Here is a 70,815-nt window from a genome sequence, read left to right as displayed (position 1 = left end):
ACTCCTTCCCACGTCAGCCTCTCTGGGTGAGTCTTCCCACTTGCCTCTACTGGTGTCTGGAAGGCTTGTTTCCTTCATCTGAATCGCCTCAGCCTATTGTTCTAGTTATCACTGCTGCCTCCAAGCTCAGTGGTGTGAATAACCGCCCTTCGTTATGCTCATGAGCACTGTGGGTCGGGGACTGGAACAGGGCAAGAGGGGGTGGCTTTTCTCTGCTCCAGGACGGCTGAGCCCCAGGGGGGAGGGCTGCAGCGGCAGGGAGCGACCTGAGCGACGGGGCCGACGGGGCGGAAACACCAGAAGGCTTCCTCGCCTACACGCCTGGCCCCCGAGCAGGTGCCTGCGTTCCCAGAGCACCTTCACGGGGGCTCCCCCTGAGTCTTGGGCTCCTTCCCCACATGATGGCCTTAGGGTCACTGGCTTCTCACATGGGAGTCGGGTAGGACCGAACCTTGGAAACGTACAGCATCGTTCCACTGTGTGCTATTGGGTACCAGTGGCTCACAAAGGCCAGCCCAGATTCAAGGGGAAGGACATTCAGGGAAGGAATGTCAACGAACGTGTAGCCATATTCTAAAACCACAGCCTACTGAGGTCTCACAGTTTCAACATCCTGGAGGGGAAAAAATATGTATTTTTAAAAAATGTTTTTATTGTTTTTTTTTACAGAGAGGAAGGGAAAGGAATAGAGAGTTAGAAACATGGATGAGAGAGAAACATCGATCCTGCACCCTCCCCACTGGGGGTGTGCCCGCAACCAAGGCACATGCCCCTGACCGGAATCGAACCTGGGACCCTTGAGTCCACAGGCCAACACTCTATCCACTGAGCCAAACCAATTAGGGCAATATCTATTTTTTTTTAATTAAAAAAATATATCCCGGAGGAGGTGACCTAACCATACTCTGTCCCATGTCTGGACTAAGTGCCTCCTCTGCGTTCCCCCAGCCCCGCTGTCCATCTTCACCAGTGCATTCCTATCCCTGTTTATTATGTATCTTCCTCCTCCTCCTCCTCAGATCTGTCTTTCTCACCTTTGTGTGTCCAGAGTCTGGCATAAGTGACCCCTTAACAAATGTCTGCTGGAGCGGTGAGCGAGCGAGAGGTTGAATGGCCCCCGGCACAGAGTCATTCCTCCCTCGTGAAATTTACATATTAACTGGAAAGACAGACACCCAAAACCTGTATGTTCATCCCAATAAATTTAATCTAAAAAACAATTGGGAAGGTACAAAATAAAAACTATATGTGATAAATGCTATTAAGAAAAACAAAGCAAAGGAGATATCATAAGGGGTGCTGGTGATACTTTGTTGGGGGAGACCTTTTTGAGGTAATGACATTGGAGCTGAGACGTGAAGGAAGTGAGGGAGTGTGTCATGTAAGTATTTTGGAGAAGAGCATTTCAAGCGGAGTGAACAGCACAGACAAAGGGCCTGAGGCGGGTGGGTGTGTGCTTGGCAGTTTTGAGGAACAGCAAGGAAGTCAGTATGGCTAGGGCATGGTGAGAAAAGGAAAAGGCAGCTGGAAATAAGTACCAGGGTGAGCCACAGCCAGATCCCATAGGGCTTTAGGGGGCATGCTGAGGACTTTGGCTTTGAGCCTGAATGAGAAGGAGACCCTGAGAGAGTGCTGAGCAGAGGGAGGACATGGTCTGATTCATAGTTTAACCAGATCCCTTTCGCTGATGCGTGGACAATGAGACCGTGAACAGGGCAGAGGAGAAGGCAGAGTCCAGTGAGGAGGTCAGCACAGGATCCAGAGACGATGGGAGCCAGGAGCAGGAGGTGGCCGTGAAAGGGGAGAAGTGCTAGCACACGGGACACGTTCTGAAGGAAGGGAAGGGATCTGACACCGTGAGAAAAAGGAGCCAAGAGACGGAGAGGTTTTGGGCCTTTATGTGATGTTTGAAGATGTGGGTGGGACGAGGGAGCAGGCTTGGGAGCTTGTGGAAACAAAACCTTACTTTCAGACATGCCAAGTTTGGGGGACCAAGTAGACACCCCAGTGGAGATAACAAGAAGGCAGCCAGACAGACAAGTCTGGAAATAATGGGATGGAGATACAAACCTGAGAACCCACAGTTGAGATAAGCAGAATTCTCCGATGGCCCCCAAGATCCCCACCTGCTGCTGTGCATGCAGGACACGAGCTCTCCTTCCCAGAGTGGGCGAGACCAGAGCGCACCATAACCGTCAGCCTGGTGATCAGCTTAAAACAGCAAAGGTGAAGGGATTCTGCAGATGTGGCTCAGGTCCCAAATTAGTTGATTTCTAATTCATCAAAAGGGCTATTTTTCTCGGTGGCGTGATTGAATAAAGCAGGTCCTTTAAAAGGGAGCCTTCCTGGAGTCAAGTGACTGGGCGCTGAGAAAGACTCCTGCTGACATTGGAAAAGAAGCTGCCATGCAGAGAGAAGGCCTGTGGAGAAAGAAACTCTGAGCACCGGCTCTTAGGAACCAGGTGCGAGCCAGGAAGACAGGGACCCCATTCTTAGACACAAGGAACTGAATTCTGGAATTCTGCCCACCAGCACGTGAGTTGGGAAGAGAAGCTGAGCTCCGGAAAGGAAGGCAGCCCAGCCAACACCTTCCCTGCAGCCTCGGGAGGTTCTGAGCAGAGAACCGAGCCGCGGCCTAGCTGGCCTCCTGGCAAACAAGCACGTTGTTTTAGCTGCTAAACTTCGGCAGTTTGTTCTGTAGCAATAGATAACCCACAAATCGGCGTTCAGTGCCTTTAAGCCTTGGAACCAAGATGGCTCAAAGAACGAGGGCAAGGGGCCTGAGTCAGTGACTGCATGAATGCAGTGAGCATGGAGTCGGACACACCCCCAACTGCTTCCTACTCCTTCCAGCCACTAGGTGTCCCCAGAGCCCACACAAGCAGACCTCCCCCCACCTTTCCCAGGTCAGAATCCATTTCCTTCTCAAATGGAAGGAACCAAATAATACATGGTCTCGCCTCTATTCCTATCCCATCTCCTCCGCTTTACATATGAGGAAACAGGCCTGCCAAGGGAAGAGCCTGGCCCAAGGTTGACGCACTGCAAACAGCCAAGCATTTTACCCTCCCCACCCCCCTCCTCCCTGAGGATTCTGAAGGGCAAAGAGACTGATGACCGCCCCTTCTCAGCTCTGACCAGGAGAGGGGGTTCACATGAGCATGACATCAGCAGAGGGCTCCGGAGTGAGTGCCTTGTGGGCTGAGGCCGGAGGGTCTATGGGATGCCTCCTGGAAAGGGTACAAGCCCAAGGTTGGGGCCGTGTTGGTGGTGAGGTGAATAGACTCCTCCTGACACCAACTCCCAGGGGGTTGGCGGGATCAGAGGTGCCTGGCCAGGGATGCTGAGCCAGCTACGGGATGTCCTTTGTCCAGCCCCTCGCATCCTCCATGGCAGACTGGGTTCTCCAGAAACAGACACGGAGACTGGATTTGGAGTGCAAAATATTTATTAGAGATAAGCACCTGTGAAAAGAAAAGGGGGCGGGGGGGGGCAGGATTGGGTATAGGAAATCAAATGGCACTGCAGGCCTAGCAAAGCCTGCCCCACCGGGGAGGGGCCTTGGAGGAGTGTGGGGGAGGGGCAGCACAAGTACCGTCTGCCAGCGTCTGTCCCACCCTGAACCGAGAGGGCCCGGCAGTCATGGCTGATCTCACTCAGACGCCAGACACAGGCAGCCCTGGGTGAATGGCACTCTGCAACCGGAGCGGACCCTCAAAGAGCTGACCAGATTTCCCACAGCTGGGGAAGTCCTTCCTGGAAAGAGTTATGGGGGACACCTGTCTGTCTCCCACAGTTCCTTAGCTCTTTCTTATAGGACCTGGGGGGTGGGGTATCTTGTTTCCAATCACAGAAGCCGAGAAACTGTCCCTGTAATTTCTGCACGGCCCCGGACCACCTTTCTGCACACACCCAGCCCTCCCAAACGGTGCTCTGGCCCCCCTTCGTATCACCTATGGGTACCCCAGTCCCCAAACACCCTCTAAATAAGGCCTGCTCCCTCGGCTTTGTCCAACCTTGGGAATTCACAGGACCTGGGAGGGGAATAAACTAAGGCGCAGGGGTGTCCGGGGACAAAAGAATTTTGAAAGCCTTGGTCTGTTTCCAAAACACACGGTGAGACGCTCAAGGGCAGGAATCATCTTGCTTGCTCTTTTCTTTACTCATTTGATAAATTTATGCATTAGGCAATTATGTGCCAGGCCCTGAGACCAGCACCACCACTCCAGGCTCCGAGCCCTGGGCAGTTTCAAACAGGAAGAGGCGGCACCCTGAGGTAATACAGAGACCCACCCAAGGTTCGGAGCCCTGGCTCTGGTCTTGGTTGCTCCTCACCATTCTGGCCCATTTCACCCTCAGAAGCAGGTACTGCCATCGCCGCCCACCCCCCCACCCCCCCATTACACACAAGGGAAGAAGTGTCAGGGTCAAGCGAACTTGCTCAAGGTCACACAGGGAGTGGAGCCAGGCGTTGAGCCCAACGCCGCTCCTCAATCCTCATTAAGATCAGGGTCAAAGGGGCCCCCCTGGACCAGGTGTGTCTCACACATTTCATTTGCTCCACAAGGATTTGAAAAGAGAGGAGTCAGCTCTCATTTTGAAATGGAGATCATCACAGAAACAGCCGCTCTCCACTTTGTCTTGAAAAACCTAGCCATCTGGCCACGGTGGGCTGCAATCCCTGTACAGGGGCCCCTGGCAGGAGCTGAGCAGCCTCCTCTCCCCGCAGCGGGCCACGAAGCCCACGCCCACCCAGACTCTCCTTCGTTTGTTAGCGGCCCAGCCCCTGCAGGGATGAGCTCGCCATCCTTCATGAAGACCAGGGCGTCCTGAGATAGAGGGAGACAGAGGCTGGAGGGGCCCGGTGCCTTGGCCTGGACCCCCCACCCCCACCCCCTGCCTAGCTCTTCCTGGATGGTGCCAAATCAAAAGACTTCAATCCGGCAAACTGTTTGGGACGGTTGAGGAAAGGCACAGACATGTAGAACCACTGGGCGAGGTAGGGGCAAATACACTTTATTCAGTCCTGGCATCAGACTGGCATCAAGTCCTGCTGTGGGTGCCAGTGCCCCAGATGGGAGGGATCCCTCCCCTCAGCTACTAGACTAGTTCTCCAAGACCACAGACAATGACATTCTTCACTCACATGACGTTTTCTGGGGTTTTTCATTGTCTTTTTGTTGTTGTTTTACTTAAAAAAAAGAAAGAGAAAGAGAGAGAGAGAGAGAGAGAGCGCGCGAGAAAAGGCCCAGAGCCGGAGCACCAAGCGTAAAGGAGGCAGCTGGTGGCTTTGTCAGCGACGGGAACGCGTGGGGCAGAGACCAGCAGAGACCCTGGGCAGGGGTCCCGGAGGACTCTGGGACCGTTTGTTCCTGAGATTTGTGTGTGTGAATGAGAGTGTGTGCACACCTGGGAGGTGGACACACGCCGGTGAGATACAGGTAGTGAGGGCAAGGGGGGTCGGGGGAGGCCGGAGGGGCGGGGCTTGAGCCAAGAATTGGAGTCACAGGGGTCACATCAGGGGCAGGGTCCCGAAGGCACCCGAGAAACTGGACACAACTTCCTCCTACAGCAGCTCTATCCCTATTTTTTTTTTTCACGGAAAAACGGACGCGCCCAGGGCACCCCTCCACTGCTCTGAGCGCCCTTCAGTCTTACTGGTCCAGTCCATGGTCTCTCTCAAGTCCGCTGCTTACAGGCGAGGCTCTTCTTGCCACTCCATCCGCTATCATGCCTCAGTCTAGCCCCTAGCAGCTTCGTGCCTCCGTTTCTCCCACCGAATGCGATCGCTGTGGGCACAGAGGAGCTTGGGTGACAGGACGGGGCTGTGGGCTTGAGGAGGAGCCCAGGCTGGGGGTGCGCCCTGGGGTGACAGGGCACTGCCGGGGGAGAGGAGGGGAGCAGCAGGGACCCTGCCCCCAAACAGCTCGGTATGTGTCCTGGTTCTGAGTTTCCTTGGTAGGTAGGCAGCCCCTTTTGTCTCCTGGTGAGTTTCCAGAAAGAGACCCTCCCCCCAATCCCCAGGTAGGAGGATTTTAAGAGAGGTTTCTGGAAACCAAAATAGGCTGTAGAGGCATTCAAGCGGTCGGTATATGTGTGTGTGTGGGAGGGGTGGGAGGGGAGGGGGGCGGGGGGAGGTTGCATGTGGGTCTGGGCGACCCCGTAAGCGAAAGGGGGATGGGCTATGCCACTCGGGGCAGTTCCAAGTTCCCAAACCAACACTTGGGGACCGGCGGGTCCCTCTCTCCCCCTTCTGGGTGCTCCTCCCATTAAGGCAGCGGCGCCCCGTCGGGTTGAAAGGAAGCCGCAGGCAGCTCCCGAATCAAAGTGTCTCCCAGGAGAGAGCTCCGCGCCCGCCCCGCCGCTCCCCGGCGCCGGGCAGAGGGACCAGCCCCCTCCTCCCAGGAAGCACTAGGCATGCGCGGGCAGGGGGTGGGCCCCGCGCTCCGGGGAGCGGGGAGCGCCCTCCCCCCACAGGGGAGGGGAGGGGAGGGGAGGGGAGGGGAGGGGGAAAGGGAGGGGCCGGAGGAGGCGCGGGGCCGCCGGCGCCCCCTCCACCGGGAGAGGGGGCGGGCCGGGCCGGGCCGGGAGGAGGCGGAGGGATCCCAGAGCGAGGGCGGGGGCGTGTCCTCCGGCCGCGAGGAAGGGCAAGTGCATGGTGGGGGAGGGGCGCAGGTTCGTCGGGAAGGACGGGGGTGTGTCGGAGGGGGGCTGGCTGCTGGTGGCTGTGCAGGAGGGGGCCGGGCGGGGAGGGAGGGGCTTGAGTGTCGGGGGGAAGGGTGGGTGGGGGCTGGGCTCTCTTGGGGTGTGTCTGCGGGGGGGAGGGGCACGTCTGGATTCGAGGGGGGATGGGCACGGCTAGGGGGGGGAGGCTGCGTGGGAGTTGGGGTGCCAGCCTCGGCCTCCGAGGGGACCCCAATACCTGATTCCTGTATGTAAACAGCTGGTTTGGGGGGCTTGCGCGCCCCGCTGACGGTGGGCTCAGTAGGTGAAAACCAGGTCGGCGATGCTAGACGGGCGCCAGTCCCCCGCGATCATCTCGGTCACCTCGGGGGTGCAGTAGTCCGGGAACTCGAAGTGCGACGTGCCCGAGGGGGGCTGCAGGTCCGGGTCGCGGTCCAGGGCGCTGCAGTCCAGGCCGGCGGGGCACGGGGGCAGTTTGGACAGAAAGCCCAGCGTCTCCTCCCCCGCCGTGGCCACCGTCTCCTCCTCGCCGTCCTCCGCCGCCGCCGCCGCCGCGGCCTCCTCCTCCTCCTCCTCGGGCTCCTCGTCCTCCGACGGGTTCGGGGAGGCGGTGGTGACAGCCGCCCCCTCGCCCGACGGGCCCTGGGCGCGCTCGGCCGGCCCCCGGGCGGCCCGCCCCGCCGGGACCATCCTCCACAGCTCCCGCCCGGGGGTCTCCACCAGGCGCACCTCCAGCAGCTCCTCGTCGTCGTCCTCGTCGTCCTCCTCGGCCGCCGCCGCGCCGCCCCCCAGGGGCCCGCCCGCCGCGCGGCGGCTCCCGCGGCCCGGCAGCTGCGGCCCGGGCTTGAGCCGGCCGCCGCCGCACCGCCGCCGCCGCCGGGGGGGCGGGGCCGCGCCTTGGCGGGCGCCCCCTTGCTCTTTTTGCGCGGCCGGTACTTGTAGTCCGGGTAGTCCGCCATGTGCTTGAGGCGCAGCCGCTCCGCCTCCCGCACGAACGGGATCTTCTCCGAGTCCTGCAGCAGCTGCCAGCGGCGGCCCAGGCGCTTGGAGATCTCGGCGTTGTGCATGTCGGGCCACTGGTGCATGATCTTCCGCCGCTCGTGCTGCGACCACACCATGAACGCGTTCATCGGCCTCTTGATGTGCCCGCTCGGGGTCTTGCACCAGCCGGGCTCGCGCGCCCCCTCTTCGGCCGGCCCGGGCCCCGGGGGCGGCGGCCCGCCGTCCCGCTTGGCCCGCGCGCCCCGTTGCTGCACCATCGCGCCTGGGCCCGGGGCCGCTAGACGCCGCCGCCGGGGGCCGTCCGCATCCTCCGCGGCGGAGGTGGGGGAGGAGGCAGCAGCGAGCGGCGGAGGGGCGGCCCCGCCCCACCACTCGGCCCGGCCCCCGCGAGCTGAGGAGCTAGGAGCTGGGCGCTCGGGCCCAACGGACGGCGGGGGGCGGGGGGGAGGTCAGCGGCTCGGTCTCAGGCGGGCTCGGCGCGCCCCCGCCGCCCCCCGCAAGTGGCGCCCGGCTGCACGCCGCACATTGTTTTGCGGGGGCGGAGGAATGGGACCCCCCGGGCCCCCGCAGGCTCTCCCGGCAGCCTCCCGCTCCGCCGCGGCCCGCGCGCGCCGCTCCCCGCCCCGCCGCCTGCCAGTGTCTTTCTCCCCGCGCGGCCCCGCCGGCGCGCGCACCGCCTCCCCTCCCCCTCGCCGTCTGCGGGCCGCTGCGGCGCGCGCGGGGCCGCCCCGTGTAAACACCGAGGTGCCCGCCTGGGCTGCGGCCGGGCACGCCCTGCGCTCGGGCGGCGCGTCACCCGTTGCTGGGCAGAGAACCCGGCATTTGCATCTCCCAATCGCTGGCTGCCAGTGCGGGGCGGGACTGGGCGGTCTCGCGGCTAGGATTGGGGGTGTCGGATGAGATCGGTTTCTTTTCTTAGATTGGGGGCTGGGGGGGAGAGGGCGCGCCGATTGTGGTTCCGAAAGCTTGTCGTCCCCCCCCCCCCCGCCCGCCCCGCCATGCCTTTAAAATGTTAGCTTATTCGAGGACACCTGCTGCCAGGTAGGACCTCCGCCCTCTCCTCTTTAGGGGCGTCTTTTTGGACCGTCCCAGAACCGAATGTTGGGAAGCCTGGCTTAGAAAAGCTCCTGAAGGGAGCAGACTCATCGCGCCATAGATGGAGTCCCTGCCAAGCACAGACACCGTCCAGCCACTCAGGGGCTTCTGGACCCAATGAACCCTTCCCTATTTCTTATCTTGTTCGAGGCGCCAGTGTATCCGGAGAAAGAAGGGAATGTTACGCTCACTCGATGTACGGACACTGAGGATGTGTGCACTGGGGCTGGAAACCTAGGCGCGCGTCTTTGCTGCTCCGCGCACAAGGGCCCGGGGCACCTCGCCCACCGTCCTGATCCTGAGCCGGGGGGGGGAGGCTTCCCGCTTTTCACCGTCCTCGGCTGGGGTTCGAGGGTGTGTGGGTGCCCGATCCCCAGGTCGCAGCACCCATCGCAGCCCTCCTGCTGCGGGGATGAGGGCGCGCCGCACATCGGCGGTCCGGCCTGGAGCGCGTGCACAGGGGCGGGGCCGGGCCGCGGGGCGGGGCTGGGACGCACGCTCAGGGCGCGTGGCGGGGAGGGGCTGCGCGCTCCCCGCTCCCCACGTGTGCGCCCGCGCGGGCACTGCGGGGTGTGTGCGAACCCCGGGGGAGGTCACCTTCATGGCGCCCCGCACCTGGGCGAGGAGACAAGGCGTTGAGGCCCAGCCCCTCGGGATCCGTTGCTGGAAGGGGTGGGCATTAGGGGCTCCAACATGGCATTCTGCTGGGGCGGAGTGGGTGGGCACCGTCCGCTTGTCTCCGGCAATAGACCTCACCCTCCACTCGGGGGGTTGGGGCTGAGAGCCCAGCCCGAGGGTGTGGGGCGTGGAGGAGGGGTTGCTGTGCCGAAGCTGGGGGAGACGAAGAGGGCGGGGTGATGCTCTGGGTGCCCTGTAGGGAAATTAAAGCATCGCGCGCGGGAGGGGTGACTCTTAAAGGCACAGGACACTCCAAAGGAGAAGGGCCTGCTCGCTACCAAATGCTTCCTCCGCAGACTTACTGGAGGACGATGAAGTCATGCTATTCCCGAGTTTGAACATTCACAAAGGCAGCCTGGCCGGTTCAGTACTCAGTGGAGTCAGAATTACTGTATTCATATCTTGGAAAATGGGAGGAAAGCAGTTTCTCTCCTAAGGTTGTTTTACAAATGAAGTGGGATAATGAATGTAAATACAAGCACATCCCTGCCTGACCCCGAGTAAAAGTATCAAAGAGTGATCATGGGGAAAATAAAAGCTTTACATTTTTTTCTAACACTTTTCCCATTTAATATTAATTTTATTTTTAAATGACATGATGGATACAGCCATCTTTTAAATGCTCAGGGCTTCTGAAATGCCTTTTTCTGGTCCTGTAGCTGCTATTATTATTATTATTATTATTATTATTATTATTTATAATCTTACTGGCCTTCTGGATGTTCCTCAAAGACAGAAGGTTTGGGCCCACTGTAAATGGTCTTTGTACACACTGTCTCCTCTGCCCAGACAATTTTTCACTCCTCTCATGGCTGGACCATCTCATTGTAGCCTCCGTTTAAATAGGACTGTCCAGAGAGGCCTGTCCTGACCACTTTCTATGTGGTCTCCTTTCTCTTCTTACTTTTTAAAATGTTTTTCTTACATATTCTCTAGCTTTATCAAAGTATCATGCTCTATGCAATATTCTGGTATTTCCTGCCAGAACTGGTTTGGCTCAGTGGTAGAGTGTCGGTCTGCAGACTGAAAGGTCCCAGGTTCAATTCCGGTCAAGGGCATGTACATTGGTTGCGGGCACATCCCCGGTGGGAGGTGTGCAAGAGGCAGCTGGTTGGTGTTTCTCTGTCATCGACGTTTCTAGCTCTCTATCTCTCTCCCTTCCTCTCTGTAAAAAATCAATAAAAATATATATAAAAACATATTCTGGTATTTCTTTTCACACTCATTATTATAGTGCTAAAATTAATCTACATTTAAGAGAGGGGAAAAGAGATGGAAACATCAATGATGAGAATCACTTATCAGCTGCCTTCTATATGGCCCCTACTGGGCATTGGGCCTACAACCTGGGCATGTGCCTTTGACCAGAATCAAACCTGGAACCCTTCCGTCCACAGCCAAACTGATTAGGGCATGTTTTACTATATTAAATTTTCAGTGCAAAAGGTTTAAGTGGTTGCATGAAATGAGAGAATTGAAGCAAGTCAAGTTCTGGGTTCTTCAGCTTCATAATCGCTGTGCTATCATTGTTTATTTGGAATCTATTGTTTAAACACAGACATATGTTGTACCAAAGGGTCTGGAGACACAAGTGGTCAGGAAAAAAGCTATAACAATTCCAGATTGTTCTAGACTGAGTCTCAAAACCAATACATGTAGTTTTGTCTGATTTGGCATGTGATAGGAGCTGATTGAGTTAAGGAGTGCTCTGAATTAACTTCCTTGAAGAATATATGTTTGGTAGTGTATAAGTAATTTAAATATTCTGATTTAATTTTGTCTCTGACATGGTTTAGAATTATGGGCACTTGTTGATAATAAATGCAGATTGGCCCTGGCTGGTTGGAGCATAGGCCAGTGCACTGAAGAGTCTTGTTTGATTCCCAGTCAAGGGCACCTACTTGAGTTGCAGGTTCAACCCCCACCCCGACCAGGGCAAGTGTTGGAGGCAGCCAATTGATGTATCAGAGACACATAGATATCTCTCTCTCTCTCTCTCTCTCCACCCTCTCCTCCATTCTCCCTCCTCCACCCACCCACCCCCAACTCTCCCACTTTCTGTAAAAGTCAGTGGAAAAAAATGTCCTTGGGTGAGGTTTAACAACAACAACAACAAAAACAGATGGGCTCTCCATCAGTTTTTTTTATTGTTTTAAATTGTCTGCAGACACAGCCCCACTTGGTATGCCATGGCAGAGCTAAGCTCCATGAAATCCGAGGACCCACCTGATTTCCACTGTCACCATTGTGTCCCCGATACTCAGCAGAGTTTGGCACAACACAGACTCTGAATATCTGTACAACGAAGGGAGGAAGGAGTCGCTCAAGTACTATTCACCCACCCCAACTGTCTAGCTCCAGACATCAGTCTGCAAACTGGCATGGCCCTTAAGGACATTCATAATAAAGAACCAGAACAATCAGAACAAGATAAGTAGTTTTTGATTCATGATTCATCTAAATGTCTTTAAAAATTCGGAGATAATGATCACATGGAACTGTGTGTGTGTGTACTATGGGGCTCTTTATCCAATAATAGTATAGAATTAGACATGTGGTTCTTGAGCACTTAAATATGGCTAATGCACATTGAAATGTGTTGTACAAAATTCTCACCACTTTTCAAAGGCAGCATAAAATGTAAATATCACATTAATATTTTTTTCTGTTCATTATATGTTGAGATACTACTATTTGGACATATTGGGTTGAATAAAATATGTTAAAATGAATTTCACTTGTTTTCTTTTTTTGCCTTTTTAAATATGGCTTCCTGGAAAATTTTAAATTGTACCTATGGCTTGCATTATATTTCTAATAGATAGTATTGATATAGAAGATGGAGGTCTTTACCTGGCCAAATAAAAATTTGGCAATCCTTTTGTCCATTCCCAAACTTTAAAACATGTTATTTTTCGGAGTTGGAAGAGGATTATTATTATTTTTTAAATATATTTTATTGACTTTTTACAGAGAGGAAGAGAGAGGGATAGAGAGTTAGAAAAATCGATGAGAGAGAATCATCGATCAGCTACCTCCTGCACACCCCCCACCGGGGATGTGTCCACAACCAAGGTACCTGCCCTTGACCGGAATCGAACCTGGGACCCTGGTTCGATTCTGCAGGCCGAAGCTCTATCCACTGAACCAAACTGGTTTCGGCGGAAGAGGATTATTTTTAACTTTTTTGTGAAGTCTCAAAGTCTCAAAAACCCTGACGGAATGCTGGGCTGCCAATCCATGAGACACAGTTTGGTACTCAGAGAAGTGTGAGGCAGAGAGGGGAGACCAGAACTGGAGGCACATTCACAGAGAGAGGAAGACAGCATCAGTCTTTTTAGCAGCATCAGCATGATTGGTGGAACTGGTGCATAATCAGATTGGGAGAAGGAAAGGGCGGTGACTAGATGGGAGAGAGAACTTTATCTGGATGGTGGGTCCCATCTGGTGATTCTGAAATCACACCCCATTGGTTCATGTCTACATCTCCTGGAGTACAATCCTTAGCCCCCACCATCTGACTCTGAAATTCATTAGACTTTTCTCTTTGGGGGTGACCATATAATTTACCATAGAAGAGGACACTGATAGTAATGATGCTGGAACAACAGAAATAAACTGAGACTGTCTGGGTAAAGGGGAAAGTCATCCTCACATTATTGATTAAACTAGCGGATTCTCATCATTCTCAGAAGTCAAGAATGGAAATACTAGGCAGGGCTGTAAACAGTCAAAGCAACCAGGATATTAAGTCAAACTTTGTTTCATGTTGTAAGTCTTTAGGGAGTTTTTTTTTTTTTTTTGTTTTTTATCTCATTTGCCTCAGTTTCTTCGACTGCAAAATTAAAAGAGCATAATAAGTCAGGACATGGGACGTGGTAAAGGTATAATGAGTGGTAGTATAACAAGAGCAACAACAAAAATACTCTATTATGTGTCTTCTATTTAAAGAGAGAAAAAGAGAGAGAGAGAGCGCCTTAGCCAGTTTTGCTCAGTGGATAGAGCTTCGGCCTGCAGAATCGAACCAGGGTCCCAGGTTCGATTCTGGCCAAGGGCACATGCCTGGGTTGCGGGCCCGATCCCCAGTAGAGGGTGTGCAGGAGACAGTTGATCAATGATTCTCTCGCATCATTGATGTTTCTATCTCTATCCTTCTCCCTTCCTCTCTGAAATCAATAAATATAATTTTAAAATAAATAAATAAAAATAAAGCATAAGATATGTGATAAATATGGATTAGTACATATACATATATTTCTTTGTTCTGTTAGTTTAGGTTTCAAAGAAACAACACCCCAACAATGAGCACACTTAGTGCTCAGATCTTGGTTTCTAATGTCATTCTCCAGTAGGAGGAATCGGGGCTGAATTCCATTGAGAAATGGCTGATTCTAGGACTGGGGCAGGAGATATGTAAGATGAGCCTGGGGCATCATATAGTGCCAGAAAGTAAGAGAATGCTCAGGAATGACAACAAAAAGAAAAAACATACAAATACGGGGGTATGTCAAAAGGACACAGGAGCCAAGTAAAAGAGCTCACAAGGCCAAAGTTGGAACAATTTTTTGTGTTTTGTTTTTTTTAAATTATTATTATTGACTAGAGGGAATTGGGCCTAAACAGGCAGTCAGACATCCCTCTCACAATCCAGGACTGCTAGCTCCCAACTGCTTGCCTGCCTGCCTTCCTGATTGCCCCTAACCACTTCTGCCTGCCAGCCTGATCACCCCCTAACCGCTCCCCTGCCAGCCCAGTTGTCCATAACTGCTCTCCCCTGCCAGCCTGGTGACCCCTAACTGCCCTCCTCTGCCAGCCTCATTGCCCTAACTGCTTTCCCCTGCTGGTCTGCCCCCCCTCCCCCAACTGCTCTCCCCTGTAGGCCTGGTCCCCCAACTGCTTTCCTTTGCAGACTTGATCCACCCCTAACTGCCCTCCCTTGCAGGCCTGGTCCCTCCCAACTGCCCTCCCCTGCTGGCCATCTTGTGGTGGTCATCTTGTGTCCACATGGGGCAGCCATCTTGTGTGGAGTGACAGTCAATTTGCACATTACTCTTTTATTAGATAGGATTTTAGAGAGAAAGGGAGAAGGAGAGAGAGATAGAAATATCAATGATGAAAGAGAATCACTGATTGGCTGCCTTCTGCAACCTGGTGGAATCAAATCCAGGACCCTTCAGTCTGCAGGCCAGTGCTTTATCCACTAAGCCAAACTGGCTAAGGCCAAAGCTGGAACAATTTGAGCAACAAAATTTGGTACTGAGTTATAACCTAAAGCGTGAAATAAATACCTATGAGTCCATAGTGACATAAATAAAGAACTGAATAAATAGAGGAAAAGACAAATCTTAAGTGTGGGCTAAACATCATCACTTCCTTCCAAAGAGGACAGCATGAAAAGGGGTGAAAGAAAAGAACAGTGGAGAAACCTGACAAATACTGCCTTAGCCAAGTGACCAAGGTCAACGCCAACAGGGATACAGCCAGGAGGAACCTCCGGAGACATGAGATCAACACAATGTGGCATATGGATGGGGTCCTGGGGTAGAAAAAGAACATTAAGTAAAGAAATCTGAATGGCCCTAACCGGTTTGGCTCAGTGGGTAGAGCATCGGCCTGAGGATTCAAGGGTCCCAGGTTTGATTCCAGTCAAGGGCATGTACCTTAGTTGCAGGCACATACCTGGTAGGGGGTGTGCAGGAGGCAGCAGATCGATGTTTCTAACTCTCTATCCCTCTCCCTTCCTCTCTGTAAAAAATCAGTACAATATATTTTTTTAAAAAGAAATCTGAATAAACTATGAACTTTTGTTAATGCCAATCTATCAATATTGATTTACTGATTGTAATTAATGTAAAATGTTAATAATGGAAAAAAAGGAATGGATGGAAGATCTAAGAACCTCATATTATCTTTTTAGTGTTTCTGTAAATCTAAAAATGTTCTAAATGGCACAAGGCTTTATAAAAAAAAAAAGACATTTAATATAGCTATACTTTAGAACATCAAAGCCATTACACGGCCTACCTTAAAAATGGAGTTTCTTCAATGAATTAAGAGAAATATTCATTTATCCTACAGTTTTAATATGCTTTGAATCCAGGGGTTAAATTGTCCAATAAAAGTTAGCTACCAATTACATAGGTCAATGTCTCATGAACTCAGCATCTTCAATTTGTATGTATTTGAAATACAAACAAGAAAAGATGACTAGTCCTTTGATTATTTTAAATTAAATGAAAAAAACCTATAATGAAAGAAATCCACAGGACAGATACGGATTGCCTAAATTTCATTGCCTAAAATTGCTTTAATAGAGAATGACATATATTGTGTAATTGGAAGTTTTGTTCTCCTTACATAAAACACCAGCCAAAGATTATTCAAGGTACAACTGACAGAGGCGTTACTGCTGGTTTCTTCTAATTTGGAGAATTCTCCTTTTAAAAAAAAAAAAAAAAAAAAAATCGAATCTGTTGCTACTTTGAAGCTAGAGGGAAAGCAGGGTCGAAGCTCATTGGTGATGTCTGTGGGCCGAGGGCGGGCTCTAAGCTAAGGGACATGCCCATTGGTGGGCTGCCCCGCAGCCGCAGGGCGGGGGCGCCCGGGATGGAGCTGGGAGCCGGGGATGGAGCGCGGAGGCCATTGGCTGCGTCGCTGGAGGATGGTGTAATGGACCGCCAAGGCCCGTGCAGCCCGTTTCCACGGCAACGGAGTCTTGAAAGAGCCACTCAGATTTCGGCGCTCGCCCCTAACTCCCCCTTCCGGAGGGGGCAGGGCAGCCTGGATGCGAGGGCCGGTGCAGGATGCGTGGGGGCTGGGAGTTAAGGGGACAGGGCCTTCTTCAAACCAATCCAGCCAAGTCACATTTGAACCAGGTTCGGGGAACCCGGCCTGCATGGACACTGGAAAAAAGAGCCAAACAGGCATAAAGAAGAAAAAAGAAAAATGACATATTATTCCATCTTTTACTGCCCTTTGCACTGGTAACACTTCCTCTGTGGATGAGCACAAAGCCTGGCATAGAGTAGTAATGGAATACTCCATGGGAGGGAGACAAAAAGGAAGAAAAGGGGAGGAGGAGGGAAAGGAGGGAGGGCCCAGGATGCGGGCAACGTGGCGTGAGACAAAGTGCCCGCCCCCTTGGGCGGGAAGTCCATGGACAGACCCCGGCCTTGGCTGTGGGGGATGGAAGGAGCGAGGGGTCGCCTGTGCACCGCAAGGAGGGCGGCGGCGGCACCCAGGATCGTGGCTCTAGGTACTGGGGAGACCTGGCTCCATTGTAAGCCTCCCTGGGCTCACGTTCCCGCTAGCTCTGCCACGTACCCGCTGCCAGGGCTTCAGCGCTCCGCATCCCAGGGTCTTTGTGTTTGGGGAGAAACAGACAGTACCTGCTTCATGGAGTGGGTGTCAGAACTGAGCTCAGAAAATACATGTCAAGTTCTTAATACGATGCCTCAAACAGTAAGCACGCCCTCACGAGTAGCTATTATCACAATGGAAGAAGGGGTAGGATTTGACTCTGTGGGGAGAAGAGGGAGGTTATCGTTGGTGTGGGTTAGGAGGGAGGAACAGTGTGGAAACCCTACAAAAGGTACCGGTTTGGATGTCATGTCGTATAGAAAAGCATGGGAGAGGATAGCCAGGATGCAGGAAGGAAAAAATAACCATGATAGCTACTGTTTACTGAGGACCTGACCCTCTACCAAACCCTTTGCATGAATTAATTGTTTCATTTCATTTTTTTCAGCAGCTCTGATGAGGCAGTTGCCATTAAACCCATTTAAAAAATATATATATATATTTTTTTTCTGGTAAGAAAACAGGCCTGGAGAGGTTATGTGGCTTCGAAATGATACAACCAAACAGGCCAGGGACAAGGGTACAAGCGGCGTCCCACATACTGTATGTCTCCAAATAGAAGTTGTGTATCAATCTACAGCAATGTGTTAAGTGAAATACGTTCTGTTCTCCTCCTTGACGAACATACCTTCATAACAACCTGGAAGGCCAGGTTCAAATTAGATTTCTGGACCAGAATGTGTTGACCTGAAACCGGACAACAGATGGGTCTGGTTGGCCTGCCACTGTCTGAGCCAATTAAGCAGAGGCAGCGTTGAATCAGGGGTGAGCGTTTATTTCAGTAATGCCAGCAGAAAGGGAGAGCACCAGGTTATTCATGAAAACCTGCTCTGCACACACACCTCCCCCATAAATCAGCTGTTTGGATGAGGCAGAAGGACAAAGCTTACATGGGGAAGTAGGCAAACGGAATAGGATGGGCATAACGATTACAGATTGCAGGCAATGTGGGTAGGAGGGTTGCAAAGAGCTAAAATAAGGTTAATATTTCCATGATAATAGGCAGTTCTTGGATGAGAACGAACCACATATCAAGGTAAACTCCCAGATCCCAGCCAGATCATAATATGCTTTCTTTAATCAGAACAAAACAATCGTGGTTAACAGAGCATGATTAACATTTCTCACAATTACGTTTAGCTGGTCCTCAGTATTCTATTTCTGCCCCTAACAAGCCCAGGAGAGCTACCCTCTGGGTCTTGCATCCAACCCTTTGTCTGCACTTCCCATCCCATCAGTGAGGGCCGTCATGTCCAAGCTGTCTTGCAAACAGCGACTTTGAGACCTAAGCCTCAGGTCCATCTGGTGGTGCAGTTTGCCCTCAGCTGAGAGACCCAGGAATGAGGCTCACGGTAGGTAGGCAGTTGTCTTGTGTCTCTGGGTAGGCAGTTGCGCTGTGCCTACAAAATCCTCCCCCTGTCCCCTGAGGAGAGTTACTGGGGACTCAGGGCAGGGGCTACTCTTGATAGGTAGCGGTAAGGGCGTGTTGAACACAGGCATTCAGAATCCAGGAGCCTGGTGCTCACCTCTGTGCCTCTTAGTGCCAGTGGACATCCAAGCTAAATTTCAGGGATGTTCCCTCAGAGAACTAGGGGGCTGGGGGATGTGCCTGACCTCCCAGGCTGAAGGGAGCCTTACCAAAGGCGAGAAGACTGAAGGAGTGAATTAACTTTTTTAAAAGAATGGATAAGTTCTTCTGTATGGAGTTAGTGATGACTGTGCTTAAGGGTATTATTAAAGGACTAGTAGCCTACTCAGGTAGCTCAATTGCTCAGAGCATCTTCCTGATACACCAAGGTTGTGGGTTCAATCCCTGGTCAGGGCACATACAAGAATCAATCAATGAATGCATAAATAAGTGGGACAACAAAAATAAATGTCTCTCTCCCCTTCCTCTCTCTCTCTCAAATCAATAACTAGAAAAAAAATTTTTTAAAGGAAAAGTAGACACGTCATGTTCTGTAACCTCAGCTATGTAATTCTAGATCATTCATGCCCTAAATATTTATCAGGCTTTCACTATGTGCCAGGCACAGTCCTAAATGCCGGAGCTACAGCCAAGAGCAAAGAAGTCATGATTCTTGCCCTCTCTCTCAAAGCTCAAAACTGAGAGACAGAGGTAGACATTAATCAAACCATGGCGTAAACAAACTCTAACCCTGACAGTAACCTGAACTGATGGAAGGAGAGGGGGACGTAAGAGAGCAGGTCTGGTCTAGGAGATGAGGGAAGGCTGCATTTAGGAAGTGGCATTAGAACCGAGCATCAGGGTAGGGAAGGGTTAACCACATGTCGGGAGGGTGAATTCCTGGAATGACTAGCAGGAACCCAGCGAGGGTTGGGGGGTGAGACTGAGGAGGCAGGCCTGGTGGGCCCCAGGGAGGACCCAGAGTCTTTGAAGGTCTTCAAGCTGGGGAGTAAGTGATCACATTTCATTGTGAGGATTGTTTTTTCGGATTGAAGGAAACCAAGCTTTGAAGCAGGGGGACCAGAGTTTGTGGCTGTAGTTGGAGTATTAAACGTTCCCATTAACGTTTCTTATTTTTAAACAGAGAGGAATGGATTCCTGTCTTTGCAGAGCCTACAGGAATTTCTTTGAAGTCTTGTGTTGTGCTTTGCATTGATTTTTGTTACCAATCTTTTGGGGGGCCAGAGAAAACATATGAAATAGTTAAAACAAAAACAAAATTAAAAAGCAAAATAAAAACCACAGGGATTTGCCATGGAAAATAAGTTTTCCTTCAACCCCAAACCCCAAATATGTAGATCTTCTCAGAAGCTACAACAGTTAATAGTTTCATTAATAGCCTTCCAGAGTTATTTGTACATAAATAGGCATATATATTTATTCCATCATTATACATGTAATACATGTATAAATAACATTGAACGCTTTACATCTTATGATTTTGTCAAGTATACCTCAATAAAACTGGAAGGTAAAATTAAAATGTAAATAATAATATACCATATCTTGCTTTGTTCACTTTAAAAATGTATCTTAGAGCTCATCTGGCTGGCATGGATCAGTGGTTGAGTGTCTAGGTTGCAGGCCTGATCCCCAATAAGAGGCATGCTGGAGGCAATCAATGATTCTCTCTCATCAATTGATGTTTCTATTTCTCTCTCTCTCTCTCTGAAATCAATCAATAATATATATTTAAAAATTTGTCTTAGAGATTATTTCATATTAATACATAATATAATTGTTCCTTTTAATAGCAGCATAGTGTTCCACAGACTGACTAGCTCCCTGTTGCTAGACAATCAGATTGCTTCCAGTCTTTGGTACCCAAAGTAATGCTTCAGTGAACATCCTGGTACATTGATCTTTGTTCACAGGTCCAAGTTTAGCTATAAATGGCTGCTGTGTTAAAAGGTTATGTGAATTTAAAATTTTTATACAGTGCCAAATTGCTTTTCCAAAGATGTTACTCCATGTTTTATTTAAAATGCTGCAAATTGCCGAAACCAGTTTGGCTCAGTGGTAGAGTGTCGGTCTGCGGACTCAAGGGTCCCGGGTTCAATTCCCGTCAAGGGCATGTACATTGGTTGCGGGCACATCCCGGGTAGGGGGTGTGCAAGAGGCAGCTGGTTGATGTTTCTCTCTCATCGATGTTTCTAGCTCTCTCTCTCTCTTCCTTCCTCTCTGTAAGAAAATCAATAAAATATATTTTAAAAATAACAAAATGCTGCTAATTTTCCATTTTCTATAATATATCTGTGTGTATTTTCTTTTAATTTTCTGTGTATTTTCATGAAACCTGTCTTCCCCAAATATTCTTAGTTACACTGACAAGCCAGCAAATAGTGCTGTACGGATGGATCCATTGGCTTTTGCACATGCCTGGTACACGCTCAGGGAATGCCACTTTCAACTTGGTATGATGTGACCACTCCTTACTCCACACACTGAACTCCTCTGGCTGAGTTACCTGCACTGACAGGAAGAGATGCAGTCGGCACTCGGCTGAGCATGAGGTCCCAAAGGAGCCCAGAAGCCTCCTGTAAAAGGAGTTGAATTGACTAAAATTAGGACGATTAATTGTTCCTGAGTCTGACTCCTGCTCCCATCATTCTGCTCTACAAGGCCCTCGCCAATAACCTCCACATTACTCCATCCAATGGGCACTCTGGAATTCTTTGACATTTCTCAGTCAGTTTTACTTGGCCTCTTGCAGCACTCAATACTTAATTTCTGCCACTTGTAACTCTTCTCCTGTTTATAAGTCTTTACACTTCTGTTTTCCTTCTCCCTTTCTGGCTGTCCCTTATTAGTTTGTTACAATACCCTTTTCCATCAGGGAAAACTCCCACATAGAGTTGCTTAAAGCACAATCCAAGTTGCTATAATTTTTCTTCCCTCTGCTTTTTCTCATGACCCATTAGGAGATTGTAAAATCAATTTAATGGGTCATATAAGTATTTATTAAACATTGAAGCAATAGAATAAATAACATCAGGGTACCCAGCCAGAGCGGCTCCCTTGGTTAGACATCAGTCCTCTCTCTTGCACCGAAAGGTTGCTAGTTTGATTCCCAGTCAGGGTACATTCCAGGGTTGATCTTACATAAATATTTCACTCACCTGCTCCTCTGCTCCTCCTCCTCTAAGCATGTTCTGGGGTTAGGATTTAAAAAAAAAAAAATCAGGGTGCACTATCCACAGGGTATTTTATATATATATATATATATATATATATATATATATATATATATATATATATATATATCAAGGGTGGGGACCTTTTTTTTCTGCCAAGGGCCATTTGGATTTATAACATAATTCACAGGCCATACAAAATTATTAACTTAAAAATTAGCTGGCTATATTTGGTCAAACATTTCATTAACTTACCTTGGCAGGGCCAGAACAAATTATTTCTTGAGCCTTATATGGCCCATGGGCAAGATGTTCCCCCCCACTTATATAGTTTACATATTTTTTATATAACACACACACACACACACACACACACATGCACACACGTGCATACATGTCTTTGATGGCTGCAATGTAAAAAGTACATATTAATGTGAGGTGTAAATAAAGAGTGTGAAAGCTTCATATATGTTTATTTCTCAAGCCGAGTACTTTCCTTAGAATTTAAGACGGTGCATATTGAATCACCTATTCCACGCCTTCTCTTAGACATCCTCTATGGAGACCTCACACTCAACACAAACTCAAGGCTTTCATCCCAATCTTGGTATTTTCTCCTTTGTTCTGAATTTCAGGAAATGGTCCCACCATCGTTCCAATTGCAGAAGTGGGAGACCTGGGAGTCCATTGTGGTACTTACCCCTTCCCAGCCCATGTCCATCTTGTTGACTTAAGTGTCTAAATATATCTTTATCCTGACTGCTTTTCTCTATCTGCATCACCCAGGTCCAATTTACCCGTATCTCTCTCTCATCTGGGTAAACTGGGCATCTTTCTCCTTGGGCTCCCCTTGGGCCCACCCATTCTCTACAATGTCTCCTGAGTGGTACTTAACAAACACAGCCCTGATCATGGCACTGCCTTGTTAAAAATCCTTCAGTGGCTTCTCATCATTCCTAGACTCAAAATCTAGGTCTCTTCCCCCCCCCCCCCTTTCCCAAACCCCTTCCCCCAGGCAGCCACTTCTTTGCTTCTCTCTTCTCCTAAAGTCCAAGGGCTCTCTCCTCCTCCTCCTCCTCCAGGCAGCCACTTCTTTGCTTCTCTCTTCTCCTAAAGTCCAAGGGCTCTCTCCTCCTCCTCCTCCTCCTCCAGGCAGCCACTTCTTTGCTTCTCTCTTCTCCTAAAGTCCAAGGGCTCTCTCCTCCTCCTCCTCCTCCCCCTCCCCCTCCTCCTCCTTTTTTTTTTTTTTTTTTTTTTTTTGCCTCTATAACTTGTTCCCTGCGTTCACTCATACAGCTCAGCTGGCTCATTTATTTAAAAAATTAAAAAAATTAAAATTAAAAAAAAAATCTGAACATGGCTGACCAGAACCCGTGTAAAATCTCCAGCCTTAATTTCTACCATCATCTCCCTCCCCGCCTCTGTATCCTAGCCACACTGGCTGGGCTGGATAAGGTTGGTTGGCAGACAGCATCCATTCCCACTGTGTTTGTGTGCCTTCCTGTGCTACACGTATGTGCTACGTATTTCCAGACTTCTTTTCAGGTAGCGCTCCAGCGATGAGGCATACCATATTTTTCGGACCATAAGACGCACTTTTTTTCCCCCAGAAGTGGGGGGAAAAAGTCCCTGCGTCTTATGGTCCAAATATAGCCTACACATATACTTTAAAAAAAAAGTTTTTTTACTTGCCCGGCTCTGTGTGGTCTCTGTGTGCTTGCCCGGCTCTAAAATGGTTCTAAATACTGCTGTTTACTTTACAGGGTTGATTACATGTGTTTATGACTGTGATGTTGGGTTTTAATGCACATAAAATATTTTAGGACACTATTTGTTTCAGAATCTTTTTTTCTTCATTTCCCTTCTCTAAAAACTGGTGCGTCTTATGGTCCAGAGCGTCTTATGGTCCGAAAAATACGGTACTTGCATGAGATTCGGAGGGCAGAAGGAAGGCGGAAGTCACAGTGTTGGCTATTTTTGCTTGTAAGTTCTCGGGCTTCATGAACTTGACATTTCATTGTCCTGGCAGTAGCTTTCGGATCCTAGCATCCTGTCCTTGGGCAGCAGGTTCAGCAGTGAGTTCTCAAACTCGGCCTTTCCAGCGGTGAGCTCCTGGTTCCTTTCTGACTGTGAGGGCGGCAGCAGCTCCCCTGGCAGGTCAGTCTCTGTGGGTTCCAGGAGTTATTCCTAATACCCAGCCGGGGGCCATCACTCTCTTCACTAACCAGAGTGGTTTCTGTTTCTAAACCTGGACTCCCCTGGATTTCTAGATTTGTCCAGGGTCCTCCCATTACAGGGTTATACTTGTTATCCCCTTTGCCTAGGCCAGTGGTCGGCAGACTCATTAGTCCACAGAGCCAAATATCAACAGTACAACGATTGAAATTTCTTTTGAGAGCCACATTTTTAAAAATATATTTTTTATTGATTTTTTTACAGAGAGGAAGGGAAAGAGAGTTAGAAACATCAATGAGAGAGAAACATCGATCAGCTGCCTCCTGCACACCCCCACTGGGGATGTGCCTGCAACCAAGGTACATGCCCTTGACCGGAATCGAACTTGGGACCCTTCAATCCCCAGGCCTACACTCTATCCACTGAACCAAACCAGTTTTGGCAATGAGAGCCAAATTTTTTAAACTTAAACTTCTTCTAACGCCACTTCTTCAAAATAGACTCTCCAGGGCCGTGGTTGTTCTCCGGGATGTTATCCCTGACCCTTATTTCTTTGAATGAATTATCACAGTTTGTAAGTAATGTACCTATTTGTGTGACTCTGGAATTTGAGCCCCAGGGACTTGACTGTTTTGTGTTAGCCCATGGCCTAGAGTTAGTGCCTAACGTAACAGGTTGAATGAATGAGTGGACTGGAGGTGGCCAGACGGGAGGGTGTTAAGACAAAATCAAATCTCCCCAATAGCACGGACAAGCCCGGGCCGCCTCCTCTTGGCATGTCCCCAACCACATCTTCTGTGACTTTGCAGACTGGACATGCTGTGTGTTCCAGGTCTCTGCACAGGCTGTTTCTATGCTTGGATGTCTCTTCCTTCTCTGCTGGGCACTTATTCTTCCTGCAGGCCTCAGAGGAGACATCATCTCTGCTAGGAAACGTGTACTTCACACAATTCTGTACGTTTTGTATTTTTTCCCAGAGTATTTAAAAGCACTTATTATTTTTTAAGACTGCTTGTTACTTATCTGTATCTCCTTCTGTCTCGTCCATGGGCCCTGTGGATGCAGCCCAGCGCCTTGCACAGGCCTGGCAGCTAGTCCGCCAGCCTCGTCCAGGGATCTCGGCACACTCCCCTGGAGGCCGTGAACAGTGAGGAATTGTAATTTGGGGGCTGCTAGATGGGGAGAGGAAGCTGGGGGAGGTTTGTTCCGCTCCAGCCCTTGGCTCAATCCCCAGAACGCCAGGCAGGAGGCCCTGGGGCGGATTCTGTGGGGGAGGGGCAGGGAAAGTTTCTTCCTCCGCTCGCTCCAGGAGGGCGGTAGGGAGGGGCGGGGAGAGGGAAGATCCTTCCTAAGAGGCTCCTTGGAGCAGAGCCGGCTAGGGAGGAGGGGGAGGGGAGTCTGATGAATGCAGGCTTTCTCCGGCCCACTGGCCTCCAAGCGCTGGGAGGGAGGGAAATGCAGGGCAGAGAAGATGAGGGGGAGGGAGAGAACAAGAGGGAGGAATCCGGGAGGGAAGGGTCTGTTTGCTTTGGGGGACAGGAAGGAGAGGGGCTGGGCTGGCTCTGAAAAAGAAAAACGGTTCCCCAGAGCCAACCAGGCCCCAGCTACTCCAGATCAGCTCTGTAAATATCTGAAATCACTGATTCAGAATCAATACACTGGAAACTTTCTTAGGATCCTAACATCTCAGAGCTGAAGTCTTTCAGGGGTTTGGGTCTGGGGCCGAGGGGAGGGAATCTCCAGGATTAGTTCCCTTTGGAGCAGTGAGTCAGCTCTCCCCGCAGAATCCTGGGACTCTCTCTTCTTCCCTCAGAGCTAGAAGAGATGGCATTTTTAAAAAGCCCATGAATACTTGCAACCAATTCCTGGCACTTACAACTGTAAGGTGATGAAACGGACACCATTCCTCTGTCCTTCCCACAAGTCTGTAATTTCTCAAGGACAGAGTCCCTCTCACTCATTTTGGTACCATTCAGAACTGTGGTCTCAAAACGGGCCACCCATCAGAATTGCTTGGGGATGCTTGCTAAAAATGTTTCTCCTCGCCTCGCTCCAGTGATTCTGATTCTTTGGAGCCGAGTTAGGGACTTAACACTTGAGTTTAAGGCAGCCCATAGGGTGAAAATTTGGAGAGAAGACAAGGCAGAGGGAGTAACAAGTACAACCCTCCCTCCCCCCAATTACAACCTGAGTTTTAAGTGCATTAAGTGATTAGCACACTGGGTTTAGGGAGCAACTCCAAAGGGCCTGATTCAACAGAGTAGGTGATTGAGTGTTGCCTGCAGGGACTGGAACTGTATTTGCAAGGTAAACAAGTGGTGTGTAGGAGGAGGTATGGACTGAACTAGGGTCTGTGTACCCACGCACCTAATCGAAAGGAAGCACTGTTAGCAATACAAAAGATAAATATTTATTCAAACAAAACTTTTAACAATGGATTTTACATTCCAAGCCACAAGGAAATAGCAAAACTTAACGCAAAGGGAAGACAAAAACCCGAAGTAGTGTATTGTCTATTCTCCTTTAACTTGATAACAGTTGACCCAATGCTCTCTCGCATGGCCTATTTCACAAGTACATTTCAGAGTTAACAACTCACATAATTCTGGGTTCAAACAGCCTTTCTCCTGAGAGTCAGGAGTCTGCAGATGAACTCCATTCGCTGCTTCTCTGGGGTGTCTAATGCCTAACTATGGAGACTAAGGTGCAAATGTAAACCTTGGCTAGGTTTCCTTACACAGGAGCACCCGTTTCTCGCTGGTGGCAGCAAATGGGGAAGGGGGAGGCCCCCAAAGGACCAGGCACACTTTAATCCAGGTGGGATACCCCAAGGGAACCAGAGCGCCCTGGATTATGTCTCCCCAGTATGCAGAAGCCCCTGCTGAATCTTCCTTTTTCTGCTTTCTGGCCCAGATGGCACATTGTTCTGGAGAGATCAGACTTTCTGGGCCCTCAAGTGTTGAGGAAAATGTTGTGAAGTGTGAGAGGTAGTGGAATGAGCACTGGCCTTGGGGTCAGGGAACTCTAGGCTGGCTCCGGCACCAGACAGCTATTAATAGTATGTGATTTTTGACCCATTTAACCTCTGGGCCTGTTTCACTGTTGGAAAACCTGGGGATTGGTGTAAACCAATTTTTAGGTTCTTTCCGACAGGAACATTCTAGAATCCATACTTTTGTGGCTCTTCTAAGCCACCGAAAGAGCTGTCGCAAAGTCTATGTATTTTTTAATGCCATAAAGAGAGACCCTTGGCCACGTTCAGAGCTTATTGACTCAGGTTACAGACACTTCTAACAACACTGGTTTTTCACAAATTCTCAGACCACACGGATTAGAAGCAGCAAATGGTAAGGGGGAGGAGGGGACGAGCTGCACAAGCCAGACATCCTGACAGAAGTCACAGTCAAAAAACGTTTTCAAGTCAACAAACACGGATGGAGCGCAGTGTCTACCACGTGCTGGGCCCCGCACATAGTGCTGGGCCATCAAGTTGAGCGAGGCAGCCCCCAAAAGGGTGAAAACTCGGGGAGAAGACAAGGCATATAGGGAGGAACAAGTACAAACCTCCCGTCCCCCAATTACAAAAAAACCGAAGACAAGAAAATTCAATAGAGGGACTGGCGACCTCGCTGCACACTAACCGCTGTCGGTAAGTCATTACGAATGACAGTCACCAATTCGGAAAAGGCTGACATGGAGTAAACTCGGTTCAAGGCAGAGATAGAGAGAGATATCTCTTGTTTTAAAAAGTCTCTTTCAAACACGATAGAAAACGGTTTCAAAAAAGGTTTTGGCACTTAACGAGGGGGTAGGTAAACTGGCTCTGGATTCACCCTGGCAGGCAGGCAGGCGGACGGGCATGCTCAGTGCCCGGCCACCCCGGGCGGCAGCGGGGGCGCCGCGGCGGCATTGGCGGCGTTGTGCACGGCTTTGGGGCACTGCGCGAAGGCGTGCCCCCGCTTGCCGCAGAGGTTGCACACGATGCCCTTGCGGCAGTAGGGGCTCAGGTGGCCCTCCTCCCCGCACCGGAAGCACCGGTCCTGCGTGCAGCTGCCGCTCAGGTGGGTCCGGGAGCCGCACTTGAAGCAGGTCTTGGGCTGCCCCTTGTACCAGCTGTAGCCGCGCTCGGCGCCCAGGAAGAAGGCGCCCGGGAGGTGGCGGACGCCGCCCTCGCCCTGGCGCAGCTCGATCTCGCACTTGTACTCGCCGGTCCAGATGCCGAAGCGGTCGGTCACCTTGACGGGCACGGCCAGCACGTCGCAGTGGCGCTTGAGCCAGGTGACGATGTCCTCCACGTCCACCGTCTCGTTGCGGAAGAGGATGAAGAGCGTCTTGAGGCTGGCCCTGCCGCGGCCCAGCACCACGAAGTTGTCCCAGCAGTCCTCCTCCTGGCGCTTCTCCTCGTACACGCGCAGGAACAGCGCCAGCTTCTCGGCCGAGCGGAAGCTCACGTCGAACTCGCGGCTGCCGGGGATCTGGATGACGGCGTAGATGTCGCCGGGCTCCATGCCGATGGAGCGCAGGATGAGCGCGCCCACCACGAAGTCCCGGGTGGGGCAGGCGCTCTCGTCGCCCTGGAAGCAGATGCGCACGAGAAAGCGGCCCTTGCCCGGGCCCCCGGCCGCCGAGCCCGCCGCCGCCGCCGCCGCCGCCCCCAGCGCGTCCTGCGGGGGGTCCTCCGCCGCGCCCGCGGCCGCGCCGAGCCTGGACGGCGTCGCCATGGCCGCCCCCTCGGCCTTCTTCCGGCGGCCGGCCTCCGCGGCGCCTTTCTTCTTGCGGGGGTCCGCCGCCTCGCCCGCCGGCTCCCTCCGCCGGCCCTTGGGGTCCCCGCGGCTGGCCGGCGGGAAGTCGCCGAGGCTCGGCGCCGCCAGGCCCGCGAGGGCGCCCAGCGCGCCCGCCCCGCCGCCGCCGCTCTCCTCCTCGCGCCGCGGCGGCCGCGACTCGCGGAACTCACCCTTGTTCGCGGCCAGGTTCTTCACCACCTGCGCCCAGCCCAGCTTCCCGCGGCCGCCCGCCGGCTCCTCGGCGCGGGCCGCGGGGCGCGCGGCGGGCAGCAGCTGCGGGCGCCCCCGCTTCCTCTCCTCCTCGGGGCCGCCGCCGGTGGCCATGTTACCTACTTCCCAGCATCCTCCACTCGCCCCCGCAGCCACGGGGCGCCCATCGCGCGGGGCGGTGGGTTTGGGAGGCTTTTTTTTTTTTTTTTTTTTTTTGAAATTTGACGCCGCGCTTCCCCGCCCCGCCAAAAGCACGGACGTGCGGCGCCGGGCAGCCGCGCGGGTTCCGGGCCCTGGTAACGGCTGCGCGCGCTTCCGGCCGGCGCGCCCCGCCCCGCCCCGCCCCCCGATCCCCCGACCCCCCGACCCCGGCCCGGAGCCCGGAGCGCGGAGCTGGGAGCTGGGAGCGCGGCCCGGAGCCCGGAGCTGGGAGCGCGGCCCGGGCCCGGGAGGCCTTGGCGGCCGCCGCCTCGCTCTCGAGGATTCGGGTTGCGCAAGCGGCCCTGTCCCCGCAGCCCGCAGCCCCGGGGCGGGCCGAGCCTGGACCTCGCCCATCTTGGCGGCTTTTTGTTTACCTTTTCCATTCAGAGGAAACCAAACTTAGCCCTCCCTCCTCCCCGGGGAACCACCAGGCGAGGTTGGGTTATTTCAAACACACAGAAAGTTGAATTCAACCGCGAACGTTTCGCCTTCTGACTATTTTAACTTTCTAGCATTAAAACCTTACTGCACTACACCTCTAGCACACTACCCTTCTGTCCATCAGGCCTTAGTTTTGATAGTAATTTTTTTTTTAGTTTTTTTTTTTTTTTAAGTAAGATGACATTATTATTATTATTTTTTTTTTAAAAAAAAGATCTCCCGCATCCTCAGGAGAACAGTTTATAACACACTGAGCGCCGGAGCGCCCGGTCCCGTTCTAAGCACAGCGCAAGCCTGGCCACATGGAATCTTCCAAAAGCAATGGAATCTTCCAAAAGCAGTGTTGCCGTTGCCATTGTTCAGGACAGAGGGGCTCGGAGAGGGGGTTCAATTACGTGGCCCCGGGCAGAGCTCCTAATAACAAATGGGCGGCTTGTATTTATGTATTAAACCGCTTTGTTTCTGACGTTGTGCATCCGGGGCTCTGCATCTGACTCTCCAGGAAACAGTCTTAACACAGATTCCTGGCTACAGTTAGCACCGGACAGAATAAATCTGTTCCTCTCGCGTCTGTCTCAACTGGTGTTTGGAGATACAGCATTTGGGTGACTGAGGACCTTTCTGCCAGTGTTTTGTCTTTTTTCTGCCTATCTGCACATTCCAGGGTGCTCCTTTCCCCCTTCAGGGAAGGAAAAGGTGGCTGTGGAGTCAGGGAGACCGGCCCCCCTGTACATCTGAGCGCTTCACATCGCAGCCTCGCCCCGTGGGGCCAATGACTTCAGTTTCCATAGCTTCAATCTGCTCCCCCACAACAAAGGGATGTTAACACCTACCGTCAGAGGAGGGATGTGGGAGTTCAAGGAGATAACATGTGCTAAAGACCTTGATCCACGGTGTTTTAAAAAAATTTTTTTTAAGCTTTAAAAAATCTTTTTTTATTGGTTTCAGAGAGGGAGGGCGAGGGGGAGAGAGAGAGAAGCATCGATGATAAGAATCATTGATCATTCCACAGCGGGTTTTCCAGGATTGGTTAATTTAATGCCTCAACGATGCTATCAAAGGGACAGGTCCCCTCCACTTTCCCCTCTTCCATTCCGATGTTTAGTTACCTCCCCTCACAGTTCCACAATTCTGGGAATGCCACACAGATATGACAGTATCTAGTAGCAGATGAGAAAATGTCTCTCTCTCTCTCTCTCTCTCTCTCTCTCTCTCTCTCTCTCTCTCTATATATATATATATATATATATATGTAATTTATTTCAGAGAGGAAGGGAGAGGGAGAGAGACAGAAACATCAATGATGAGAGAGAATCACCTGTCCCCCCACCCCCCAATCGGGATCAACTGCAACCCAGGCTGGACCAAACACATAGGTCAAAGCTCAACCACTAAGCCAATGGCCTGGCTATAATGTCTATTTAAAAAAAAAATTATATATATATATATATATATATATATATATATATATATATTATTTTTTACAGAGAGGAAGAGAGAGGGATAGAGAGTTAGAAATAGCAATGAGAGAAAAACATCAATTAGCTGTCTCCTGCACACCCCCTACGGGGGAAGTGCCTGCAACCAAGGTACATGCCCTTGACCGGAATCAAGCCCGGGACCCTTGAGACCACAGGCCAACGCTCTATCCACTGAGCCAAACCGGTTAGGGCTCTATTTTTTTTTTTTTTTAAGTGTGATGAAAATCTTTCCTAAAAATATCTAAGTAGACTTCTCACCCTATTCTTTGTCTCGACTTTTATCAGATGCCTATGACTAAACCAAAAACTGGCAAGAGAAATGGACCCGTGAAACCTAGCTCAGACCAATCATGATTTCTGGAGAGGGAGCTGGGACTAGGGCTGGGGCCTGCCTCCTCTAAAGACAGTGCCTGTCTGAGTAAGATCAAGCTGAGATGCACCGGGGAAAAATGGCTGTTGGGTAGGCAGCCACCCAGGTTTGCTGCGTATTGCTACCTCCTACTTTTTAACTCTTTTGTGGTACAGAGCTTCTCAGCTGGAGTTGTGGTCCAGTGGGCTTTGTAAATGTGTGTGTGTGTGTGTGTGTGTGTGTGTGCCTGACAGTGATTCCTTCAGCCCTAGGGACAGCCGAGAGGGTCCTGGATGGCCGGAGTACCTAGCTAATGCTTTTATCATACCAGTCTCTCTCTTTTTTTTTTTTTTTTTTATATATATTTTATTGATTTTTCACAGAGAGGAAGGGAGAGAGATAGAGAGCTAGAAATGTCGATGAGAGAAACATCGACCAGCTGCCTCTTGCACACCCTCTACCGGGGATGTGCCCGCAACCAAGGTACATGCCCTTGACCGGAATCAAACCTGGGACCTTTCAGTCCGCAGACCGACCAATCTCTTCTGTTTACCGTAGTGTGCAGTACAATTTAAAACATTTTCTTGTGATTTTTAACGGGGGAGAAATTGGGCAGCTCTGGCCTAGTATTCTTTAGTAACATTCCCCTATTTAAGTTTAGGAGATTTCAAATTATTTACTCCCTCCAAATTATTTTTTAAACTGGAATGTACTTTTATTTTATTTACATTTTAAATATTTCATGGATTGATTTGAGAGAGAGAGAGAGAGAGAGAGAGAGGGAGGGAGAGAGATTGATTTGTTGCTTCACTCATCCATGCATTTTTTGGTTGATTCTTATATGTGAAATATAGTAGCAATCATATTTGGGTAAAAACTGCTGTTTTAATTTTAACCCTGCTATTCTGGTTTCAGCACTTGCTTACTTGCTTAAACAATAGGGTAGCTGCCTCAGCTACCAGATTGAGACCTGGAGGCTAAGGCAATTTTCCTGTGTCTGTGGACCAGGACCACAAGAGATTGATTCCCACTGACTCAGTAGCTCCAGGAGTAGAAATTGTAGATAATCTTTAGAGATTAACCACTCAGGTCTGCTTCTGTACTATCTACTTTAACAAGATAGGGCCACATTCCAACGTCCAGCAGGAAGTGGCTGGGAACGGCCTTACTGGCTGTTCCCAGCCTTTGGAATTTAGAATTTAGAACAAAGGAAAATTCTTGTGGTTTAGACCTTAAAAAGGACTGCCTACACCTGGAACGGTGCAGTCTTGTGGACTCCACCTGCGTGTGGTGCTTTCTCGGCCGTCCTGGCCAGTTCAACAAATCCTTGCCTGCTTTTTTTAAATCAATCATCAGCCTCGGTGGTCTTATTTTGAACCCAGGGTTCGACCCCACAACAATATGTGCCCTGACCAGGAATCAAACTCACAATGTTGGCCCTGTCCAGTTTGGCTCAGTTGATAGAGCATCAGCTCATGGACCAAAGACTGAAGGGTCTTGGGTTCAATCCCTGTTAAGGGTAATATACCTGGATTACGAGCTCTATCCGTGGCCCTGGTCAGGGTGCTGGGAGGCACCAAGTTAATATGTTTTTCTCGCATGTATGTTTCTCTCTCTGTCTTTCCCCCTGCTTTCCACTGTCCCTAAAAATCAATAGAAAAATATCCTTAGGTGAAAATTAATGAATAAACAAACAAGGAAGACACGCAACCTTGGCTTATTGGGACGATGTTCTAACCAACTGAGCTACCTGGCCAGGGTGGGAATGCATTTTTAAATTTATGCTATATAGCCCTAACTCAGTGGTTGGCAAACTGTGCCTCTCGAGCCACATGTGGCTCTTTGGCCCCTTGAGTGTGGCTCTTCCACAAAATACAACGTGTGGGTGCACATGTACAGTGTGATTGAAACTTTGTGGCCCATGCGCAGAAGTCGGTTTCTCAAATTTCTCAAAAGAAATTTCAATCGTTGTACTGTTGATATTTGGCTCTGTTGACTAATGAGTTTGCCGACCGTTGCCCTAACTGGTTTGGCTTTGTGGGTAGTGAACTGAAGGGTCCCAGGTTCAATTCAGCTCAAGGGCACATGCCTGGGTTGTGGGCTCGATCCCCAGGGGGGGCGTGCAGGAGGCAGCTGATGGATAATTCTCTCTTATTATTGATGTTTATATCTCTCCTTCTTCCTTCCTCTCTGAAACCAATAAACATATATTTAAAAAAAAAGTTTATGCTATATATAGCAAATCTGGAGTGTGGAGAGAGAATTGGAGTGGGGCAAGAGTGGGAGCTGATACTGTAGTCCAGGCCTGAGAGGAAGCAGGGTATGTGTGTGGGTGACGGTAGTAAGTGGCCTGATTCCAGAAATACTTTAAAGGTATTGCTGACAGATTTGGATGTGGGATGAAAGATGAGTCAAGGATGACTGCAGGAAGAGCTGTCATTTTGAGTTGGGTGAAAATGTTTCTGGGGAAAGAATGCATGCTAGTTGCCTAATGCTGTCCAAATGGAGACATTGAGTAGACAATTGGCTGTATGTGACAGGAATTCAGGGAAGAGGCTGACGATGTGAGGCTGGGAAGCATCTGGGTAATTATGGGATCTGAAGTCATAAGACTGGAAGGGAGCACATGGGGTGAAAGCAGCTATTACTGGGGCAATCCAGTAATAAAGGGAGAAGAGGAGGGGCCAGCAAAAGAGAAGAAAAGGAGGTAGGAAGGAACTCCTGAGAGTGGTTTCCTGGATGCCACGTTTAGAAAGCATGTCAAGGAAGGAGTGACCCATTGTGCCAAATGCTGCACGTAGGCCAGGTAAGACGAGGTAAGATGAGGTTTAGCAAAGTGGAGGTCACTAGTCGTGTTGATTGACAAGGGGAGTTTCCGGGGAGAGTGGGACAGTGAAAGCCTGGCTGAAGAGGCAGAGAGGAATGGTAAACAGAGTAGGCACATCTCTGTAGGAGTTTTGCTGTGAAGTGATGCAGAAATGGAAGGGGAGCTGGATGGAAGTGACCACTTAAGTTTTTGTTTTTGTTTTTTAATATATTTTATTGATTTTTTACAGAGAGGAAGGGAGAGAGATAGAGAGCTAGAAATGTCGAAGAGAGAGAAACATCGACCAGCTGCCTCTTGCACACCCCCCACTGCCCTTGACCGGAATCGAACCTGGGACCCCTCAGTCCGCAGACCGACGCTCCACTGCTGAGCCAAACCGGTTTCGGCAAGTTTTTTTTTTTTTTTTTTTTTAAATATATTTTTATTGATTACAGAGAGGAAGGGAGAGGGAGAGGTAGAAACATCAATGATGTAAGAGTATCGTTGATCGGCTGCCTCCTCCATGTCCCACCCTGAGGACTGAGCCTGAAACCGGGGCATATGTCCTGACTGGGAATTGAACCATGACCTCTTGCCATAGGGTGACGCTCAACCATTGGGCCGTGCTGTCTGGGCATGCTCACTTTTTTTTTTTTTTTTTAATAGAAGAAATTAAAATATGTTGGTATGGAAAAGAGTGATGGGAGAAAACGGGGTGAACTGCTGGGGAAATACCTTAGAGAAAGTAAGAGAGACTAGGATTCAGTGCATAATTGTAGGAATTGGTCTCAGTGGGCAATTTATACAGAGTCACAGGAGAGATGTAAGTGGGTGAGTCAAGAAGGTGAAGTGAACTTTTGAGTTTACTGATCCCAAGATTTTCTTAATGAAATAGGAAGCAAATTCAAGAGTAAGGATTTGTTCCTTTTTTCCTTCCTTCCTTCCTTTCCCTTAAAAAAAAAATAATAAGGATGAAGAAGGAAGCAATGGAGGTTTGATGAGAGTGAAAATATGACATCATCCTTTAGGCTGAGGGATATTTGAAACCAAGGTGAAAAGAACGTGTGGAGAGCTTCGTTTTGCCCTGCAAGGTTCGTCCCTCTAGGCACGCCGTAGTCTGCGTGTCCGTTCCCTTGGAGACGCGGGCCCAGGGGACGCGTCTGGTCTCCCAGGGACGTTGGAGCGGCCTGAGTTCCCGCGCCATCCCCGCTGAGGCTGGGAAGTTGGAGAAGGCGAATCAACAGGCATCCCAAGAGATCGGTGCCCCACGGACTCCCCGAGTCTCCTTCCATCTTCCCCAATGCCGCGTGTAGGTGGAAGGAGGAACGCGAGGTGGGGAAGGGCGCACGCCTTTGCCCCCCGCCCGCGCTGGGGGGCTCTCCGCGGTCTCACGGCCCCCCCCTCCGCCCCCTTTCCTCGCCCACATCTCCCCGGCGCCCCCTCCCCCTCCCCCGGCGCCCTCTGGGTTCTGGTTTTGGATTCACGCCTGTTTCCTGCTTGCTGCTTGCATCCCATGGGTTGGAATGATGGAAGGTCTTTCCCGCCTAACTGTTTTCTGACCTACCTACCCTAGGCGTCGCTCTCCACCCCCCAAGGTCCAGGCTCTGGTGAGTAGGAGTTGGGTGGGGGTAGGGGTGGGGTTGGGGGAGGGAAGGGGTGGGGGTAGGGTAGGAGAGGAAGGGGAGAGGTTCGCTGATCCTGAGCCTGCAGCCCTCCTGCTCTCCATTCCGCTGAAGCGACAGCCTTGGGTGGCAGGGGCCTGAGCTCTGGATTCCAGGCCCTGCTGTGGGGCCGCGGCATGCCTCTGGGCCTCAGTTTTCTTACCACCTTTATCAGGATGGAAGGGTGTGGGTATGTGATGTCTCTCTCTCTCTCTCTCTCTCTCTCTCTCTCTCTCTCTCTCTCTCTCTCTCTCTCTCTCTCTCTCTCTCTCTCTCTCTCTCTCTCTCTCTCTCTCTCTCTCTCTCTCTCTCTCTCTCTCTCTCTCTCTCTCTCTCTCTCTCCTGTGATTCTATGGTATGCCGGTTCCCTTTGGGTCTTTTTCGTGCCTTCTGTTCCTCACAGTTCTTAGCACCTCACAGCCTGGATGTGCTTAGTAAGTTCAGGCTGGCTGATGATAGAGTGATGGCTGACGCTTATGGAGCACTTACCACCTGCTCTACACACCTCTTTCAGAATTCTCACACCCACCTAGGGAGGTAGGTTTATCATTAGATCCAGGCCACAGATGAGAAACTGAGGCTGAGAGAGGTAAAGTCACTTGCTCAAGGTCACGGACATTGATAAGGGGGGAAACTGGAATTATTATTATTATTTTTAAAAATTTTACTTATTTTTTACAGAGCGGAAGGGAGAGGGATAGAGAGTTAGAAACATCGATGAGAGAGACACCGATTTAGCTGCCTCCTGCACACCTACTGTGGATGTGCCCGCAACCAAGGTACATGCCCTTGACCGGAATTGAACCTGGGACCTTTCAGTCTGCAGGCCGTAGCTCTATCCACTGAGCCAAACCTGTTAGGGCTATTTTTTTGGGGGGAGAGGGGTTTGACACTTTTTTCCAGTTAGATAACTTGTCTGACTGTTGAAATCAGCTAGACTCATTCCTGCAAAAGTCTCCCTTAAATTTTGTTTTGGGAACAAACACATAAGCACACACACACAGAGACAAATTGACCTCCGCCACCCACTAAAAGCACATCAAGATGTTCTGACCAGAATCCTCTTTCGTTGGAAATTTTAAAAAAGATATATATTTTTATTGATTTCGGAGAGGAAGGGAGAGGGAGAGAGAGAGAAACATCATTGATGAGAGAGAATTACTGATCAGTGGCCTTCTGCATGCCACCTACTGGGGATCGAGCCCACAACCGCAGGCATGTGCCCTTGACCAGAATCGAACCTGTTACTCTTATGTCTGCAGACCATCTCTCTATCCACTGAGCCAAACCGGTTAGGGCTGAAGCTGGAATTTGAACCCATAAGGCTGTGTGACTGATTCTGTTTTGTCTGGTAGGATTATGCTACATGGCAGCTGTCCAAACAAAAAATCAAGCCATTCGTTCCGCTTCCGGTCACACACAAAAGTGGCCATAAGAAAAGCAAAATGAAGATTATCGACCAGCCAGGTGAGCAGAGGCACTCTGGGCTGGAATGGGAGTTGGGGATCGGATAGAGTGAATGCCCTCGGCCCTTGGTGACTCCATTTATTTTAGGGGAGGCTCACTGTTTGACACAGAAGCTTATATCTAATATATGTCAAAGGACATGTGTGCATCTGGGCAGGAGGAGGTAGTCTTTTCTACATGATTATTATTATTTTTTAAAAAAATATATTTTATTGATTTTTTACAGAGAGGAAGGGAGAGGGATAGAGAGCTAGAAACATCCATGAGAGAGAAACATCAACCAGCTGCATCCTGCACACCCCCACCGGGGATGTGCCCACAACCAATGTACATGCCCTTGACCGGAATTGAACCTGGGACCTTTCAGTCCGCAGGCAGACGCTCTATCCACTGAGCCAAACTGGTTTCGGCTCTACATGATTATTTAGGGGCCTAGATTCCTTTAGCCTTTGTGGCTATAACATTTTGTAAGGCCTTAAAGTTCTCTGCTGGATACTTCTGCATCCAGCTGACAGAGCAGGAACAGAGAGAAAACAAGAATATGGATGATTTTGTGGGCATTTTATTTTCCAGGGCCCAGACTTGAAGTGATACAATATCACTTCCAATCAGAAGCCATAACTCAGTCATCTGACCACTCCTAACTACAAGGGAAGATGAGAGATGTAGCCCAGCTGTCTGTCCAAGAGGAAAAGAAAATAGGGTTTGGTGAATTCAGGGTCATCTCTGCTACATCACTGTCATGCCTTCCAGCGGAGTTCTGAGGCCTGGGCCAGGCAGACATGGCTTCAGATCTTGACTCTGCCTTTTACTCTCTGGGGAAAATCATTTATTCCTCCATGCTGACCTGATAGGATTGTTGTGAGAATTAAATGAGATGATCTCTTTAAAGCATTGTTGCTCAACTTTTTGGTCCCAGGTTCAATTTGCCAAACTCAACACTCCTTTTTAAAAAATATATCTTATTGATTTTTTACAGAGAGGAAGAGAGAGGGATAGAGAGTTAGAAACATCCATGAGAGAGAATCATCGATCAGCTGCCCTTGCACACCCCCTACTGGGGATGTGCCCACAACCAAGGTATATGCCCTTGACCAGAATCGAACCCGGGACTTTTCAGTCCGCAGGCCGACTATCTACTGAGCCAAACCAGTTCCGGCTCAATACTCCTTTTAATAACAAATATTTTGTGATATTCCTTTAGTCTCTTGAAATAAATTTCATAGATAATATAACCTACCTACATATATAACAAAGAAATAATATAATACCCTAACTATAAATAAAAAGTAAAAGTTTTTTTTTTATAGTTTAATAATGTATTTCAATATGTAAATGCTCAGCTTGGACTCCACTAGAAGATATGATGAGGTCATCAGAGCTTACTTACAGAGGTACAGCAAGCATGTCAAACTCAAAGGCTAACACGAACCAAATAAACAAGGTTTAAGTTTATGTGGGCCACAAAAAAACACAAACTTCAATTTTCATAGTAACGTAGGATTATTTCAATAGGAACATGCTGAATACAAAGGGCTGAAATAAATGAGTAATCGTTAACATGAAATAATAGAACATTTTAATAAAAATATTTTTTTCTTGAACATTAACTTACCAGACACTGAATAATTGCACAAATTAATAAGCGTAATGCAAATAAACCTATTCTTCATGTTCCTTGAAAGAGAAATATTTCCTGTTGTGCACACCAAGTAAGTTAGTCCAAGACTAATGATGTGGCAATCGGCTGCTAAAATATTCGCTGCTAGTATTAGTGGAGAGAAATGGTGCACCTGCGTGTAAGGCACATAAGAGAAATGAGTGCGACATGATTATAGTAATTAGTCATCAGCGAACGTTGTAGTTCATTATTACTAATTATGTATAACTGGATATTGTAAAAGTTAAGTTATGAAATTTTTATTAAAACGTTCTTACATACCATTATGTTGGCTGGGCTGCAAAAATACTTGTGGGCCGCATGCAGCCCGTGGGCTGCGCGTTTGACATGCTTGATATAGAGAATCCTGGTGAATGTAACAGTTGCAAAGGAAGGCAGACTGACAGGTGGTAAGATATTGGGACTCTAATACCAGGGGGATTTTTCATTGCTGCCATGATTTACAAAGTGGTACCTTCCTTTTGATAAATTCCAAACAAAATAAAGCATGATCTTTCTTTTGATTGTAGCTGCTTTCGTGGAAAATTCCACATTATAGTAAACCTCTGCAAAATATTCTCTCTCTCTCTCTCTCTCTTTCTCTCCCTCTCTTTCTTTCTCTTTCTCTCTCTCTCTCTCTCTCTCTCTCTCTCTCTCTCTCTCTCTCTCTCTCTCTCTCTGCCAATCCTCGCCCCAGGATATTTTCTATTGATTTTTAGAGAGAGTGGAAGGGAGGAGGAGAGACAGAGAAACATTGATGTAAAAGAGACACATTGATTGGTTGCCTCTGGCTTGTGCCCATTTGGGGATGGGGATCGAGCCTGCAACTGAGGTGCATGCTCTTGACTGGAATTGAACCTGGGACCCTTCAGCCTGCAGGCCACTACTTTATCCAGTGACAAACCGGCCTGGGTGCAAAATATTCTTTGTGTTTATATGTGACCCACAGTCCGGTTCGGGGATCAAACCATTCTAAATAGCGTTTTCACCTACATCAGTATCTGTTAGGATTTTGGAAGGTCGGGTAGACATAGGAGAATTCTGTGTTCCGTGGGGCTGTCCTGTTTGGGGGATGTCTAGTATCCCTTGCTCCCACCCACAGGTGCCAGTTGGGTCCCCCAATATTTGTGAAAACTCTGCCAAGGTACCTAAAAAAAGGTACCCTTTTGAGAATCATTGATGTAAAGTGATGATCTTAAGGCCTGGTGGTGGTAACAGAATTTTTGTCTAGAGCCCTAGACTCTATTCAGACAGCATCTTTATTTTATTTTTATTGATTTATTTTAAAAAATATATTTTATTGATATTTTACAGAGAGGAAGGGAGAGAGATAGAGAGCCAGAGACATCGATGAGAGAGAAACACCGACCAGCTGCCTCCTGCACACTCCCTACCGGGGATGTGCCCGCAACCAACGTATAATACATGCCCCTGACTGGAATCGAACCTGGGACCCTTCAGTCCACAGACCGACGCTCTACCACTGAGCCAAACCGGTTTCAGCTGTTTTATTTTTATTTAAAATATATATTTTTATTGATTTCAGAGAGGAAGAGAGAAGGAAAGAGAGAGAGGAACATCAATGATGAGAGGGAATCACTGATTGGCTGCCATCTGCATGCCCCTACTGGGGGTGGAGCCCGAATCCCAGGCATGTGCCCTTGGCTGGAGTCGAGCCTGGGACCATGCAGTCTATAGGCTGACGCTCTATCCACTGAGCCAAACCTGCTAGGGCTCAGACAGCATCTTTAATGAAACTCTTGCCCAATTCCTTTACTGAGAAGCCAGTGAAGTATATAACAGACACAACCACAAAAAGAACAAGAGCAATGAACATATGTCAAGCACTTACTACCTGTCAGATACTGTTCGCAGCACTTTACAACTATCACTTCAGTTAATCTCCCAGACAGCCCTGTGAGGAGGGTGCTGCTGTCATCATCTCTTACCGATGAGGCACAGACAGGTGTAACTCCAAGGCCACTCAGGCGGGGCATAGCCAGGCCCAGCTGGGGCATTTGACAGTTTGGCTTTAAGACCCACAGTCTTTTCCCCCATTTGATGTTTAGGGAGAGTGGAAGGGAGAGAGAAAGACAGAGAAAAACATCGATGTGAGAGAGACACATTGATTGGTTGCCTCCTGCATGTGCCCTGACCAGGGCTTGGGCTGGGGAGGAGCCTGCAACCGAGGTATGGGTCCTTGACCGGAATCGAACCTGGGATCTTTCGGTCTGTAATCCAATGCTCTATCCATTGAGCCAAACCGGCCAGGGCAGGACCCACAGTCTTAGCCATACATATTTAGCTGGAGAGAGTGTGGGCACTGGAGATATCCTGGTGAAGGATACAGATTGGGTTTCTAGTCACTAAGAGCTCATGGTTCCAACCTCAAACATGTAACTACACAACCGTTTATACTTAGAAGAAGATGATCATCTCGTTCACTCCTTACAATGACGGGAGATGATGTTATCACCATTTTACAGATGAGGAAACTTAAGCTTAGGATGGTAACATGTTCTGTGCAAAGTCGTGTCCTGACGACAGTTTTGTATATTCAAGAGAAATCAATCATTTCTACCAAGGTGGAATAGCCCTGTTTCTTTCTATTCCTCCCTTGCACAACTAAAACTTGTTGGATATAACACACAAACAGAAAGACTCTGAAAACTGCAAAGAAGACGGTGGACTGTTAGTGAGGTGAGTGGACACAATCATCTGGAATGACGATGAATACGGGGAAACCAAATTTAAAACAGTACATTTACAATCGCTCTAGAGAAAATGATTGGCCCGGCTGGCTCAGTGGTTGAATGTTAACCTGTGAGCCAGGAGGTCACATTTCGATTTCCCATCAGGCCTTATGCCAGGGGTGGTGAGCTCAATTCCCAGTGTGAGGCATGCAGCAGGCAGCTGATCAATGATCCTTTCTCATCATTGTTGTCTCTATCTCTCCCTCTCTGAAATCAATTAAAAAAAAAAAGGAAAAAAAGGAAATGATATGTAGGTATAAAGTTAACAAACATATATAGGATTTGTATGTTGAAAATTATATATAATGCTGGTGAACGAAATCAAACAACTAAGTGAATAGAGAGTCATACCATGTTCATGGATTGGAAGACTCAACATAGCAAAGATGTCAAATTTCCCCAAATTGATGTATATGTTTAATACAGTTCTTATAAAAATTCCAGCAATGTTTTATAGACAAAGACAGGTTTATTTTAAAATTTATATAGGAAAGCAAGGCCCTAGAGTAGATAAGACAATTTTGAAAATTGGAAGAATTTGGAATTCTTAGATATAATTTTTATATCTCTTTATATCTTTTGCCCATTTTCTAACTGAATTGTTTTTCTGTTGAATATTAAGAATTCTTAATACTCTTAATATGTTTAATACAGTATATGTTTAATATAGTATATGTATATGTTTAATACAGTTCCTATAAAAATTTCAGCAATGTTTTATAGACAAAGACAGGTTTATTTTAAAATTTATATAGGAAAGAAACAGAACAGAAATATATATATATATTACAAAATTATGGAAATGCAGAACAGAATAGTGATTGCTAGTAGTTAGGGACAGATGGGAAGAGGATGGTAAGGCGAGGGGAGTAGGCGTGGCTGTAAAAAGGTAGCATGAGTGATCCTGTGGTTAGGGAACTATTCTTTTTAAAAATATATATATTTTATTGATTTTTTACAGAGAGGAAGAAAGAGGGATAGAGAGTTAGAAACATATTAATTCTTAAGATATAAAAATTGAAAATTGGAAGAAAATGGGAAGAATCAGTTTACATGATTTTAAGGCCAACTATAATATATAGCTATAATAATAAAGACAGCATATTATTGGCAGAGAGACACACAGGTCAGTGGAACAGAATAGAGAAACCGGAAATATAGGCACACAAACATGCCCAGCTGATTTTTTTGTTTTGTTAATCCTCACTAGAGGTTATTTTTTCCATTGATTTTTGGAATGGAAGGGAGGGAGCAAGTGGAAGGGAGAGAGAGAGAGAGAGAGAGAGAGAGAGAGAGAGAGAGAGAGAGAGAGAGAGAGACATTGATGTGAGAGACACATCAATTGTTGCTTCCCACATGAGCCCTGTCCAGGATCAGGGATTGAACCTGCAAGGTCTGCCCTTGACCAGGAACCCTAGACCTTTCAGTGCATGGGCTGACACTCCAACCATTGAGCCACATTGGCCAGGACCCTACAGATTTTTTACAAAGGTGCAAAAGCAATTCAGTGGAGGAAAGAAAACCTTTTCCACGAATGGTGCTGGAGCAATTGGACATCCGTAGACAAAAAAAAAAAGGAACCTCAATTTAAGTCTCACAACTTACATAAAAATTAACTTGAAATGTGAATGTAAAATAAAAAAAAAATTAAATGTAAAAGTGTAAAGCTTTTATTTTTTTATTTTTATTTATTTTTAAAATATATTTTATTGATTTTACACAGAGAGGAATTGAGAGGGACAAAGAGTTAGAAACGTCGATGAGAGAGAAACATCGACCAGCTGCCTCTTGCACACCCCCCACTGGGAATGTGCCCGCAACCAAGGTACATGCCCCTGACCGGAATCGAACCCGGGACCTTTCAGTCCGTAGGCCGATGCTCTATCCACTGAGCCAAACCGGTCCTGGCAAGTGTAAAGCTTTTAGAAAAAAAATCATAGTTAGAAAAATCTTTGAGCCCTAACTGGTTTGGTTCAGTGGATAGAGTGTAGGCCTGCGGCTCAAGGGTCCCAGGTCAAGGGCGTGTACCTTGGTTGCGGGCACATCCCCAGGTAGGGGGTGGTGCAGTAAGTAGGTGATCGATGTTTCTCTCTCATCGATGTTTCTAACTATCCTTCTCCCTTCCTCTCTATGAAAAATCAATAAAATATATTTTAAAAAAAGAAAGAAAAAAAAGTCTTTGAGCCAAGTGAAGAGTTCCTAAACTTTGCACAGACAGCTTGATCTATAAAAGAAAAATGAAATAATTGATAAATTCGGCTTCATAAAAACCATATCCTTTCATTCTGTGAGAGATTTTGTTAAGAGGATGAAAAGACAAGCTTTAGACTTGGAGAAAATATTTGCAAACCACATATCTGACAAAGGACTGCTATGTAGACAATACCAAGAATTCTTAATATTCAACAGAAAAACAATTCAGTTAGAAAATGGGCAAAAGATATAAAGAGACATTTTACTTCACAGGATATACAGACGATAAAACACACGAAAGGATGCTCAATATTATCCATTAGGAATATGCAAATTAAACTACAAAGGAATGTCACTGCATACCTATCAGAATGGCTGATGTGAAAAATGGTGATAGCACTACATGCTGGCAAAGGGGAGAAACTATATTATGCATTCATTGCTAGTGGGACGGTAAAATGGTGCAGCCATTCTGGAAAAGAATATAGCGGTTTCTAATGAAACTAAACATGTAATTCCCATAATCAGCAATTGCACTCTTGCACATTTATTCCAGAAAAATGAAAACTCATGGGGCATGAATGTTTCATAGCAGCCTTATTTGTAATACTTCCAAACTAGAAACAACCTGGATATCCTTCAGTGGGTGCATGGTTGATCGATGGTCCATCCATGCCAGAGAATTCCAGTCAGCAATAAGAAGGAAATAACTCTTGATACCTTCAATGATTTGACTGAATCTCCAGAGAATTTTGCTGAGAAGAAAAAAAAAAAAAAAAAAGCTAATCATACCATATGATTCCATTTATATGACGTTCTGGAATGACAAAATTATGGAAATGCAGAACAGAATAGTGATTGCTAGCAGTTAGGGACAGATGGGAAGAGGATGGTAAGGCGAGGGGAGTAGGCGAGGCTGTAAAAAGGTAGCATGAGTGATCCTGTGGTTAGGGAACTATTCTTTTTAAAAAAATGTATATTTTATTGATTTTTTACAGAGAGGAAAGGAGAGGGATAGAGAGTTAGAAACATCGATGAGAGAGAATCATCGTTCAGCACACCCCACCCTAGGGATGTGCCGGCAACCAAGGTACATGCCCTTGACTGGAATTGAACCTGAGACCTTTCAGTCCGCAGGCCGACGCTCTGTCCACTGAGCCAAACCGGTTTTGGCTTTTTACCTTGCCTTTTTTTTTTTTTTTTTTTTTTTTTTTTTAAAGGCCCCGCACTGAGGATTGAGTCCACAACCTGGACATGTGCCCTGACTGGGAATAGAACTGTGACCTCTTGGTTCATAGGTGGGCACTCAACCACTGTGCCATGCTGGCTGGGCTGTCCTGCCCCCCCCCCCTTTTTTTTCTTTAAATCTTGCCCTTCTTAATGTTAATATCTTGGTTGTGATATAGTTCTTAGTTTTGCAAGATGCTACCATCGTGAGAAACCGAGTTAAGGGTACATAGGATTTCTCTGTATTCTTAAAACTGCAGGTAACCTGAAGTTATCTCAAACTAAAAAGTTTAATGAAGCTCTAGCTGGTTATGCTCAGTGGATAGAGCGTCAGATTGCAAAGCAAGGAGTCCCAGGTTCCATTCCGGTCAAGGGCACATACCTCTGTTGCAGGCTCCTCCCCTGCCTGCGTCCTGGTCGGGTGTGTGCAGGAAGCAACCAATCAATGTGTTTCTCTCACTTCGATATTTCTCTGTCTTTTCCTCTCTTCCACTCTCTCTAAAGATCAATGAAAAAAAAATCCTTGGGTGAGGATTAAAAAAAAAAGTTTAATTAAAAAGAAAAAATAAATCAGGGCTGCTACCATTAATGAAAAGAAATACCCATTATTAAAGCTACAGATCTTTCTAAGTACTTAAGTTCAATTTACAAATCTCATTATTTTTATAAATACTTATAAGAGGGATTTTAGAACTTGGTTAATTAAATTCCCCTTTGTCCTCTAAGCCCCATTAAAAAATTTTAGTATATTTATTTTCATTTCTAAATAGTTCACTTATCTGATTAACAAAAACCATTGGGTATTTAAACAATTTTTTACGTCTAATAAATAAACTGCTAAATATGGATAATCTTAGGTTTTTCTTTTTTTTTAAAATATATTTTATTGATTTTTTACAGAGAGGAAGGGAGGGAGATAGAGAGCTAGAAACGTCGATGAGAGAGAAATATCGACCAGCTGCCTCTTACACACCCCCTACCTGGGATGTGCCCGCAACCAAGGTACATGCCCTTGACCGGAATCGAACCCGGGACCTTTCAGTCCGCAGACCGACCCTCTATCCACTGAGCCAAACAGGTTTCGGCTAATCTTAGGTTTTTTATACGTACATACACATACATGTATTTTTACTGATTTCAGAGAGGAAAGGAGAGATAGATAGAAACATCAATGATGAGCCGAAGCCGGTTTGGCTCAGTGGTAGAGCGTCGGTCTACGGACTGAAAGGTCCCAGGTTCGATTCCGGTCAAGGGCATGTACATTGGTTGCGGGCACAACCCTGGTAGGGGGTGTGCAAGAGGCAGCTGGTCGATGTTTCTCTCTCATCGATGTTTCTAGCTCTCTATCTCTCTTCCTTCCTCTCTGTAAAAAAATCAATAAAATATATTAAAAAAAGAAGAAAAAAAAAAGAAACATCAATGATGAGAGAGAATCACTGATTGGCTGCCTCCTGCATGTCCCCTACTGGGAGGGTAGGAGGGGTAATTGAGTCCGCAACTCAGACATGTGCCCTTGGTCGGAATCGAACCTGGGACCCTTTAGTTCGCAGGCTGACACTATCCACTGAGCCACACAGCTAGGGCACCATCATTGATGTTTCTATCTCTCTCTTCCTCTCCTTTCCTCTCTGATATCAATAAAAATCTATTTAAAGCAAAACAAAACAATAATTACTACTAATAAAGTAGAAAAATCAATGACAAGCCGCTGCTATGGTGAGTGGCAGCTGCCTGGCTGGGTATTATCCTGACAAGCAACTACAAGTGCCAGAGTGTTTAGCAAGGTAGACTCTGTCACAACACAGGCACGCACGTGGCCATTTCCATGATGGGTAAGAATAAGGGACACAACACAATATGGTCTCCAATGGAAAGAGCCTAATTATTATTTTTTAAATATATATTTGTATTTATTTTTACTTTATTTTTATTCAGAGAGGAAGGGAGAGGGAGAGAGAGATGGAAACATCAATGGGGAGAGAGAGTCATGATCCGCTGCCCCTTGCACACTACACACTGGGGATCGAGCCCGTAACCCGGCCATGTGCCCTGACCGGGAATCGAACTGTGACCTCCTGGTTCATCGGTTGATGCCCAACCACTGAGCCATGCTGACTGGGCGAGCCTAATTGTTTTTTAACCCCATATTTATTTACCTATGTTATATTTACTATGTCAATGCATACCAAAAAGTTTATAGGAAAATGCAAAAAAAGAAAAAAAGAAAAAGAAAAAAAGAGGCCCCTAAAATCTGGAGGGGTTTGACACTGAGTCAGAGGCCAAGGTGACCCCTGTCCTACCGGACCTGTACGGGAACTGCTGCAGAGATGGGAGCTGCCACCCACCAGTGCCTGCCCTCACGTGCGCAGCCCATTCTGGCTATAGACTGCCTGTGATTAGAAGGATCTTTATTTTATTGAGACCAAATTATTATTCCCTGTAATTATGACCGTTGGTTCATGATTTGCCTTAAGATTAGATACATATGTCTGCTGAGCGACTACCAGGCAGGGGCCACATACAGCGTGGAGATGCTGGGCCAAAGGATGCTTCACGCCCCGGGCGGAATGGTCTGGATGGCGTGAGGTTTCATCACGCTTCTCAGAATAGTGAGCACTTTAAAACTTAGGAGTTGTTTATTTCTGGAATTTGCCATTATATATTTTTGGACCCTTGTTGACTGTGAGCAACTGAAACTACAGAAAGTTAAACCGTGGACAGTGGGGGTGGATACTGTACCGATAATTCTTAACGTTCACACAAAGTTATTTTAACTTACTTCGGTACTTAGTCTGAAGCTCTCCCAGGGCTGAAAGAAGGAATATCTGTGTGAAGGGAGCCGTGCTGCACGGAGGCAGGGGCTGTGGCGGGGCTGCATCCCGGTGGCTCGTCTCCTGCCCTGCATGCAGGACGTGTGGAGAGGACGCGGCGGCTCTGAGGCCGTGCCCTCCACAGGTCTTATTTTGATCAGAATTGTTTTCCTATATTCCTTTTCTGCAGGACCACACAGCTTATAGGTCTTTCAGAGACAGCCAGTTGGAGTTTTGTGTAGCTTCTGTGCTGATGGCGTGGTCCTGATTCCGGTTCTCAGGTCATTATAATAATAGCAGTGACAGCCGAAACCGGTTTGGCTCAATGGATGGAGCGTCAGCCTGGAGACTGAAGGGTCCCGGGTTCGATTCTGGTCAAGGGCATGTATCTTGGTTGTGGCACATCCTCAGTATGGTGTGTGCAAGAGGCAGCTGATTCTCTCTCATCGATGTTTCTAATTCTCTATCTATAAAAAATCAATAAAAATTAAAATAAATAAATAAATAAATAAATAAATAGCAGTGACAGCTAATAATGTGTATTCAGTTCTCCGTGCATGTTAGGTACTATTCCAAAACACTTTAACACGCTGTAACTTATTTAATTCCCATGACAGCCCTATCAGGCAGGCGTGATGATGATTTCTGTTCCACAGATGGGGCCACTGAGGGACAGAGAGATCGCGATTCATGCCCAAGGTCACACAGCTGATAGGAGGCAGAGCCTGGATTCGAACCCAGGCTGTCTGGCTCATTAGTTCTTGCTCTTGGCCCTTACCCTGTTTGAGCTTGCCACTGGCCAGGTTGGTGGGAGAGATTGAGGGCACGTGGCTGTTTCCTGTTCCTCTCTCCCCGCTCTGTTCGTACCACAGTCACTGGGCATGTGGAAGTTCCCTTGGCTTCTCCAGCCCTTATATCAAGGCCCAGAGTGGGACTTGGGAGCTTACTGAGGGATAGGAGTTTCATCCTTTGTCTCACACTCACACATTATGAAGTTGTCAGTGGCTAGGGCTGGGGCTTGAACCATCTTCCATGGACGGTGCATTCCTTGGGACCTGACCCAGGCCTGCTTCTACCCCCTAACTCTCTCTGCCCTTTACCATGCCCTAGTGTATCCCAAGTCTACCACATCGGTGAGATGCCACTCGAAGAATCCACAAGAGCCGTGCAAAGCGAAGTTGGACTCTGGGAAGAGCAAGTTCCGGCTAATGAGGGTATTTGGAGAATACTCCCCAGGTGCTGGGCCCAGGGCTGGGGCTTGGGGACCGCGGTAGCAAACACCCACCGAGCATTGTGGGAACCAATCAGGATCCCTTTCCATTCAGTGTGTTAGGGATGCAGTCTGTGGCTTAACCATCAAAAAATTCCCATAAATTCCTTTCATGGAGCACACTGCATTTTGAAACAAGGCTTAGAAGCTTGCTTTTAATTTTTCTACATCAGCTGACACAGTTTTGGATAATGAATTTTCTCATCACCCATTGTTTTATGTGGTTTGGGACAATGTGTCAAAGTATTTGAAATGAATAAAAGAAAGAGGGGGCTTTCATGTTTATAGCAAGAAGTAAAATATCGCCGAAACCAGTTTGGCTCAGTGGATAGAGCGTCGGTCTGCCGACTGGAGGCAGGGAGGGGATGGTTCCGGGTTCGATTCCGGTCAAGGGCATGTACATTGGTTGAGGGCACATCCCCAGTGGGGGGTGTGCAGGAGGCAGCTGATTGATATTTCTCTCTCATCGATGTTTCTAACTCTATCCTTCTCCCTTCCTCTCTGTGAAAAATCAATAAAAAATATTTTTTAAAAAAGAAGTAAATTACTAAGTACTGTAAGTACTATCAAATACTATAGAAGAATTCTTAACTTCTCCAGGAAAGTGTTTAATAGCTCAATGAGCAATGACTGCTATATAAAGAAATAGGGGGATATGTATTTGCTTTGAAACCTTTTTACCCCTTTGACCTTCAATTCTGCAAAAATGATTTAGAGGCCACCCAGCATTCTTAAAGGAGGAACTCATATTTCCGATGTTATTTTTATCCTGACTTTAGAAGGGTTCATGTATTTTTGTTTGATAAAAATGATGAACTTGGGCAATTTGGCTCTAAAACCTGTGCTACCAATTTCTGATAAAGTCTCATTCATTTGTTTACTTAGTCAACAAATATTTATGGAACACCTAGTGCCAAGCCCTGTTATAAGTGTGGTGATTCACTAGTGGTGTGGCCTCTGACATTAGGTAGGTCACATTCTACTGGGGGAGACAGACAATAAGACAAATATGGAATACTAGAGGCCCAGGCTCGAAATTCATGCATGGGTAGAGTCCCTAGTGCTGCCAGGTGCCTTTCTTCCTTACTCACCGCCCTCTGGTGGTCAGCGCACATCTTAGTGAGTGATCAAACTCCCAGTTGGTCAAACTCCCAAGGGGACACTTTGCATATTATGCTTTTATATATATAGATGTGTGGTGATGCTAACTGCTATGAAGAGGCATAAAGATAATGTTTGGGGACACAGAGGAGGGAGTGACTGTGACTGTTTCAGATGGGGTGGTCAGGGAAGGCTGCTAAGGTGGTAATATCTGAGGGAAGAAGGTTCCGGGTAGAGGAACCTCAGTGCAGGGGCCCTGAGGTTGGTGTGAGGTCAGTGTGGCTGGAGCAGTTGATGCCCTTGGCCTGAATCGAACGTGCAACCCTTCTGTCTGTGGCCAAAGCTCTAACCACTGAACCAAGCTGGCTAGGGTGATAAATGAATGTTAAAAACCCAGAGAACAGGCCCTCATCAGTGTATTCAACTCATACCTCTGGAGATCTTGGTAATGTCCCATGTGCTGACTGTGACATTTTATTTTATAAACACATTTTTTATTGATTTCAGAGAGGATGGGAGAGGGAGATAGAAACATCCACGATGAGATAGAATCATTGACCGGCTGCCTCCTGCACGCCCTACACCGGGGATTGAGCCCTCAACCCCGGAATGTGCCCTTGACTGGAATTGAACCTGGGACCCTTCAGACTGCAGGCTGATGCTCTATCCACTGAGCCACACAGCTGGGGCTGGCTGTGACATTTTAGTGGGGGACACAGAAACTAGGTAATAAGAAAAATATCAGTTACGTTGATTGTTGATAAGCTCTAGGGGGAAAATACATTGGAAAAGGGGAGACATAATTATAAGCTATAATTAATACCATAATTACAGATTGGATAAGGCTCAGGAAGGAAGCAAAGAAGGGTCTCTATTCTAGATCTGGTGGTCAGAGAAAAATCCATTTCCAGGGCATAGGTCTATGGTGTATCTAAACCACTGGGAGTCCTAGCCGGTTTGGTTCAGCGGGCAGAGCGTTGGCCTGAGTGGGGCGTGTTAAAAGTAAGACTCCTGGTGCCAACCCCAGTGATGCTGGCTTAGTGGACCTGAGACTCGGAGACTGGCATTTTTCACAAGATGCTCTGGTCCCTGTGGGCCATATTTGGATATTTTGGTGTGGAGATGTGGAGGCAGGATAGTGGCGTGGGCCCTGGCTGGTGTTCTCAATGGTTAGAGCATTGGTGCATGGGTTTGATTCCCGGTTAAAGGCACATAGTGAGGTTGCAGGATCATCGCTGGCCCTGGTTGTGGCATGTGCGGGAGGCTACCAATCGATGTGTCTCTCTCATCAATGTTGCTCTCTCTTTCTCCCTCTTTGACTCTCCATCCCTTCCTTCCATTCTCTAAAAATCAGTGGAAGAACTATTCTTCTGAGGAGTAAGAACAACAACAAAAAGATTGTGGAGTGGTTAGGAGCCCAACTTCAAGGATATGTGTGACCTTGGATAACTTACTGAACCTCTCTGACTCTCGGTTTCTGCTTCTATAAAGTGGAACTAATAATAGTGCCAAGTGAGATAGTTTTTATAATGTGCTTAATACAGTTTTGGCACATAATAAATACATAGCTTTGCCCTATTATTCTAAAAAAAATACATTTTATTGATTTTTTTTACAGAGAGGAAGGGAGAAGGAGTGGGATAGAGAGTTAGAAACATCGATGAGAGAAACATTGATCAGTTGCTTTCTGCACACTCCCTTCTGGGGATGTGCCCCCAACCAAGGTACATGCCCTTGATTGGAATCGAACCTGGGATCCTTCAGTCTGCAGGCCAACGCTCTATTCATTGAGCAAACCAGTTAGGGCTGCCCTATTATTCTTATTATTATCTGAGTAATATGAAAGCTGAGGACTAGTAATGAATGGGGGTTCTAGCAAAGGACAGAGAAATAAGGAAAAAGAGAAGGAACGAAGAAGAGGGCACAGAGGAATGGCAGAGCGGAGGGTTAGAGCTGGCGAGAATAGCATCAGCTCCTGTTCATTGAGAGCACGCTGAGTATGTGAGACTTGCCACTAAGTGGCTTGATTGTGAACATGATCTCACCGATTTTTTTACAGCAGCTCTCTGAGAGGGCAGTGGTTATCTATGTTTGAAATCGATGTGAGCTCTGGGAGTCTAATTTGCCTGGTTTCCCCTTAGGTGGTAAGTGCCAGAGCTGGGATTTTTGTTGTTGTTAATCCTCACTGGAGGATATTTTCCATTGATTTTTAGAGAGAGTGGAAGGGAGAGGGAGAGAGAAAGAGAGCGAGAGTGAGAGTGAGAGCGAGAGAGCGAGTGAGCGACAGGGAGGGGGAGAGAGAGAGAGAGAGAGAGAGAGAGAGAGAGAGAGAGAGAGAGAGAGAGAAACATTGATGTGAGAGTCACATTGCTTGGTTGCCTCCTGCAGGACCTCTTATTGGGGGGCCTGGAATATAATGTGCAACCCAGGTATGTGCCCTTGGCCGGGAATCGAATCCAAGACCCTTCGGTGTGTGGGCTGTTACACTCTAACCACTGAGAACACTGGCTAGTGCCACACCTGGGATTTGAAGCAAGGTATGTTTTGGCCTAACATCCACGTGTTAATCACTTTGAGGTTCAGCCACGCCTTGCAGCTTTAAGCCCATGCAGTTCCTTTCTTAGTGTAGTGGAAAGACAGGCACAGTCAGAAGTCTGCCTTTCCGGTTCCTCTGACCCCACTCCCTGGCTGTGTGACTTTGGGCAAGTCACCTAACCTGTCTGAGCTTACACCTACCAATGAAATAGTTAGTAAGCATAGGGCTGTTAGAGGATGACCTGATACCATGTACCATGTACCAAATGAGGCACAATGTGAAACCCATAGGAGGTCCTCAACAATCGTTATTGCTGCTGCTGTTGTGATTATTGTACTTGCTGAGGGTGACTTAAGCCCTTCTACCCTCATTGTTTCCCCAGGGGCTTTGTATGAAATGAGAGATTACTCGCTTCAGCTGCCTGATGAAAAATGTTAGCAATCATCATCCACTCTGCCTCCCCGCTTCTCCAGACATGGTCCATTACCTCTGCCACCTTTACCTGCCTGGGCATTTTCTGTTTTTATAATAATTATTATTATTTCTTTAAATTGATTTTTTACAGAGAGTAAGGGAGAGAGATAGAGAGCTAGAAACGTCAATGAGAGAGAAACATCGACCAGCTGCCTCTTGCACACCCCCTACTGGGGATGTGCCCGCAACCAAGGTACATGCCCTTGACCGGAATCGAACCCGGGACCTTTCAGTCCGCAGACTGACGCTCTACCACTGAGCCAAACCGGTTTCGGCTGTTTTTATAATTATTATTACTACCATACTTCATTAATTTTAGGAAGCTACTGATGATAAACCGCACCTTTATTTTACTTATTCACTAATAAAATATTTGTCAATTAGATTGAGACAGGCATCAACTGTAAGATGCGTTCTCAGTTCAGAGAAGTAAAATTATGGGGAAATGGCTATTTCAGAATGGAAGAAATAGTTGGCTGTTCTGTGACCCGCTGACAATGGGGAACCGCCTCCCCGCATGGGTCGCATTTACCAGTCGAGGCCACTAGGGGGCAAGCGTGGGACCAGAGGGAAGTGGTCCCTAGGCTCAGGGATGCGCAGGCCGCCCCGCCCAACGCAGCACCACCTCCTCCGTCCGCCCACAGACGTTGATCAGGAGCCGACGAACCTCACTCCAGGAGCTTTACAATCAGGAGAACTTCCTCACCAAGCTCAATCAAGAACTGATCAATATCATCAAGGACATGGAAGACAGCTCAGCCCTGAAAACACGCGGGATGCTGCAGCAGCAGGACATCTTTGGGGTGAGGCTCCACCTTGGCCCTGCAGCCCCGCCTCTGTCTTCCCCGCCCTTCTGAGCGCTTTGGCGCCCTCTCCTGGTCCCCTGGCCGGTTGCACAGCTGCTGCTTCCATCTGGAAGACACATCTCTTAGACACACGGCCCCACCTACCAGGGCTTTGGAATCAGGCCTGGATGGGGGCTCATCCTAACGTCAGTACTAATTAGCTGAGAGACTTTGAGTTAACCTCTGAGAGGTGTAAAATAGGGCTCAACAGCACCCATTCCCAGGAGTGGTTGAGGTGTACTTGGTACACACACAGCAGATGTGCAGGAGAAAGTAGCTGCTGCCATCACCAGCAGCAAATACTTACACAGTGCAATACCAAGAGCTTTGTACATTCTCAAGTAGACTTACAACAACCCTGTGAGCTGGGTATTTATTATTATCCTTATTTTACATATGAAGATATAGAAGCATAGGCGAGGTGACTTGGTCAAGGTCAGTTTAAGGTCACCCAGCTAGCAGGATCTATGTTCCTTCCACCAGCTGTGATTACGCTCTCATCCAGTGGGGGTATTCCGCCCAAGGAACTTAGTAGAATGTTCTCCATTTCTAAAGTCATCGTCCCTCTCCTATGTCATGGATTAATGAATACATTTTTTTTACATTAATTTTACATTAATACATTTCCCTGAGTACTTGGGAAACAGTGATCAGTGGACCCTCTTGTCCATCTCAAGCTCTCATTCTAGTGGGGTCCCAGGCAGTTGGAAAGCCATTTGTGTGTACTGATGGGGATGAATGGCTCAGAGCTTAGTGGATCTCTCTAACCCAGACCGGGAGCTTCGGGAGGGCTTTCTGGAGGAAGTGGTGCTTGGGTTGAAACATGCAGACATAGGCATTAACTGGTAGAGAGCAGAAAAGTGTCCCAGGCAGAGGAAATGGGTATAAAAGGCCTGGGGTGAGAAGGAGCCACATGTTGCTTAGTGTGGCTAGACAGTGTTACGCCCAGACTTCGTGATCCCCAAGGACCACCAGGGAGCCGAGTCCGATGCAATAAACAAAAGAGCCTTTTCCATGCTAGCATGGGCTCTGTCCCACTCATGCCGGCAGCGTGGTGGAAGAGAGAGCGAATTTCGCCCAGTCCAGGGGTTTTACTCCGGTCGGTGGTGATGTCACTGCCTCGGCTAACCCTGATTGGTTGGGTGAGGGCTGGGGTCCAGCCACAGAATGGGGGATAACGCCGCCCTGCCCCACAGTGGAGTCAGGAGCCCATCCTCCCCCCGCCCTGCCCTCTCAACAGTAAGATGTGAGGAAGGGATCAGGGGAGAGGAGGTTTGGCCCAGGCCGGGGGGAGGAGGGCTTTGCCAGACAAGGAAAGGGGGGTGGGCCTTATTTACAGGGCTGAGGGGAGCCATTGGACAGTTCTTACAGGAGAGGGAAAAAGGCCACTGTTTTTTAAAGAAAGATTATTCTGACTGCTGTGTGGAGCATTACTCAAAGGAGAGGACCAGTCGGGGGTAGCTCTTGTCATATTTCAGACAGCTGTTGGAGAAAACTTAAGATAGTGGCAGCAGGGATGGAGAGAAGGGTGTGGCTGTGAGCGCTGTTTGGGGTATAAAAGCCATACCACTTGGCGACATTTTGAGTGAGAGAGGGGAGGAGAGGCTGATGCCGGGGTTTGGGCCGTGTGCCTGGTGTGTGGTAGGGCCATTGGCTGATTGGGTGGTAGGAAAGGGGAATGTCAGGAAGGGTAGGGTAGTAGGTGGAAAGGTTCCTGGGCCTGGGAGTGGGACTGGGTTTGAGGACTCCTCTGATTCCCTGAGAGACCATGCTCTTGGGGCTGGGGGAGGCGAGCTGACCCCACCACTCCCACAGATCATCATCAACAGCTTGGGGTGCTCAAACAAGAAGAAGCTGAAGCAGATGACATGTGAGCTGCAGGAGTGGAAGGAGAGGGAGGAATCCAAGATGAGCTGTAAGAATCCACTCCTTGATCCTCCCCTGGGCCTCTGGGGAGGTCAGCTGCAGGGCACTGCCCCTGTGCCTGCTGTGCTGGAACCAGCAGGCCCATCACCTCCCTTCTTAGGCAGATGGGATTGTTAACACCCAGAGCTAATAGCTTGCTTATGGAGCCTTTAGCACTTCCAGGTCTTCATTTCTATGAGCGAACTCTCAGTCATTACAGCTATCTGAGAGGGAGGGAATATTCTCCCATTTCACAGATGAGGAAACGGAGGCTAAGAGAATTGAAGGAGCCTGCCGAAGGCTATACAGCTAGGAACCAGCATCCCATCCAGGCCTGCCTCTGTTTCCTGCCCAGTTCTCTGTGGGAGCTGGGGCCTGGGCCGGGTCCCAGGTCTCCCGGTCTCTCTCGTGCTGGGCCTGTGGCTTCATTCCCCTGAGCAGACTAGCAGCCTTCAGGGCGGAGGGACGGTGTGGGGCGTCAGAAAGCATCAGATAGTGGGGATCCCTTCCCAGGAGGACAGCAGGATAGACTTTGTGGCTGTGTCTTGGGAGCCAGTGTTGCCCCCTCTCCCTGGGCTGGAACTGCAGAGTGAGTACGAGGGGACGGAAGTCCATGGAGGGAGGTCTTGGTGAGGGTCACAGAGCAAGTTGCTGATAGAGCTGGGACTAGTCTCGGGATCCTGCACCAGTTTAGTTTCTCTTTCCCACTCTGTGTTGCTTCTTCAGTGGGTGAGAGAGTCTCTGGGGCCTTAGCTTGTCACCACCTCCCAGCCTTGTGTGAGCTCGCTTCAGCCCAGAACCCACTCCATCGGCCAAGGAGAGCTCTGCCTCCTGGGATCCTGGGAGGGGTCCTTGAGGGAGGATCCTGCCTCCTGTTCCCCCTGACTTCTCCAGACCTGAAGCAGCAGGTGGAGCAGCTGAATGACAAGCTCAAGAAGACCCAGGAGGAAGTGAACTTCCTGAGCACTTACATGGACCACGAGTATCCCGTCAAGGTGGTCCAGATCGCCAACCTCCTGCACCAGCTGGAGCAGGTGAAGGACAACCAGCAGGTATGTGAGCCCTGGCTTTGCCCTGATAGGACCCGGGGTAGGCAGGGCCCGGGGCCAACCTGCTCCTGCTGCCCCCCAGGATGAGCTGGATGACTTCAATAAGATAGGCAAGGTGGTCCTGGAGTCTTTGTCTGATCAGATCCAGATGAAGAAACAAAAGCTCGTGCGCTCTCTGGTGGCGGTGAGTAGCCAGCTCCGGCCTCCAGCCCTGCTTGCTTTCCCGTCCTCTGCCTCCGGGCCCCCTGCGCCCCTTCCAGCCTCTCCCGCGCACTGCTGCCCGGGAAGGGGCACATGGGGGCCAGACTCTCCTTCGTTCACAGAAAATGCAGCGTCCCAGGCAGGCGTTTCTTCTGCACAGGACCCAGGAGAACCAGAACATGGCGAAGTACGCGGACAAGTACAGAGAAGTGAGTGGGCCGGCAGGATGGGCCCCTGCAGGAGCAGAGGGGCGGGCAGACCCAGCACCTGTGGGAGACACGCTGGTCCTGACCTGGGCCTGGACTCGGAGCTGTTCCACCTCGTGCTCTGGAGGCGTGGACCCGGGTTGGCCTTTCTCCTTGCCAGTGCCATTGCTGTCCCTTGTTACTCCTCTGAGAGGGGATTTGTGGGGGCCTAGGCCTCGCCTCAGAAACCAGCATCCCTGGGCACCACCCTGGGCAACATCACCAAGCACGGCCTACTCCACCACATTTTACTGTCACCAGCCACCCCGTCTTCACCCCTAAATTTTTACCATTGAGCACCTCTCCTTACCAGTGTGAATGAACGTCACCATCACCTCCTTTGTGATAATGTTCATTACCTCCATCAGTCACCTCACCGTCTCCGTCAGCCCTCACTGACCCTCATTACTGAGCACAGCCTCTGCTCTGCAGCCTGTGTCCGTTCTTCATGGTGCCCTCACCTTTCTCAGACCATCAGACATGACCACTGCTCTGTGAGCCAGCCCTGCCCGCTGGAGAAGCCCCTCTCCGGAGGCCCCAAGTCCCTGGGACCCAGCCCAGGCCACTTCCCTGAATGTCTTTGCTCCTCAGCCATGTTGCTCTTTCCTTCCTCTGGTTGGGGTCGTATGGACTCTGAGCTTCCCCTGCTGTCCCTCTCAGTTTATCAGCCAGTTTGAGGAGAAAATTCCCAAACTGAGGGCCGAGGTGGAACAGCTCCGAGCCCGTGCCCGGGAACCCCGCGAGGTGGCGTTTGCAGACGTTCTGCTGCGGAGGCCCAGGTATGTGACCGCGCTGCAGCTTCTCAGGCTAGATGGGAGCCCCTGCCTCTTGCTCCCGTGTGGAAGGGACAACGCCTGTCACTCAGGAGCGTTTATTGAGTGCCAGCCTGATCTCACTTGTTCCTGCCCGTGACTGAGGTCGGGATTATTACCCTCCTCTGATCGGGGAAACTGAGGCCCACCTGGTGTCTGTCACATAGCGAGTGCTCGTTACGTAGGTGCCAACAGGAGGAACGGGGCTCTGAGAGGGCAAGCAGGAGGCTCAAGGTGACACAGCCAGGTTTCCAGAGGAGTCATTCCACTTCAAAGAGCGCTCGCCCTGAGGGGCCCCAGCACCTCAGAGCTGAGTTCCTGCTCCCTCTTGACCTTAGACCTCTGAGGGGAGCATCAGTCCGGTCAGACCCATTCCTTTTTCATTCTGGAGTGTTTGTGTGTGTGCATTCTTACGCGGTTGGCTGTGAGGTTTCAGATGGGGCTCCCCAGATAAGTACCGGTGTTCTCAAGAGCAGGGCTCCCCTGCGGGCATGCTTCCCCACCCTACAACCCTGGCGCCCCTGCCTCCGTGGCCTCTCACACCTCTCGTTGCTCTTCCTTACCAGGTGCACCCCAGACATGGATGTCACCCTCAGCATCCCTGTGGAAGAGCTGCTGCCCTTCTAGATGGAGGGCCATGGCCACCTGCCCTCCCTGCTCCCTTCCCCGGAGCCTGAGTCTCCTTCCAAGACCATATTCCCATGGGTGCCCTCCTCATCTGCCTCTCCTTTCCTCCCTCTGGCCTTTGGGTTTGGGGCTGCCACTTGAGCCAAGTGGGAATTTCCAGTCAAGCCCGCCCTTTTCTTCCACCAATAAAGCCGGATCTGCATTTGCTCTTTGCCAGTGCCTGGGGATGGACTTTGCCTTGAGGGCAGATGTGCTGGCTGCATCTGGGGCTCAAAACTTCTCAAGAAATGCCAGACTGACCCCCAGTCTGAATCTCCACGGCTCTGAGGCTCCAGGCTGCCCCCTTCCTGATTCAGAGGAAGCCCAGCTTCCCTCCCAATTTGTGCCCAGTCCTGTGAGGACCAGTGCCAGGGGGAGTTTAATACACTTGGAAACTTGCTGGGCCTCCATGGACAAACAAGCCCCAATAAAGCTAAGCGTAATGAAAAGGCTACAGAGAGACAGTTCGTGGTCATGGTCATTGTGGCTGAATCCCACCATGGTAGGTGTGTGGGAAGGGTTGCCCACGGGTTAGCAGGAGTGTAGGTCTGGGTGACAGCTCTTGGTAGGGAGGGACCAGCTCACATACATTTGAGGATATTTCTCTTGGGTGTCCACTTTAAGCTACTCTGCCCATGATTCCCTATCCACACCATATATTACCTCCACCTCCTGTGAAAGTTCACCTTTATGAGCTCTGAGTTGGCTCTTATATCCATGGAATTTCAGCAAAGTTTCTGCAAATTAGGATTATCAGGATTCCAAATCAGCATATTTGGGATCATGGGGGTGGTGGTGGGGCACTAGATAACGAAAGGACCCCATCATGTTATCTGCTCTTAGTCTGTCCACCATCCTTTATTGGAGCGTTGGAGGGCTGCAGGAAGGGGTGTATGTGGATGTGGCGGAGGAGGCGGGGGAAATCAACTTGCTGTTGTCTTTAATGGCAAGAACAGGTGTCTCCAGAGCATTTTTGCAAAGGTGTAGAATGCCCCACAGGTGAGAAAATTTAGCATAATAAAGGTTGTAGACAGGCATGACCCGGGCATTATTAGATGACCAGGCATTATTTTTAAATTTTAGCAGGGAATGTTTGAAAAACCTATTCTGATCAAGTAAATGTTAAGTTTCTCGTTCTAAGGCCAATTTCTGGTATCTTGTGAAGTGTCTTGATCTAAATCTGGTTTAGGACATCAGTAGGAATAGGAGGACTTTGGTGTGGTCCTGGGCAGCAGAGTCACACCATGTCCTGGTTATGCCCATATTGTGTGTAGACTTTGGTGTGGGAATACCTAGTATAATCAGAAGATGGCAGTAAAGGGCTAATAAAATTAAGCCCAGTTTGGTCATTGGATAGAGCATGAATGCAATGGAGGATATAGACACACATGTAATACCTTAATCTATAAAATATCAATTAAAATTATATCCTCAGATAAGGATTAAAAAGAAAAAAGAAAAAAAAGGAAAAATATTGCTATGTAATATGCTCAGTAAAATGCTTGAGATTTTACTGCCTATATTTTCTTCTAGGAGTTTTATGGTTTCGAGTCTTACATTTAAGAATTTAATTCATTTTGAGTTTATTCTTGAAAAAAATATATATATATAGTGGAAGAATGTGGTCTAATTTTATTTTTTTTCACAAATGTTTCTAATTTCCCCAGCCATTTGTTGAATAGAGCCATCTTCACACATTACAAAATGATGTAATGTGTAACACTCACATTACATCATTTTGTGCAGCTTTTTTCCTGGTTGGATTGAACCTGCAAATTGTCTCCTGAGAATACAGCAGCAGCTGCTGTACCATCTCCTTCCCCTTCCTGATCCCCACTCCCTACCCCCCACCTGAGCAGGATTCAATTATTTCCATTTCCTGTGAAAGATCATCATTGTTATCAGCTATGAGTTGGCCCTAATGCTCATGGAATTAAAAAAAAAAATAAAAAAAAAAAATATATATATATTACAGAGAGAAAGGGAGAGGGATAGAGAATTAGAAACATCAATGGTAGAGAAACATCAATCAGCTGCCTCCTGCATACACACCCCTTACTAGGGATATGCCTGCAACCAAGGTACATGCTCTTGACCAGAATCGAACCTGGAACCCTTAAGTCTGCAGACCAACACTCTGTCCAGTGAGCCAAACCAGTTAGGGCATGCCCATGGAATTTAAGCAAAGCTCCTATCTCGGGCAAATTAAAATTTGCATGGGTGAGATAAATAAGGGGGGATAATGCAAGAAGGTAAAAAGAGACAAGCTGTCACTGCTTCAGACGGTAGTTTGGTTATTAGTCCACATCTTGGAACTGGGGTGAATTTTTGTTAGTACCAGCATATTCAGTTATAAGTTAAAATGTTTAGATAACTATATTTAACTTAAACAGATTTGTGTAGTTATAGGCAGAGTCATTTTGAACAAACCAACGAGAACACTGCTGTAACAGTGACTAAACATTTAAAAAATATATATTTTATTGATTTTTCACAGAGAGGAAGAGAAAGGGATAGAGAGTTGGAAACATCGATGAGAGAGAATCATTGACCAGCTGCCTCTTACACATCCCCTACTGGGGATGTGCCCGCAACCAAGGTACATGCCCTTGACCGGAATCGAACCCGAGACCCTTCAGTCCACAGACCGATGCTCTGCCACTGAGCCAAAGCGGTGCCGGCTAAACATTTGTTTTTTTTAAACGTTCACTGTAAAAACAATTCTAAATTAAAGACAAATCTGTGCATATGGTGCTCATGGCCCTGAGTCATTCCTGAGAGCTGCAGGGTATACTCCATCATGGCGCATCAGTGTGACTCTAGACTCATTCTCTAAGGCTGGCTCTCAGCTTTGTTTTTGTTTTGTTTTGTTGTGTTTTTAAATATATTTTTTATTGATTTCACAGAGAGAAAGGGAGAGGGAGAGAGAGAGAAACATCAATGATGGGAGAGAATCATTGATTGGCTGCTTCCTGCACATCCCCTACTGGGGATCGGGCATGAAACCCAGGCATGTGCCCTTTGACTGGAATTGAACCTGGGACCCTTCAGTCCACAGGTCAACACTCTGTCCACTGAGTCAAACTAGCTAGGGCTTGGCAGTTTTTTTTTTTTTTTTTTTTTTTTTTTTTTACCAATGGTTCAAGTGAGCCAGTCACTCAAGAAAAATAACCAATAGTATTTTTGGCAACGATAAAATCCAAAGTATCCATCACTGAGTTTGAAGCTTCTCAGGCTTTAAAGACTTTTCTGATAAATATTTATATTAATTAATATGATATTTTGATATTGTATAATGAAACATCAAAATCTGGAAGATCTGTATAACTCTGAATTTATATTTTCCAAGGAACCAGTGCAGGAAGTGACTAAATCATGGATGGGTCATAGATCCATTTAAAGAACAATGTAGGCCAATGCATTTTAATGTAACGGAGTATAAGAAATTCTTTTGACTGGGTTTCAAACTCCTTGTTGCAATGAACCTTTAAGAAACTACCACATGTTTGAGTTTTGGTGTAATATCAAAGACTATCTACAAATATCGGAAAATATTCCTCCTTCTTCCAACTACACACATTTCAATCATAGCAACATATGGCAGCAGGATGAATACAGAAACAGATATGAGAATATAGTGATGTCTTCCATTACTAGAAAATCTATGAGATTTGCAGAAATTAAAATAGCCACTTTTCTTGTTCAATTTAAAAAATATAATTATTATGAAATAATATATTTATATTTGCATGTAATGAGTTTATTACTGCTATTTTAAAATCAATTAATAGCCCTGGCTGCTGTGGCTCAGTTGGTTGAGCATGTCCCAGTGCACTGAAAGGTCACTGGTTTGAGTCCCAGTCAGGGCACATACCCAGATTGCAGGTTTGATCCCTGTTTGGGGCATGTATGGAAGGCACCTATCAATGTTTCTCTCTTCTCCCCTCCCTCCCCTTTCTCAAATCAATAAAAACATTTAAAATCAATTAACTAAATATTTAAAATTTCTTAGTTTTAACCTCAAAAATGTAATTATTGATAGATATAACCCACATAAACAAGCTATCTAAGGTCTCCAATAATTTTTAAGAGTATAAAAGGGTCCAGAGTCCAAAAATATTTGAGACTGTCCTAGCTTATTCTAACTGATAGAACTGTAAGTTTTAGCTGCATTTAAGTATTCTTTTATTTGGCCTTTTATGTATTCATTCAACAAATATTCATTGAGCACTGCACATGCCAGTTATTCCAGGCCCTGGGGTTTCAGCAGTGAATTAGAGACGTAAGACCATTCACTTTTATGGAGTTTACATTCTAGTGTGCTTGGGAACAAAAAATCCCCCACCTAGACATATTATCTCAGAAAGCAGGTATGTCCTAGTGAGGATTTATCCCGAACTATTTGCAAGGCCCTGTTCTAGACTCTTGAGGTTTATCTGTGAACAAAACAAAGATTCCAGTCCTCGGGGAGCTCGATTATTAAGTAAAGGGAGGAAGAGGATAAGCAATAAATGTCACAAGTAAGTGAATTGTATGCTTTTTGTTTTTAACCCTCACCTGAGGATATTTTCCCACTGATTTTTAGGGAGAGTGGAAGAGAGAGGGAAAGGCAGAAACATCCATGTGAGATAAACAAATCGATTGGTTGCCTCCTGCACACGCCCCAACCAGGGCCTGGGCCAGGGAGGAGCCTGCAACCAAGGTATGTGCCCTCGACTGGAATCGAACTTGGGACCCTTTGTTCCTCAGGCTGATGCTCTATCCACTAGCAGGGGTCTTCAAACTACGGCCCGCGGGCCACATGCGGCCCGCAGAGGAGTCTGATCCGGCCCGCCAGGTTTTTTGGGCAGTGAGCGCAGCCGAGGTGTTACAGTAGGAATTAGTAGTTCATATAGTCCGGCTCTCCAGCTCTCTGAGGGACCGTGATCTGGCCCCCACTTTAAAAAGTTTGAGGACGCCTGCGACTAGGCCAAACTGGCTAGGGCTATGTTGGAGAAACTTATGACCTTGATTGTGGTGATGGTTTCACGGGTGTGTACTTACTCCAAACCCATCAAGGTGTATACATTAAATACCTACAGCTTTTTGTATATCTGTTATACCTTAATACAGTGATTTTAAGAAAGGGAACTGATAAGTGCCATGGGAAGAAGGGGCCCTGACTTAAGTCTGTGATTTTTACACGTTAAATTCATAATGAATCAATTTTTAAAAATTTTGTGGCAAAGGCTTTTTTACTTTTAAATTTAGACTCACGTATTCTACCTAGGTAGTGACCTATGAGGGTGGATGTGGCCCCTGGTGGTTATCAGGCTAATTCTTTTTCTCTGTGTCTAGAAAATGTTAGTGCCTGTTGTTTGACTCTCTTCTTCGACGAAGGAGAGGTTAGGGTTGTAAATATTTGTCTCTATTTCTTGTCTCTTTATTGGTATCAGGTCATATAACAAACAAACGTTCAGCTGTTCAACCTCATAGTTTACTTCTCACACACATTCCGATCCGTAGAGTGAGGTGTGGTTTGCTCTCTGTGAAATTAGTCCGAGACCCGGGCTGGTGGACGCCCTGACATTTCCATGTGTCTTCCAAGGTCACACTGGGCATTACCACCCCCTGAAGGATATTCAGGGAAGGAGAATGGGATATTCTGCGGGAGGATTTTATAGGTCACCAAGAAGAGGCCTCATCATTTCCACCTACATTCTGTTGGCCACAAAGAACTCAGTCACGTGACCCTCTTAATTGCAAATAAGTCTGTGAGATGTAGCGTAGCAGTGTATTCAGGAGGGGAAGAAGTTAGCTTTGGTGACCAGCTACCCTGGGACTATTTCTTTCCCTCTGGAGAAAGACCACTGTCATATCTTTAGTAGGGAGAAAAGGGCAGGGTGTGTTTTCTGCCCTAGAAGCTGTAATCTCACAGTCAGCTGCCCTGTGGCCAAGACCGTGCTGGTCACTGGAGAAGCAGACAGGGAGAGGATGACATTTCATATGGTCAGAAGCTGCAGTGGCTCTAGCTGTCCCATGTAAAATGGTTTGCCAAACTATTGGTTACAATTTAAAAATTATCCAAATATTGAAGCTTATCAATTACTTTTTTCCCTTTCTGATTTTCCTCAGTCTTTCACTTATAACTGGTATGGCAATCTTAAATCTTAGTTACTACACTACGCTTAATAATGTTAAGATAGTATTACCTATATTGTCATATTAAAGTATGTTTAAATTGTAACATTATTTAAAACGACGATTTTAATTAAAAACACAATTAAATCTAATTTAATTATATTATTAAGATCTTTAGGTATACTTGGGTACTTACCATTATATTAAAGTCTCAAAAGGCATTTTTAAAATATCAAAAAATATAACATGCCAATTCAAAGAATATCAATGTTAAGAATTACTAGAAAAATGTTATTCTGTTAAATTCACACAGAAAATTTTAGTGGAATTTTAGTTCACAAGTTTTTATAATATAATCTGGGTATAACCAATTTGTAAGTCATTAATTCATAAAAATCAAAACTCATTTTAGTTAGGAATCTGTATTAGGTTCCCAGTGCTGCATAACAAATGCCCACAGAGCTAGCAGCTTAAACACCACATATATTTGTTTGCTTACTCATATATTTATTTATTTATTTATTTTTAGACGATTTTTTTTGTTTTAAATATATTTTATTGATATTGTACAGATAGTAAGGGGGAGAGACAGAGAGCTAGAAACGTCAATGAGAGAGAAACATCGACCAGCTGCCTCTTGCACACCCCCTACTGGGGATGTGCCCGCAACCAAGGTACATGCCCTTGACCGGAATCGAACCCGGGACCTTTCAGTCCGCAGACCGACGCTCTACCACTGAGCCAAACCGGTTTCGGCTGCTTACACATATATTTATTAGCTCATGGCCCTTGGGTCAGAAGTCCTGGTGGGCTCGACTAAGTTCTATGCTGAGGGTGTCACAAGCCTGAAATCAGGGTGTCAGCTGGGCTGGGCTCTGGGAAAGTCAGCTTCCAGGCTCATTCAGATTGTTGACAGAATTCAGTTCCGTGGGTAGGACAGAAGTGTTTTCAGCTTCTAGAAGCCACCCACATTCTTGGTCAGGGGTCCCCTCCATCTTCAAGCCCGCAAGGATGCATCGGATCTTTGTCATGCTTCAATCTCTCTGACTCCTTCTCTCAACCAGAGAAAACCCTGCTTCTAAAGAGCCCCCCTGATCCGGGCAGGCCCATACGGATAATCTCCGTATATGAAGGCCATTGCCCTGAGACTTTAATTATATATCTGCATCCTCCCTTCACAGCAGTAACTAGATCAGTGTCTGACTAACCAACCGGGGGACAGGAATCTTGAGGGTGAGGCAACGTTAGAATTTCGCCTACCCACAAAACCCATGTTTACAGTACACTTGTATGTCCTCAAAGTAATGGGAGATCTAATGCTTTCTAGAAAGGCAAAAGAAATTAAAGTGTTTATATGCAGATTTGCTTTGGTTTAAAAAGCTCATAAAAAAAGTAAGGTACGGCTCTTCCCTGCCCTTGCGGAGTTGCGTGGAGGCGGAGACTTGGGTGCTCCGCCCAGAACCCACCCCGGGGCAGGGAGGGCGTTGCTGCTGGAGGGGCCGTGGCCTCCGAAGACCCGCCCGCACCTCACTCCCTCAGAGCCCTGATGCCTGTCATGTTCCGCGCTGCCCTCCGGTGGTCAGTGCATGTCATAGTGAACGATTGAATTCCTGGTCTCCTGGTCAAACTCCTGAGGGGACACTTTGAATATTAGCCATTTATAGATAATTGACATACAATAAACTGCACACATTTAAAATTTGGTAAATTTCTGACTTACTAGTACGTATATCCACGCTTAAGCCATCACCACAGTCAAGACAATGAACATATCCATCATCTCTCAAGGTGTTCTGATGCCCCTTTGCAATTCCTCCCACCGGTTGTTTCTACCCACCCTCATATCCACAGGCAATCTGCTTTCTGTCATTAGAGCTTACTTTGAATTTTCTAGAATTTTATATGAACGGAATCATATAGAATACACTGTTTTGGGTAGTTAGTTATTAAAGAATTGCAAATTAAAATCACAATGAGATACCATTACACACTATTAGAAAGGTTAAAATTAAAAACTGATTGTACCAAATATTGGTGAGGATGAGAAGCAACTGGAATTTTCAGATGCTGCTGGCAGGAATGTATAGTGAAACAACGCTCTTGGGAAACAGTTGGGTATTTTTTTTTAAAGTTAAATATTCACCTACCATATGATCTAACCATTCCATGCCTAGGTATTTACCTAAGAGAAATGAAAACTTGAATCCGTACGAAGACTTTTATATGAATGTTCATGGACACTTTGTAATAGCTCCAAACTGGGACCAACCCAAATGCCTATCACAAAATCAGTGGATAAAAAAATTGTGGTATATTATACAATGGAATAGTATTCATAAATTAAAAAAAGAACTATTGATACATGCAAAAATATGAATGCATTTATTTTCTGACATATAGAAATTTATGCTATGTAATCAGTTTATTCTCACATGAGTTTTGCCTTTTTTTTTTTTTTTTTACCATACCTACTTAGAACCTTTTTACTCCCAAATTAAATATTTTATTATATAATCTTTTAAGACTTTATTTTTCACCTTTTCATTTTAAAACTACCTGGAATTAATTTTGGTCTTGTAAGGAACTAGTATTTAAATTATTTTTGGTATGGTTAGAATGTTTGCAGGATTGCTTTAAATTATTTAGGCTCAAGTGTTCTGATTTGTTCTCAGGTTGAATTTGGTATCTGTTACAAAAATGTTATACAACATTAATGGGTAGAAAAATTTAAGAGGAAATTTATACATGATCTTGCTGTCCCACTAAAATAAGGAAGTCATAATTTTCATGAGTTTCATTGTATTGCTTTGAGACCATTTTGTCATAATAGCAACCATATTATAAATGCTGTTTTGAATAATATACTAGTATGTATCAATATTCTATGAGCATTTCTTTTCCATTTGTCCATAGTTATACATGTTACTTATACATAATACTAGGGGACCTGTTGCAGGACTATTCCTGCAAGACTTACGGCAGGCTTCCCTCCCACCACTGCCACCTCTCCTGCTGCGGCAGGCAGGGCGGGGTGTACCCATCCCGCCCGCCCCACTGGGCTCACAGCCACCGCCGTCACCGTCTCCGAGGCCACACGTGCTGCCACCACCGCTGTGCGCCTCGCCCCTCACGCCCAACCCGCCATGCCCACCGCTGCCGCTGCCGCTGCCCCTGCTTCTGTGGCTTCGTGTTGCTGTCGCCCCCACTGCTCGCCCCGCCCCGCCCCGAAAGCGCTGCAGGGCTTTCCCTCCAGCAGTTGCAGCTGCCTTGCTTTCCACTTTCCCTCCCTCTTCTTTCTAGGCTGTCTTCAGTCTTCACCCCTCCCTCCCTCCCTCCGCCTAAGCAAATTAACCACCATTTTTTGTTGTGTTAATTTGCATAGTCACTCTGGCTGGCTGGCTGGCGTGGCTTGTGGGTGTAGTGGAGTGATGGTTAATATGCATGCTATATTAGTAGGTAGGATTTCATCATTTAGAATGTTATAATTTTCTTGCCATTTAAATAACATTGCATTGAACCCCTTTGTGCCCATAACTTTTTGTTTCTTTGGAATAACTTATGATGCATAGAGCCAGAAGTACTGTTAACTGGATTAAACAAATAGAAGTTCTATTTCTTTGAACTTACTTCCACTCTGCTTTTTGTACGGGGTTATGCCAATTTTATATTGTGGGTGGGCACGTATGAGTCACCAGCATCATTTCAGCCTTGCTTTCAGAGTATTACCAATATTAGGTCTATGTACAGTGTGGGGCAAAAGTAGATCTACTGTTGTCCGTATGGGAAATAGTACAATAATTAATAAATAGTAATACAAGAATAAACTGTGTTTCGTATACTCACAACTGTAAGCCTACTTTTGCCCCATCCTGTATTTTGTCCAGTTTATTACATGAATGAGTAAATTAATACCTCATCAGTCAATTCACTGGTCATGCATACACTTACAGCTCTTTTCTCTCTCCTAATGCTCTGCAGCAGCCATAAAGGTACACCCTTCAAGAGAACCTGTTGCCAGGGTGTAATTGGTGGAGAGCCCCTCGTTGTCATAACTCTAGAATTCTATTAATAGTAGCATTCCCGCCAAGGCCACGCTCTCCGGGAGCTGCTCTCAGCCGGTGACGGTGGGATGCTGGACATTCCTTCCCCTTGGTGGGGCTCCTCCGAGGGACAATTCTTGCTTTGGGCCTCCCCTCCCTGTCTCATGGCTGAGACTTCCTTAGATCTGCATCCTCAGGCTCCTCCTAACCAGGCCTCCTCCTGTCCTCTCTCCTTGCTCAAGTATCAGAGCAGCATGCAGCCTGAAGGCTCTCCTCGCCTGCTGTTCCCTCTCACCTTTGTCCGTCACAGGCGTTCTCTTCAGTCAATCTTTCCAAGTCTAACTCTGTCCTGGCATCACTCTTGGGAGACTCAAACTGACATACCCTGTGGAAGAATCCACATGGCACAATTCTCGTAGGGCAGATACAAACTCCAAATTTTTTTTTTTGAAGCGAATGACAGAATGATGGAGAAGATAGGAGCTTTGAGGTTGGTCATAAGTTGAAGCCGCAGAAGGAGGAAGCCCCAGCCATCACTGGTAGTTGAACTGATAACGTGCAATTCTCCAAGTCCCTGGAGGTGACAGTGGTTTTGGTGTTATACTCATTGCTGGTGTTATACTCATTCCCGTCTGCTGCCGTTTGCTTTTTGTGGTTTGTCTGCATAGTGGCCTACGGGCTCGTGGTGGCCTAATGGGCTCTGGCACCAAGTTGCTCACGACACAACATATTTTGTACCGATCACACGTGAATATAGCTCTTTCCGAGGATTGACATTGTAGCCTGCAGCGTCCGGGGACCTTACGCCCACATCTTGTTCCGCCCCCACTGGCTGCAGGGACAGAAAAAGACCAGAGAAATCAAAGTTAGAAGCAGCATAGGAACTACCAAGGGACGGGGCCAGCCGGGGACGTTTAGATTTTTATTTTGAGATGTATGCTCGAGATATCCAGTGAGTGAGACTTGGGATGGGCAGTGAAGAGCAGACACAATCTTCCTTGATTAATGGCCTCTGGGAACTCTGAGGAGCTTTTTCTCTTCGCCAGTATCTATATCTTTGCAACTTATTAAGACCTAAGAATGTACGGGTGAGAATGGGGAGGAGGAGAGAGCCAGGTCATCATTGTCAGGGAGGCGCATGAACACAAATAAGAGGGAATTGGGGCTATTCCCACCCACCCACGGTCTCCCATTTTATGGTGTTTCTGCTCATTTGTTCTCAGGGAATATAAAGCTGTAAATATCAGTCAATCCAGGCAAAAAGCAAAAAAAAAAAAAAAAAAAAAAAGTCATATCATTCTCCAAGAGCATTAAAGGGCAACTAATGGTAGCTACCAACAGGTTTTGTGTGTGTTTTTGCATTCAGACACTGCCCAGCACCAGAGACCATCTTCTCGTTAAACCTGGGGCTTTATCTCAGCTGTGTCTGCCATCGGCTGGCAGCACTGGCGTCTTCTGAATACCCGCTCCTCTGGCTGACTTCACACCTATTGCCTGGCTTTCTGATGTCTTTCTCTCTTTGGTTCTTCATTCTCTCCTGTCCTACAGTTTGAGCTGAGCACTTTGTTTGCCATTCCTTGTGGAACTTGCCCTCACAGAGGTCTCCTCACCCTGCCAGCCAGCCCCCTGGAGGGGACACCAAGTCTCTTCCTCCCAGGCTCATTCTCACCTCAGAGCACTAACTAGGGTTGATCTCAAAGAATGAAAATTGTGAAGAAAAATGCCTTCTCAGTGTCTTAGGAGCTAAAGGGAGGGTGCAAAAAAGTGAGGAAAGATATTTTAGATGAGGTTGAGGCCGACTCTTGCTTTAGAACAGGAAAAATGTTTTGGGAATTTTTTTTTTTTGTACAAGGTTGTATAGGATGGTGGCTGGCTATGGGCTCTGAGGCCAGTGGTGGATGTGGGGAGATCCT

The 70,815-nt window shown here is 47.7% G+C and overlaps 3 protein-coding genes across 6 annotated transcripts; 1 reads left to right on the top strand and 2 right to left on the bottom strand.

The window, feature by feature from the left end:
- Nucleotides 1–6,520: 6,520 nt before the first annotated feature.
- Nucleotides 6,521–8,358, bottom strand: SOX12 (SRY-box transcription factor 12). Its single transcript, XM_036419236.2, is given in 2 exon segments — nt 6,521–7,548; nt 7,551–8,358. Coding segments are annotated over 2 exon segments (960 nt in total). The 5' UTR covers nt 7,944–8,358; the 3' UTR covers nt 6,521–6,981.
- A 17,624-nt stretch (nt 8,359–25,982) lies between these two features.
- Nucleotides 25,983–28,911, bottom strand: ZCCHC3 (zinc finger CCHC-type containing 3). The gene has a single exon (XM_036419146.2). It carries the CDS (start codon nt 28,701–28,703, stop codon nt 27,459–27,461), a length of 1,245 nt encoding a protein of 414 aa, XP_036275039.1. The 5' UTR covers nt 28,704–28,911; the 3' UTR covers nt 25,983–27,458.
- A 4,395-nt stretch (nt 28,912–33,306) lies between these two features.
- On the top strand, nt 33,307–58,922 carry CUNH20orf96 (chromosome unknown C20orf96 homolog). 4 transcript variants are annotated; one of them, XM_045574543.1, is made up of 12 exons: nt 33,315–33,867; nt 34,838–35,199; nt 35,441–35,474; nt 36,884–36,995; nt 48,749–48,852; nt 53,664–53,822; nt 55,680–55,779; nt 56,664–56,821; nt 56,901–57,002; nt 57,142–57,228; nt 57,925–58,043; nt 58,643–58,922. In XM_045574543.1, exons 2-12 carry the CDS (start codon nt 35,168–35,170, stop codon nt 58,701–58,703), a joined length of 1,068 nt encoding a protein of 355 aa, XP_045430499.1. In that variant the 5' UTR covers nt 33,315–33,867; nt 34,838–35,167; the 3' UTR covers nt 58,704–58,922. The 4 variants fall into 4 exon arrangements, with proteins under 4 accessions (XP_045430502.1, XP_045430501.1, XP_045430499.1 ...); XM_045574544.1 differs by having other exon boundaries at nt 33,315–33,877; XM_045574545.1 differs by lacking the exon at nt 57,925–58,043 and having other exon boundaries at nt 33,308–33,867.
- Nucleotides 58,923–70,815: the final 11,893 nt, after the last annotated feature.

The sequence above is a fragment of the Pipistrellus kuhlii genome, unplaced genomic scaffold, assembly GCF_014108245.1.
Source record: "Pipistrellus kuhlii isolate mPipKuh1 unplaced genomic scaffold, mPipKuh1.p scaffold_m20_p_6, whole genome shotgun sequence".
NCBI classification, from domain to species: domain Eukaryota; kingdom Metazoa; phylum Chordata; class Mammalia; order Chiroptera; family Vespertilionidae; genus Pipistrellus; species Pipistrellus kuhlii.
The sequence above is the reverse complement of the archived record's forward strand: the minus strand, read 5'-3'. Positions and strand labels throughout refer to the sequence as shown.

Coding starts and splice junctions, on each gene's coding strand:
- ZCCHC3 (XM_036419146.2), bottom strand. CDS start 28,703: ATGGCCACCGGCGGCGGCCCCGAGGAGGAGAGGAAGCGGGGGCGCCCG.
- CUNH20orf96 (XM_045574543.1), top strand. CDS start 35,168: ATGCCGCGTGTAGGTGGAAGGAGGAACGCGAG. Junction 36,996..48,748: donor GAAGATTATCGACCAGCCAG/GTGAGCAGAGGC, acceptor ACCATGCCCTAG/TGTATCCCAAGTCTACCACA. Junction 57,229..57,924: donor ACGCGGACAAGTACAGAGAA/GTGAGTGGGCCG, acceptor TGTCCCTCTCAG/TTTATCAGCCAGTTTGAGGA.